The sequence below is a fragment of the Schistocerca americana genome, chromosome 8 (genome assembly GCF_021461395.2).
Source record: "Schistocerca americana isolate TAMUIC-IGC-003095 chromosome 8, iqSchAmer2.1, whole genome shotgun sequence".
Classification (NCBI taxonomy): domain Eukaryota; kingdom Metazoa; phylum Arthropoda; class Insecta; order Orthoptera; family Acrididae; genus Schistocerca; species Schistocerca americana.
The window spans coordinates 52,208,299-52,280,387 of NC_060126.1; positions in this window are offsets into that span (position 1 = coordinate 52,208,299).

Consider the following 72,089-nt stretch of genomic DNA (forward strand, 5'->3'; position numbering starts at 1 on the left):
CCCCCTGTTGTCACAGTGGCAGTTTCGTCTAAGTGGCTTCGTAAAAAGGCGGACGCTGCCGAAGAGACGTCTATCGCTAACATTGTTTATGCTGTTTTACGTGGCTGTTGGCTACATAGCTCGCTAATGTTCAACAATATTAAAAGCTTTAATAGCCTTGATTGCAATAAAATATAAGTACAATAACGTTCTTACGGCTATTTGGTATGATTTCGTATTAGGCTCATTCAAAAAGAGAGGAGCCGGGAACCCTAAAATGAAAACCGCTGAAGGCACCGTGATGACATTACCTACGGAAGAAAGTGTGGTCCCTGTAAGAACGCCAAGTTCCCAGGCTTGCCGCTAGAGGGACATGGGCGCACACCAACGTGACTATATAGCGAACACGAGTTCACGGATACAGCCGTAGAATAAATTGCACACATAACGAATGCCATCTTAAAACACCAACACTTCCCTGACCTTTGGAAGGCGCCCAAGGTCCTGATATTCAGGAACCCATTCTCTCCCACAAAATTAACGACCCCTCAGTCTGCTGTGCTCGCTCAGCAAGACTGTTGAGAAGGTAATACCAAAACACATCACTACGCACTCCATCGCCAATGACACCCTAAGACCGGAGCAATTCGGCCTTAGGAATTACCACTCAACAACACAACAACACATCTGCGTAGTCGAACATATACCACACAGCTACAACAAAGCCACAGGGGACGTGTTCCTGGACATCGAAAAAGCTTTCGACCGTCTCTGGCACAACGGACTTACACGCAAACTAAGAGATGCTGGTTTCCCCGACGGATTCGTACGCCTCATACACTCGTATCTCACGAACAGATGTTCTAACACTGACGTGCAGGGCAAACAATCGACACGACACGGTATCCAAGCTGCAGTACCCTAGGGAAGCATCCTGTGGCCCATATTGTTCAACCTGTACGTTAACGACTTCCCAGCAACACAAAACAAGACGTCACGACAATAAATGCATAATACACGTCACATATAAATACGTATTATGAAGCCTGACACATTTCTTTCCATCAGTCCACATGGGTTCTTTTGCACCCGCGGCCGGCCGCGTCGTGCAATAAAATTGGCGGCAGAGCCGCTTCTGTTTGTATTTCTCGGTGCGAGCGAGCAGCGAAACCTGCTACTTATAGAGCGGAAACTACTGTACCGTTTCATATTTTTACAATCTGCAGATAAAATATTGCTTTCAAATTCGTTAAAAGGAACTCTCATCTCCTTCTGACATCTGCTTTCTTTGCATAATTTCTGTTTGTCAGCGGGGCAGTGACTACGTTTAAAATGATTGTACAAAGTTCCCTGCTTTCTCAACAACTTCCTAATATGTTTGTTGTACCAAGGTGGATGGTTTCCCTCCCCTGTACTTTTGCTAGGCACATACTTCTCTTCGCAACAACGACTCATCTCATTCTACACAGCCACTCGCGCAGCCTCTTTGGTTATCAAAGTTTGACTCACACTCCACATTCTGCCAATATGGCACCTGTTGGCTTATATCCATTTCCTGGCTTATATCCCTTTGAGTGGGAAATGGCAGTTCTACAGTTGAGGTCTTCACCAAATCATCCATCCACAGGGAAAGAACGTTTCTGTATGAAGGGTGGGAATGCAGAGAAAAACTGACACAATCGCCAAACTGGACGGTGCCAGCAACATTTCCTGAGCTGGCGACCAGCTTCTGACTCTTCGTGACAGAACGCCGTCGCTTCATCCCCGGTGCGGAAACTGCTGGCCGGAGCCGCCACCCCGAGCCAGACACGCCCACCGCAGCCGCGGCGCCTGTTTCACCGCCGCCGCCGCCGCCTCTGCCGGATCGATGCCGCCTAGCGCCGGCCAGCGTCGCACCGCGCCAGCAGTCCTGCGGAGCTGTAGGCCGCAAGGCGTCGGGACGCCACGCCTCGCCTCGCCTCGTTGCCATACGCAGCGCGTTGCTGTGGAGACACGACAGCTGCTGTCGTCAAGGTAGCCAACCAGTGCGCGCCGCCGTTATGCCTTTATAAACCACCACTGCGGGACTGACCTTGCTGACCTTGGCTGGAATGACAAAGACGTTGACGAGGTCGCGGGCTGCATTCCTGCCTGAGCCTATTTATAAGCCGGCCAACATTATCTTTCTCGATCCCAGGCGTGGATTTTTACTTCTTTACTACAAACTCTATCCGCAACCCATTTCCTTGACAGTACTCACATATGCCACTGAATGTAGTTGCAAAGTTGTATCACTGTGCGGCACATACACTCGTGCTCATAAATTAAGCATAAATGCAGAATGTGGTGCCACACAACGTGACACTACACAAAACTGGCGCTAATGGCATAGGCGCATAGGGAACACACACGACACAGATCTGTAAGCCCACGGTACTGGTGATAAGCTGAGAAAACCGTCCCGAAACACGTCTGCTACCAATAGCCACCGTTTCCTGTGCATGTACCCTGACATCAGTATGCGTTATGATCACCATGCACACGTACACAGGCCACACAACGGGTTGGCATACTCTGGATCAGGTGGTCGAGCAACTGCTCGGGTATAGCCCCAGCCATTCTTGCACCAGTGCTTGTCGGAGCTCCTAAAGTGTCCTAGAGATTGCCGGACACTGTGGCCCAGCGGTTCTAGGCGCTTCAGTCTGGAACCGCGCGACCGCTACAGTGTGTGTGATGTCCTTAGGTTAGTTAGGTTTAAGTAGTTCTAAGTTCTAGGGGACTGATGCCCTAAGACGTTAAGTCCCATAGTGCTCAGAGCCATTCGTACTAGAGATTTCAACATGTGCAGCGATACGACGAACGAGAGCATCCCAGACGTGCTCGATGGGGTTTAGGCCTGGAGAAGAGGCGGACCACTCCATTCGCCTGATATCTTCCGTTTCAAGGTACTCCGCCAGGATTGCAGCTCGGTGGGGCCGTGCGTTATCATCCATCAAGAGGAAGGTAGGACCCATCGCACCCCTGAAAAGGAGGCCATACTGGTGCAAAATTACGTCCCGATTCACCTGACCTGTTACAGTTCCTCTGTCAAAGCCATGCAGGGGTGTACGTGCACCAATCATAATCCCACCAAACACCTTCAAACCACGACCTCCATACAGGTCCCTTTCAAGGACATTAAGTGGTTGGTATCTGGTTCACGCCAGATGAAAACCCTGCGAGAATCACTGTTCAGACTATACTTGGACTCGTCCGTGAACATAACCTGGGACCACTGTTCCAATGACCATGTACTGTGTTCTTGACACCAGGCTTTACAGGCTCTCCTGTGACCAGGGGTCAGTGGAAAGCACCTTGCACGTCTCCGGGCGAATGAGCCGTGTCTGTTCAGTCGCCTGTAGACTGTGTGTCTGTAGACAGCTGTTCCACTGGCTGTGATAAGGTCCCGAGCAAGGCTACCTGCAGTACTCTGCGGACACTAATGGTGAGATATCGATCTTCTTGTGGTGTTGTACACTGTGGGCCCTAGTATGCTACCCCTCATAACGTCATCAATATGTGTTCTTTGAGCCATTTTCAACACACAGTCACCATTAGCACGTCTGAAAACGTCTGCACACTTACTCGCTGCACCGTACTCTGACATGCACTAACACACCTCTGTGTATGTGGACTGCTACCAGCGCCACCGTGCGACGACCGCAGGTCAAATGCACCGCATGGTCATACCCCGAGGTGATTTAAACCCGCAAACCGCCCACCAGAGCGTTGTTTCACCATGTATCAGCATTATCCTTAATTTATGAGCATGAGTGTACTTTAGGATGTATCACGATGTATCACATTATGGAGTAAGGGGAGTAGCTTACAATTGGTTCGCCTCTTACTTTAAGAACAGAAAGCAGAAGGTAATTCTCCGCAATATTGAGAGTGGTAATGATGTTCAGTCACAATGGGGCACTGTTAAATGGGGCGTTCCCCAAGGATCGGTGCTGGGGCCACTGCTGTTTCTTATTTATATAAATGATATGCCTTCTAGTATTACAGGTGATTCAAAAATATTTCTGTTTGCTGATGACACCAGCTTGGTAGTGAAGGATCTTGTGTGTAACATTGAAACAGTAACAAATCATGTAGTTCATGAAATAAGTTCGTGGCTTGTGAAAAATAATTTGATGCTAAATCACAGTAAGGCTCAGTTTTTACAGTTTCTAACTCACAATTCAACAAGAACCGATATTTTAATCAGACAGAATGTGCATGTTATAAGCAAGACGGAACAGTTCAAGTTCCTAGGCGTACGGATAGATAGTAAGCTGTTGTGGAAAGCCCATGTTCAGGATCTTGTTCAGAAACTAAATGCCGCTTTATTTACCATTAGAACAGTATCTGAAATAAGTGACATTTCAACACGAAAAGTAGTCTACTTCGCATATTTCCATATGCTTATGTCATATGGTATTATTTTTTGGGGTAATTCTTCTTATTCAAAAAGGGTATTTTTGGCTCAAAAACGGGCTGTTCGAGCTATGTGTGGTGTAAGTTCGAAAACCTCTTGTCGACCCCTATTCAATAGTCTGGGAATTTTGACATTGCCCTCACAGTATATATTTTCTTTAATGTCGTTTGTTGTTAGCAATATTAGCTTATTCCCAAGAGTTAGCAGCTTTCACTCAGTTAGTACTAGGCAGAAATCAAATCTGCATGTGGAATGCACTTCCTTGACTCTTGTGCAGAAAGGAGTGCAGTATTCTGCTGCATCCATTTTCAATAAGCTACCACAAGAACTCAAAAATCTTAGCAGTAGCCCAAACGCTTTTAAGTCTAAACTGAAGAGTTTCCTCATGGCTCACTCCTTCTATTCTGTCGAGGAGCTCCTGGAAGAGCTAAAAAATTAAGCAAATTCCAGTGTTACATTCTTGATTTTCTTTATTTAAACTAACGAGGTGTCAGCTGAATATGTTTCTTATATTTCATTTTACCGTTTTCTACAATCTACAACTGAATATGTTTCTTATATTTCATTTTATCTGTTTCTACAATCGTGTTATAATTTCATGTATTGACTCGTTCCATGACCATGGAGACTTCTCCTTAATGTGGTCCCACGGAACAATAAATAAATAAATAAACAAAGAGATGCGTGAGAAACCACCTTTTCTTAAAGCGGGGCGCAAATTACAGAAACTGCAGTCATCCAGTACTTGGCAATAAGGGTACCTAACGGCTACCGGCACACTTTAAAGTGAACTTGAGACCTATCCTAACTTCCCCTCCCTTACAGCTGCTAAAAATAATAAAGGGGAAACAGTACATTGAGGTCGCAAAAGTCATGGGATATGCAAACATACAGACGGCGGTACTAACGCGTACGCGAGGTGTAAAAGGGCAGCGCACTGGCGGAGCCGACGTTTGTACTCAGGTGACTGGTGTAACATGTTCTCAGGCGCGATTGTGACAGCACGACGGGAGTTAACAGGCTCTGAATGCGGAATGATAGTCGGAGCTAGACGCATGAGACATTCGATTTCGGAAATCGTTAAGAAATATAATATTTCGAGATCCACAGTGTCTAAAGTGTGCCGAGAATACCACGTTACCTCTCACCATGGACAACGCAGTGGCCGGCGGCATTCACTTAACGACCGACAGCAGCGGCGTTTGCGTAGGGTTGTCAGTGCTAACAGACGAGAAACCCTATGTGAAATAACCACAGAAACCAATATGGGACGTACGATGAACGTATCTATTAGGACAGTCCGGCGAAATTTGGCGTTAATAGGCTATAACAGCAGACGACAGATGCGAGTGTCTTTTGGTAACAGCACGACATCGCTTGCAGCGGCTCTCCTGGGCTCACTATCATATCTGTTAGTCCCTAGTCGACTGGAAAACCGTGACCTGGTCAGATGCGTCCCGATTTCTGTTGGCAAGAGCTGATTGCAGGGTTCGAGTGTGGCGCAGACCTCACGAAGTCATTGCCTCAAGCTGTCAATGAGGCGCTGGGGAAGCCAGCGGTGGCTTCGTAATGGAATAAAGAAGGTCCTGTGGTCCAGCTGAAACGATGAGTGACTGGAAATCCTTATGTTCGGCCACTTTGTTTTTGCAGACATTCGTAGCCTTCACGTTCCCAAGAAACGATGGTATTTTTATCGATGAGGATCCGCCATGCCGGCCGGAGTGGCCGTGCGGTTCTAGGCGCTACAGTCTGGAACCGCGTGACCGCTACGGTAGCAGGTTCGAATCCTGCCTGGGGCATGGATGTGTGTGATGTCCTTAGGTTAGTTAGGTTTAAGTAGTTCTAAGTTCTAGGGGACTGATGACCACAGCAGTTAAGTCCCATAGTGCTCAGAGCCATTTGAACCATTTGATGCGCCATGTCACTGGCCCACAATTGTTCACGATTCATTTGAAGAATATTCTGGACAATTCAGGCGAATGGTTTAGGCACCCAGATTGCCCGACATGTGATATAATCGATAGTTCAGTTCGTCCAAAAAACTCTGCACTGGCTACACTTTCGCAATTATGGATGGCCGTAACTGCAGCATCACTCAGTATTTCTGCAGGGGACTTCCAACGACTTCTGGAGTCCATACTTTAACGTGAGTGCTTATTCTAGGATTGAGAACAACTGCGCAAGTTGAAATGACAAGTTTAATGTCGCAAATTTTAGCACAAAAGTTACAACTTTTACACAGTTTTCAACTCGACGACATAAATACAGCGCAATGGATAATGCAGCTCGCCAACATCAAAAAGCGATATTATCCTATACACAACACTATTAAATATTAACTCTCTGAAAGAACATTAATCCTAAGCACAAAAATATGAAAGTTTAATTGGAAGTTTCTTTACAAAACTGCTCCTACACATACATTATGATGTTGGTCAGTACTACGAAAATCGTCCGATTCCGGTTCAAAGTTCGGTATTATTTAGGATGACAATCAAATCTACGGTGGATGGTTAGTTATGTGACAAATTTGAGCGCAAGATTACCCGAGGCCGCTCGACGCAGTGGACGCAAGCTGGTGAAGCAACAAAGTTTACGCCTCTGCACGCGGTATGTACCTTAAGCTCCGACGCACTGCTGACTGCAAGGCCGCTCTCTCCTACTGAAATTCCTACAAAACTAATCTGGCCTTTGCTGAACTTTCCAGCAGAAACTTTCCCTATGTTCTCGTTATGCGAGGAAACATGTACTCAGCCCTAGTCTCAGTATGTGGTGATATACACTCGCATGGTTGGAGCAGCATGCATGTTATAGTGCCTTTTCAGTTCTCGCAAGAACTATTAACTAATTTGGCTGATTCGTTTCTCCACAGTTGGAACTAAGCGTTGCTACAGCTAATTCTTTAGCTGGAGTGCAGCCGCTGTGAATGCAGTGTCCACACAAATTTCCTTCTCTGTGTCATACAGAGTGATAAGCGCTCCGTTCTGCACTTGACGCCAGTTCAGAGAAGAGTTCCCCAAAAATTTCTCTCTTGTTGTACTCATGGCAGAGCTTCGTCCCCCACTTGGGTTCATTCGTTCTTCACGTCACGGCCCTTTCCGACCAGTAGGAGCGTTCCTCTTATTTTATGTAAACTTTCTCTACCAGCCGCAATGTCCCTTCTATCAAACTGTGTCAAAGCTTCAGTATTTTTCTCCTTCCTAGTGCGTTTCTGCCAGTCCGACGTTTTGTGTCCGTTCTAGACGTCTAACGTACATTGACCTTTCCACGTGTCACACTCGCTGGACACGTGATTGAAATGTGTTACTAGTTTTTTTTCATATCCCATTGGAATTCCGAAACGCAGCTTTCTCTGTCCCTTATGAAGATGTGCCGCTACACGCGGTCCTCCCTCCTGAATCATCTGGTTGGAGTCGCTGACCTTCCTCCTGCCACCCCTTTAAGTGGTTTCCGTCGTAACCCCTGCAGCATGCCTTCGATACGCTGTTGTCTGCGTGGCTTTTCAAACTAAAAACGATTCGCATTTCCTGTTCCACCTTCCGCTCAATGACATGCATTGTATAGGAATGGTGTGTTAATTACCGTCGATTGACTGTCATCCCTTTTTGCATTACATACTGATGGGCAAATGTTGTCATAAGAGCTGAATTACGTTAGGTGTCATATTCACCTTCACGTTGCAGTGTAGAAAGGCCTCATGTAAGGTGCGAATCTGACCTTTTATTCTGCCACCTTACAATGTCACGTCGAGCTCCTGCACTATGCCAGGTAGAAGGAGGCCGCACACGATATTAGGAGGCATCCCATGACTTCTGTCATCTCAGTGTGTGTCATTTAGTAAAAGGTCACTATTCACCTGGAAAGCTTTATTATCAACATTGAAGTTTTAATTCATTACTTGCTACTGACTTAATGATTATGGGTGAAAAATCCAGCCATAATTGGGGTTTTACTTCTTTACCCGTAAAAGTTTTCCTTGCTAAACATCACACATTTGACAGATAAACTCATTTGTATGTTAATCGGACCGTTTTACACACGCGAGTTCGACTCGTTAAAGTATTGGGCTTGGAAGGAGGGTTAATCGTAGTTTGATATTGTTTTAGGTGCGACAGTGGCATTGTGAGGTGTAGAGGCTTACAGGTGGTAGCTCATGTCTTGGTGGAAAACATCCTCCTTCTGGCTCTTCATGCCAAGATGGTCTTCCGTGTATCTGGGCCTTGCCGAAAGAACTGGTACTTCGTATCTGCCGAGAAATGATTTGTACCGCCAGATTTGACGGTTTAAAAATTGCCTTCTTTTTAAAAAAAGAAAAACTGCTTTCATATTCAACTTCAACAGCGTTTGCCAACAGTCTGTCTGTTCTCCAATACCACACTCCCAGTCCCCCATAATCGTGCACCATTGACTTTGCCGAAATAATGCATCAGTTCCGATTCTAAGATAAAGGGCCCCTTTGTCCAAGTGTATCAAGTTCAGCAATAATGTAAGCCCTGCACCTCCTCTCTCCTTCTCCAGGCACGAAACCACAGATCTAGTGTGAGAGCAAAGGAGCTGCTGTCTTCGTGCACTAAGGTAGTGGACCCCTCCCCACCAACCCAGAGGCCAATAGGATCGAGCATCACCTCCACTCCTACGTTTATTCACTATCCCAGTTCTGTGAGTTACGTCATTCACTTATGCCCTTTACTAAGTGGTGAGAGGATCAGGAACTTTTACTTTATAAATGGTTAGAGCTGTACAACAAGTTTCTGTTTTACTGAGAAAAATTTCCTTGCAAACTTTTTTTTTCTTTTTTTGGAGGTAGGAATCAAGTTCTCCATCTCGTCCACCCATTTCAAGTGTCGTTCAATAGATAACGTAACGTCGACCGGAACGGTCGCGGGGTAGTAGTGACGGAAACGCGGCGGGAGCAGGGGAGCGGCCCGCAAACAACAACACAACGGGAGAGGACGGACACGACCAACGGAGGACGTTACGACACAACAAGAACAGACACAGGGTAATGAACCAAACAAGACAACCACGTCCACTGGAATAGAAACACGAAAGTCAAGACGCTGTCTGAGGCGGTATGTCCTGAGATGCACGCGATGTTGGACTGCTGGCTGAGCGTTTTTATTTTTTTTTTTTTTCTTTATTGTAATTTTAGCACCTCATACAGGCGGGCTGTCAGCAGCATAGTACGCCGCTCTTCAGCCTTAAGCGGTACAATCATATGACAAAGAGGCGACATAGACAATACAATGAAAAATGGCGGGCAAAAAAAGTAGAGACAAAAAACAATAAACATGAAGCCGTTAACGCTGGACGATAAAAACACTAACACTTGTTGACACGGCGCACAGAACACGGAGGACGGCGACGGCACATGTGAACAGTGGAGTTGTGACTGCGAAAGACCGCGAAACACAAAACGAGGCACACACACGAGACACCGATGGCCATGATCTCCAGCGCGCGAATGTTCACTATGCGTGTGCGAGTCCGGGGACCTGCCAAGAGAGGAGGAGGAGGATGGGGAGTGGGAGAGCGAGAGGGGAAAGCACAGATGCCACAGGCTGGGGAGATAGGGGGAAGGGAGGAAGGGGGAGGGGAAGCCCGGGGGAAGAGGGGTGAAGGGAGGGGACAGGGGGAAAGGAAAGAGAAGGGAAGGGAAGAGAATGGTGGGAGGGTGCCTAAAGGAAAGGACACCGGAAGTGGGGGGTGAGGCAGGGTCAAAGTTGATAGGAGGGGTAGATGGAGGGGAGGAGGACAACATCAGGGAGGGGGAGCTGGCGGAAGCCACCTCGGGAGAGGGTAAGGAGGGTGGATAGATGGAGACTGGGTGGGACATGGGAATACAGGCGCGGCAGCGGGCGGGGGTGGGAGAGGATCGGGGAGACGAGCGGGTGAGGAGGATCGAGTTTACGGGAGGTGTACAGGATCCATATCCTTTCAAGGAAAAGGAGTAGGTGGGGGAAGGGGATGAGATCGTACAGGATCCGCATAGGGGAGGGGAGACGGATGCGATAGGCGAGGCGGAGAGCATGACGTTCAAGGATTTGGAGGGATTTGTAAAAAGCAGGGGAGGCGGAGAGCCAAGCCGGATGGGCATAACAAAGGATAGGGTGGATGAGGGATTTATAGGTGTGCAGAATGGTGGAGGGGTCCAGACCCCACGTACGGCCAGAGAGGAGGAGACTGAGTCGGGAGCGTGCCTTGGCTTGGATTGTCCAAAGGTGGGGAGTCCAGGGTGACGCCAAGGTACTTACGGGTGGGAGTGAGGGCGATAGGATGGCCATAGATGGTGATGTAGAAATCAAGGAGGCGGAAGAAGGGGTGGTTTTGCCTACAATGATCGCCTGGGTTTTGGAGGGATTGACCTTGAGCAGCCACTGGTTGCACCAAGCAGTGAACCGGTCAAGGTGGGATTGGAGAAGGTGTTGGGAGCGCTGTAGGGTGGGGGCAAGGGCAAGGAAGGCGGTGTCATCGGCAAACTGGAGAAGGTGGACGGGGGCTGATGGCGGCGGCATGTCCGCCGTGTACAAAAGGTACAGAAGGGGGGGAGAGGACGGAGCCTTGGGGAACACCGGCAGAGGGGAAAAAGGTGTAGGAATCTGTGTTATGGATGGTGACATAGGAAGGACGGCGGGAGAGAAAGGAGCCGATCAGACGGACGTAGTTAATGGGAAGGGCGAAGGTTTGGAGCTTGAATGGGAGACCGGAATGCCATACACGGTCATAAGCACGTTCGAGGTCCAGGAAGAGGAAGATTGCGGAGCGACGGGAATTAAGCTGTTCGGAAAGGAGATGAGTGAGGTGAAGGAGAAGGTCGTCAGAAGAGAAGGACGGCCGAAAGCCACACTGGGTAATGGGAAGGAGGCGGTGCTGGCGGAGATGCTGGTGGATGCGTCGGCTGAGGATAGATTCCAGGACCTTACTGAAGACCGAGGTAAGGCTGATGGGATGGTAGGAGGAGACAGCGGACGGCGGTTTGCCAGGTTTAAGGAACATCAGGATACGGGAGGTTTTCCACAGGTTGGGGTAGTAACCGGTGGACAGGACTACATTGTAGAGCCTGGCCAGGGAGGAGAGGAAAGAGACAGGAGCTTCACGAAGGTGATGGTAGGTGACACGATCGTGACCAGGAGCGGTGTTGCGTTTTGTGTGGAGTGTATCAATGAGATCCTGTGTAGTGATAGGGGCATTGAGTTCCGTGCGTGCAATGTTGTCCAAATACTGGAAACCAGGAGCGAGGGGAGGGACAGAGGTGTCATTTCGATCGCGTATATCCGGGAAGAGGCAGTAATCGAACTGGGGATCATCGGGGATGGAAAATACATCGGAGAGGTAGGAGGCAAAGTGATTGGCCTTACTAAGGGTGTCAGGGAAAGGGTGATCATCATGGAGAAGAGGATAGTAGGGGGAGGGTTTAGTTCCGGCAAGGCAACGGAAGGCTGACCAGAACTGGAACGAGTTGATAGGTAGGGTAGCAGTTAAATGGGTGCATGTCTGTCGCCAATCCCGGCGTTTCTTAGCCGCGAGCAAATTACGAATGTGTCGCTGGAGTTGCCGGTGGCGTCGTAGTGTGTCCGGGTGACGTGTGCGGAGGAAGGCACGGTAGAGACGGCGGGATTCACGGAGGAGGAGGACGGCCTGTGGGGGTAAGGTAGGACGGTGGGGGTGGATGGCGATAGTAGGGATGTGGGCCTCCACGGCCTCAGACAAGGTCTGCTGGAGAAAGGAGGCGGCATGGGTGACATCATTGGGGTGTTGGTAGGTGAAGGGGTGGCTATCGACCTGGGTGGAGAGGGTATCCCGGTAGGCATTCCAGTTGGCACGGGAATAGTCATGGATGTAGATAGGGGGAGGGTCATGACGAGGGTCAGGGCGGGGGCGACGACCGTCTGAAACGGTGAGGAGGACAGGGAGATGGTCGCTACCAATAGGCTCCAGGACATCCACCGTTATGCGGCCAAGGAGGTTGGGGGAGGAGAGGATAACATCGGGAGTGGAGTTGGATTCAGGATGGGTGAGCTGGGGGATGGGAATGAGGTCGCCTTGAAGGGAGGAGAGGAACCGATGCCACCGCCGTAACTGGGCAGCGGAACGACTATGGATGTTGAGGTCGGCGGCGATCACGTAGGAGGAGAAGGTACGGTCGATGTGGGAGAGGAAGTCGAAGGGAATAGGGGTGTTGGGGCGGACATAGATGGTGGCGCAGGTAACGATAAGGCCAGGGAAGAAGAGACTAAGGATCAGGTGTTCGGTGGGGTCGGGAAGTAGAGGTTGGAGCCGAATGGGGATCTGGCGGTGGTGCCCAATTGCAACTCCGCCACGTGCAATTGGGAGGGGATTATCGGAGCGGTGGAGGAGGTAGGGCGAAGTGTGGATGGTGTGGTGGGGTTGCAGGAAGGTTTCATTGAGGAGGAAGGCACCCACGCGGTGGGTGGCAAGGGTGTGCAGGAAGAGGTTCTTGTTGGCGGGAAAGGAGCGGATGTTGTTGCAAAGGATGCGGTGCTGCCGTGTCATGACAGGGAGTTAAACGAGGGTGTCAAGACGGGAGAAGGTGAAATAGGCCTGGTTGTTGGAGTAGGTGGCGTACATTTTGAGTTGGAAAACGGAACGGGCGGCGAGGGAGATCTGTTTGAGGGTGTGCGGGCGCTGAAAAGGATGAACATTCTGAAGGACAATGGTGAGGAATTTGATGATGTCCTCAGCGGTAGGGGGTGGGCGAAGGGAGTTGGCGGGAGGGGTGGGGGCGTCCAGAGGGCGGACTGGAACGGTGAGTTCAGGAGTAGTAGGAGTGGGTCGGGCCTTACACTTCTGGGAGTATGTAGGATGAGGGAGGTTACAGGTATTACAGGAGGGGGGGGGGATTTTAGATTGGGGCACTGCCGTAAAAAGTGGGCTTGCCTACAGTGCGGGCAGGTGGGGGCGTTGCGGCACTCAGATGTTGGGTGCGCATTATACCGCAAGCACCTTTGGCAGCGGAGGGATTGAGGAGGGGAACGGGAGGGGTCAACCTTATAACGCTGGTTAAAAAGGAGGGCACCCTCCTTCAGGAGACGGTCTATGGAGGGGACGTGCTCAGAAAAAACCCGCATAAGGCGGGTGGGGCCAGCAGTGTTGTGGATGCGGCGAACCGTACGCACCTCCAGATGGGGATGAGCCTGAAGCTCCGCCAACACCTCCTCCTCCGTGATCACCGGACTGAGCCGAGTGATCAGGGCAGTGAGGGTTGGCGGGCGACGCAGGGGTTGGGGTTGGCGGGAGGGAGGCGGGGAAGGAGCAGGGGTGTGGGAGGCATGAGGGCCAAAGTGGCTGACAGGGATGCGGGAAAGAAGGTATGTGTGGAGGGTAGGGCTGGGGGAGGAGATGAGTACCGAATCACGGCGAGGAGTGAGGAGGGAGATGGGGGCACCAGGACAATTCTGGCGAAGGAAGAGGGTGAGGTTCCGGGCTTCAAGGAGGGAGGGATCAGGACGGGAGAGGAGGTAGCAGTAGGAGGGGGGGTAGAGGAGGAGAAGGAGGGGGCAGGGACGGGCGGGGAGACATCCATGGCATCAGGGGTGGGGGAAGGGGGATGAGGCGGAGCCTTTTTGGGAGCAGAGGAGGCAGGGGTGCCACTGGGGCGCTTGACGGCGGTGGAGGAGGTGTGGGGGATGGGAACAACTGGAATGTGGTGGGGAGTGGCAGGTCCCGGGGCTGGAGTCAGCGCCAGAGATGGTGAGGGCGATGGCGAAGGCGATGGTGAAGATGATGACGAGGACGATGAAGGTGAAGGGGAGAGTGGAGCGTGGGCCGTAGCCCGCCGGGCGACCACCCTGGCGGGGGCCACCAAAACGGAATCAGCAGGGGGAGGGAGCAGAGGGATGGGATCAGAGGAGGTGCGGGAGGCAGGAGCTGGGGATGGGGCGACAAATAGGGAGGGAGATGAGAGAGTGAGGAGTGGGGGGATGGACTGAGGGGGAAGTGAAACGGCACACCACGTGATAGTGGTGGCAGCAGCAGAGGGGGAGGTGTATATAATGGCAGTGGTGGTGGCTGTAGAAGAGGTGGTGGGGGTTGACATTATGATAGGGGGGAAAAAAACACAGTACTAGACAGAGGAGCAAACGAGAGACAGGCAGTGCGATGAGAGACACAGAGGAGAAAGGGACGGGGAATGACGAAGGAGACCGGGGCCGAAGCCCCACTCTGCTGCCGCTGCGGGGGGGGGGGGGGGGCGACCCGGCTGGCTGGCTGGTGTGGGGACACCTCTGCTGCTGCTGGACGCGGATGGTGGCGGCAGCTAGGACCACCGCTGGCTGTGACCGCTGGTGGCGGGGACTGCTGCTGGCCGCTGGATGCTGGAGGCTGGATGCTGGCTGGTGGCTGGTGGCTGGTGGATGGTGGCTGGTGGCTGTTGGCTGGTGGCTGGTGGCTGGTGGCTGCTGGTTGCTGGCTGGTGGCTGGGGCCGGCGCAGGCGCAGGCGCAGGCGTAGACCGCTGCTGGCTGCTGGCGGGGACGCTGCTGGCTGCTGGCGTAGACCGCTGCATGCTGCTGGCGTAGACCGCTGCTGGCTGCTGGCGTAGACCGCTGCTGGCTGCTGGCGGGGACCGCTGCTGGCTGCTGGCGGGGACCGCTGCTGGCTGCTGGCGGGGACCGCTGCTGGCTGCTGGCGAGGACCGCCGCTGGTGAGGACCGCCGCTGGCGAGGACCGCTGCTGGCTGCTGGCTGCTGGCTGGACTGCTGCACGCCGACAGGCTGGCTGGCTAGCTGTCTGTCTGGCTGGCTGGCTGGCTGGCTGGAACCTGCAACACCTATCACTTCGATTGGTACCAGAACAGCACAAATCGAAGGGTGGTATTCAACCGAATTACCGCCGGAGATGGCTGGCTGAGCGTGAGGCAGGCGCCTAAGGATGCTATCGGTGGCGCCGCTATTGGCCGCTGGAACCACATGTTCCATGGTGGCGCCCTCACACTAAATGCGGGCCAGGAGGCGCGCGCCGCCACAGCTTACGGCGCGATTGTGCAGAGACCTCTAGGGGTCTTCGACGTCCATTACCAGATAATGCAACACTTTTTTTTCTGAAAGCAGGTTGGTTTTATTCAGGATTCCAATACATCACATTATTCCCCAGTCTTTTGGCTACAAAACCCTATTTTTAAACAGAAAGCCCATTCAATGCGACGTCGTTACACCACCTTACTGATAGTTAATGTTAGAATGAATTAAAAAAGATATCAGTTCAGCAGTGAAAGTAAAGGTAAAACGTTTCAGTCATGTGGTACCCGAGGCGTACTTCAGAATAAGGTGAAGAAGTCTTGTCCTCCGTGCTTTTCCATTCATTATACAAATGCTTGTCCTTGTCGTGATGCAAAATGTTTAGAGTACGGTAAACAAGGTCATTCAAGGCATTCTGTTTACAACTCACTCAGGGCAGGCAATAGTTTGCAGCAACGCAACAACCTACCTCTCAGCTGGTGAATGTTATATCGGTACAAAAATTATTGCCGCTCCGTGGAAATCTTCTGCTGTAGTGCACAGACAGAAGCACAAAATTTTTGTCTAATTAAGAGTGGCTCAAAATATACCCAAGTTTCAATTAGGCACTGGTGTGTCTGTTTCACGAATGATAAAGACACCTCTGAAATGGCAGATAGCCCCTAGGCACAGAAACCTTCTTCCCTTTTTTCTGCATTTAATGTACATGAAAGAGTAGCACTTGGTGTGTGCAGTTTGCCTGCGACTTCTGATGACATTACAAACTGTGTTTCACTTCATGTACTATGTTGTAGGAACAGTGCAAACAATTTTTGGTTTAGATTTGTTTCATTTGTTCAACCTGTGCATACAAGACAATCTGTTACAAATCAGTGTTTCAGTGCCTTGTACTGCTGTTTCTGACTTGCGCAATTAGTACAGTCAACTTTTTCAGCCACGATTACAAAGGGCTTAAGAGTTTGAGACGCACATTACCGTCAAAGATAATGCACAGCCACGATTTTAGCATGCTAGGCCTGTCTCAGCCATTCCGGCTTTGCAGCTATCGATATCCCTTCAGAGATGCTAACTTTTCGGCGCTTGAGGGTCGGTCGAGAGGTGGCGCGGTGAGCGGATCGACGGGCGAGAGCGACAGCATTTGGAGGGGAGAGGACGGTGGGAGTGGCCGAGGAGGGGAGGCAACCCGGTCGGTGAGAGATGTTTTGAAAAGTACTGTACAGTAGAGAGTTCTAACTGCTGTGATGGTCTCCCACAGCCGAGCAGTTGGAGGCCGTTAACCGAACACATCTTATTGGGAGACTGCAGTGGCGACCTACTTCTCTGATGCCGTTGGACGATTATTTCGCTGACCTGATAAGGTGACATCATTCTGTTTATGTCTTTCACTGGCCTTGCTCTTTCTGCCTTCCGTATTGCAAGTGTACCTCACTTGAGACAAACTACACTACTGGCCGTTACAATTGCTACACCAAGAAGAAATGCAGATGATAAACGGGTATTCATTGGACAATTATATTATACTAGAACTGACATTTGATTACATTTTCACGCAATTTTGGTGCACAGATCCTTAGAAACCAGTACCCAGCACAACCACTTCTGGCCGTAATAACAGCTTTGATACGCCTGGGTATTGAATCAGAGCTTGGATGACGTGTACAGGTACAGCTGCCCATGCAGCTTCAACACCATACCACAGTTCATCAAGAGTAGTGACTGGCGTATTGTGACGAGCAAGTTGCTCGGCCACGACGGACCAGACGTTTTCAATTGGTGAGAGATCTGGAGAATGTGCTGGCCAGGGCAGCAGTCGAACATTTACTGTATCCAGAAAGGCACGTACAGGACCTGCAACATGCAGTCGTGCATTATCCTGCTGAAATGTAGGGTTTCGCAGGGATCGAATGAAGGGTAGAGCCACGGGTCGTAACACATCTGGAATGTAACGTCCACTGTTCAAAGTGCCGTCAATGCGAACAAGAGGTGACCGAGACGTGTAACCAATGGATCGCCATACCATCACGCGGGGTGATACGCTAGTATAGCGATGACGAATACACGCTTCCAATGTGCGTTCACAGCGATGTCGTCAAACACGGGTGCGACCATCATGATGCTGTAAACAGAACCTGGATTCATCCGAAAAAATGAGTTTTTGCCATTCGTGCACCCAGGTTCGTCGTTGAGTACACCACCGCAGGCGCTCCTGTCTGTGATGCAGCGTCAAGGGTAACCGCAGCCACAGTCTCCGAACTGATAGTCCATGCTGCTGCAAACGTCGTCGAATTGTTCGTGCAGATATTTGTTGTCTTGCAGACGTCCCCATCTGTTGACTCGGGGATCAGGACGTGGCTGCACGATCCGTTACAGCCATGCGGATAAGATGCCTGTCATCTCGACTGCTAGTGATACGAGGGCGTTGGGATTTAGTACGGCGTTCCGTATTACCCTCCTGAACCCACCGATTTGATATTCTGCTAACAGTCATTGGATCTTGACCAACCCGAGCAGCAATGTCGCGATACGATAAACCACAATCGCTATAGGCTACAATACGACCTTTATCAAAGTCGGAAACGTGATGCTACGCATTTCTTCTCCTTACACGAGGCATCACAACAACGTTTCACCAGGCAACGCCGGTCAACTGCTGTTTGTGTATCAGAAATCGGTTGGAAACTTTCCTCATGTCAGCACGTTGTAGGTGCCACCGGCGCCAACCGTGTGAGAATGCTCTGAAAAGCTAATCATTTGCATATCACAGCATCTTCTTCCTTTCGGTTAATTTTCGCGTCTGTACCACGTCACCTTCGTGGTGTAGCAATTTTAATATCCAGTAGTGTATTAGCGACTTACCAGTTATGAAAGTCTGTTAATAATCCATGTTGTGGACCGACGCTACGCAATTTTTTGCACCGTTGTGATCGAACTGTTGTTGCTTGATGTGTATAGTAGCGTCGGCAGTCTGCCTTACCATCCAAACCGTCGGGCTTACTTTGTATAATGTTCTAAATCTGAATGTTTAGTTTGTTCCAGATAATTTGTGGATTATGAACTGTATGGTGTGGCAAAGTACGCTAACTCTGTGAGACACTCGTGCGGAGGTTTGAACGTCGGCATCCGGGAAGTGAAGTCGGACGCACCTCGGTCCCGCCGATAAATCGGGCCCGAGCGGCGCAAGCAGGTGTGGCCCTTGTTGGAGGCTTCGCAGGACGTTCAGGTCAGCACTTGGCCGATGCCGTGAGTCTGTAAGTGAACTTACGGTAACGCTTTAGACATTAAGTGCATTTTATTTTTTTTAAAAAAAAAAAAGGTATTATCTTTCTCATTTGAAAAGTTGTTACGCTTTCTTTGGTATTCAAAGCCAACTGATGGGTTTTGTGTACAAATGTTCTCTTACTTGAGGTTTATGATAATTGTTATTTCTGCTGATTGACTATAATAAATATTGTGAACAACAGAAGGTGATTGCTTCCCTGCCGCCGGCCGCTGTGGTCGAGCGGTTCTAGGCACTTCAGTCCCGAACCGCGCTGCTACTACGGTCGCAGGTTCGAATCCTGCCTCGGGCTTGGATTTGTGTGGCGTCCTTAGGGTAGTTGGGTTTAAGTAGTTCTAAGTTGTAGGGGACTGATGACCTCAGATGTTAAGTCCCATAGTGCTTAGAGCCATTTGAACCATTTTTAAGGTTCCCTGCCCTAAGGTCGAGTCCTTCCGCTTAGTCCTTTTGGCGTTATATGATACGCCGAGATAATACCGGTATCACTGTCCATCACGCCATACGCGAGCAGGTTGCTCAGGCACTGCAACAGTGGAAAGACAATGGGGCGATACAAACCATGCCTGCCAGCCAGTGAGCGCCCGCCTTGGACATACTTCAGAAGCCATCGGTAGGTTTTGTCTGTGTGCTGATTTCAAAGCCACACCAAACCCACAAACTATCTTTCATTCGTTTACACTCCCACGACTCGAAAATTAATGGGCGGATTGGAACAGGACAGATTCTTTACCAGGTTTGATTTGCGTGAGGTATACTTGTAGCAGCCGCTGGATGAGCAGTTCAAGCAGTATTTTGTGATTAACACTCACGTGGGATTGTTCCAGTTTCAATGACTACTTTTTGGATGTGCTTCAGCTCTTGCTCCCTGGAAAAATTGACAGCCACATTCCCTTCATGTACAAGCTGTCTGAATGATACTGTTGTTGCAGGTCATGTATCTGCTGAAAATTCGGCAAATTTAGAATGTTTGTTTATAGTGTAACAAGAAAAAGTGCTTCTTCTTCCATTAAGAACTGGAATACTTAGTACAGGTCATAAATGCACAGGATATTCACCGTGATCATTTTCACTTCTCCGCAATGCCACGTAACGTCAAAGAGCTCCAGGCCATCATTGGGATGTCGACATATTGTGTTAGGTTTACTGCAAACTCTGTACAAATTGCCGTTGCCTTTGTGTAATCCCAAGAATGTCAGGGCGCACTTCAGGAGTGAAAGGATGACACTGTGAAGTTGTCGTTGTCTGACATTTTGATACAGCTGAACCTGCTGTCCTTCCAAACCTGTCCCAATGCAGACAACAGAAAAATTGCAGTGTTGTGCTCTGTTGTCTAATTATCAATACGAGTTGTTGTACAGGCCCACTGCTCAACACTCAAACATTGACTTGTTGTCTTGGTTACTGGTTGGTACTGACACAATGTTTGATTCGTCTGTGGAATCATGTCATCAAATTGATACTCAAGATTTTGAAATTCTTCAAAATTTTCCTCTTGACATTTGGCATATTGCTGGTGCAATTGCTCTTTGTGTAGTTTCGCGAAATGTGTGCCGTGGATAGCCACGGGGTTTGAAAGAGACTTCTCATCTGGTGGCACATTGCTGCTTTCTCATAATCATGCACTATCTGTGTGGTCAGGTGTTCTGCTGCTGCAAGCATAGGATGATGATGCATGGGTTTTGATTTTTCATTCCCTCCAGTGGGAAGTTTTGTCTTTGTTCCATCAAGATGACTGGAGCATAATTTGCAGAAGGAAACGGGCCCAACATCATTGTACTTGCCAGGGCATGGACGCTCTTATTCAGCAAATGACCTCTCACTGTAATGTTTGTGCAGGGCATCAGTCCACTCCACCGCAACGTTTTTTCCAGTGACCAAATCTGCCCAGAGCATAGGGGGAGATACACATTGGTTTCGCTTGTCCATTGTGGAATGCGCAGTCTCTGTTGTTGGTTGAGACATACAGAAAATTTCCTTTTTGTAGTCCCCGTGACATCCACCACAACTGCTCGTACTGTATCGGTTTTGTCTTCTACTTTTTGTCTCGAAGGACTTTCTGAGGTCCTTGTCTTGGACAACAGACCACAATTTACTTCAATCGATTTTCAAGCCACAGTGTCACAGAGAGACTGAACGTTCCGTTCGAACATTCAAAAAACCCCTCCTGCCACACATGGTAGCAAGTCTTAAAGATTGTTCTTTTGTGTTACATGTCCTGGCCACGTGACGGGAAGTCGCCGACAGGATTATTACATGGTCTTCGTCACCGTACATCTTGCACCATCTGCAACTGCCACGGAAACATTTAGTTCCACCAGGTCATACAGAGTTTCGGCTGCAGGGAAACGTTTTCTGTAGAGTTTTTGGCAGGAAACAATGATGGAAGCACACTGTCGAGGTACTGGTCGTTCGTCTTACGTCGCTTCCTCTGGGCTGCATCAGCGTCGCCAGAACCAGCTGCAGCGCTCTTACGTTAGTGATTCTGCCGCAGAATTTTTGCCCCCACTGGGGTTCGCAGTAGCAGCCGTGGTCTATCCCATCCAGAGTGGCGCCAGCAGAGGCCGACGTCCCGCCGTCGCCGCCGGTCCTGCAGCCTCAGTCGATGTGCCGCCCCTGGACAGCTGTCACGACGCCCCTGGAGTTCTGCATGCTCTCCTTCAGACCGCAGAGTCTAAATCCCTGGATGTGGGCACCCACCCTGTGGCCAGCTTTTCGACTAGTGTTCGCAGTCATACGCAAGGTGGATACCTGGATGTGGACAACGAGGTGTCATTGGCTGTCATTGCAGTCTTTGTCTCTTCCACTAGTCCGTATTCGGGCCTTGCCCCCTGCATCGTCACGTGACTTAGCACTACACGAAGACGGTACGGAGGTTTGTTGGGGAGGAATGTGGTGTCATCGAGAGATTGAGGTCTCCGGGTACAGTTCGTAGCTCACAACAGCTCCACATGCTAAAGACGGTCGCTGCCAGACGCAGCCATGAATGAGAGACGTCGGCGATGTCAGCGCCGTCCACCCCACTCTGTGATCGTCAATGAAGACTGCAACAGCAACATAGGCTGGATTTGACAGAGCTTGTATTATTAGTCAGAAATAAAACTGATATGTGACTGTCCTTGAATGCTATTCAGTATGAACAGTATTCTTGTACTCAGCGACAGTAATATATATACAGGGTGGTCCATTGATAGTGACCGGGCCAAATACCTCACGAAATAAGCGTCAAACGAAAAACTACAATGAATGAAACTCGTCTAGCTTGAAGGGGGAAACCAATTGGCGCTATGGTTGACCCGCTAGATGGCGCTGCCATAGGTCAAACGGATATCAACTGCGTTTTTTTAAATAGGAACTCCCATTTTTTATTACATATTCGTGTAGTACGTAAGGAAATATGAATGTTTTAGTTGGACGATTTTTTTCGCTTTGTGATAGATGGCTCTGTAGTAGTCACAAACGTATAAGTACGTGGTATCACGTAACATTCCGCCAGTGCGGACGGTATTTGCTTCGTGATACAATACCCGTGTTAAAATCGAACGTTTACCAATTGCAGAAAAGGTCTATATCGTGTTGATGTATGGCTATTGTGAGCAAAATGCCTAACGGGCGTGTGCTATGTATGCTGCTCGGTATCCTGGACGATATCGTCCAAGTGTCCGTTCCGTTCGCCGGATAGTTGCGTTATTTAAGGAAACAGGAAGTGTTCAACCACATATGAAACGTCAACCACAACCTGCAACAAATGATGATGCCCAAGTAGGTGTTTCAGCTGCTGTCCCTGCTAATCCGCACATCAGTAGCAGACAAATTGTGCGAGAATCGGGAATCTCAAAGACGTCGGTTTGAGAATGGTACATCAACATCAATTGCACCCGTACCATATTTCTATGCACCAGCAATTGCATGGCGACGACTTTGAACGAAGTGTACAGTTCTGCTACTGGGCACAAGAGAAATTACGGGACGATGACAGATATTTTGCACGTGTTCTATTTAGAGACGAAGCGTCATTCACCAGCAGCGGTAACGTAAACCGGTATAATACGCACTATTGGGCAACGAAAAATCCGCGATGGGTGCGACAAGTGGAACATCAGCGACCGTGGCGGGTTAATGCATGGTGCGGCATTATGGGAGGAAGGATAATTGGCCCCCATTTTATCGATGGCAATCTAAATGTTGCAATGTATGCTGATTTCCTACGTAATGTTCCACCGATGTTACTACAAGATGTTTCACTGCATGACAGAATGGCGATGTACTTCCAACATGATGGGTGTCCGGGACGTAGCTCGCGTGCGGTTGAAGCGGTATTGAGTAGCATATTTCATGACAGGTATATTGGTTGTCGAAGCACCATACCATGGCCCGCATGTTCACTGGATCTGACGTCCCAGGATTTCTTTCTGTGGGGAAAGTTGAAGTATATTTGCTATCGTGATCCACCGACAACGCCTGACAACCATACGTCAGCGCACTGTCGATGCATGTGCGAACATTAAGGAAGGGAAACTATTCGCTTTTGAGAGGAATGTCGTTACACGTACTGCCAAGTGCATTGAGATTGACGGACATAATTTTGAGCATTTATTGCATTAATGTTGTATTTACAGGTAATCACGCTGTAACAGCATGCGTTCTCAGAAATGATAAGTTCACAAAGGCATATGTATCACATTGGAACAACCGAAATAAAATGTTCAAACGTACCTACGGTCTGTATTTTAATTTAAAAAACCTACCTGTTACCAACTGTTCGTCTAAAATTCTGAGCCATATATTTGTGACTATTACAGCGCCATCTATCAAAAAACGAAAAAAGTGGCCCAACTAAAACATTCATTTTCCTTTACGTACTACACGAATATGTAATAAAAAATGGGAGTTCCTATTTTTAAAAACGCAGTTGATATCCGTTTGACATATGGCAGCGCCATCTAGCGGGTGAACCATAGCGCCATCTGGTTTCCCCCTTCAAACTAGACAAGTTTCGTTCTTTGTAGTTTTCTCGTTGACGTTTATTTCGTGAGATATTCGACCCGGTCACGATCGGTGGACCACCCTGTATACTGTTACTGAAGTTGTCACAGAAAGCTTCTAAGGTAAGTGTTAGAGACTGAAGCGTCTCACTCAAGTAACTAATGTGTATTTTATGCGTCTTACAGTAACACCTAGACGTCCTGAGATGTAGGCTTGCTACGATACACAGAAGTTACTAATATACGTAACAGGACCTCCAAGACATCCTAGAAAACACGGGTGTCGCTAACCGCACTTGCCCAAGCGTGTAGCTGCACGGCAGGTGAAGGCCAATGAGACTGCTTGGAGCGTCGGAGGCAGGGCGGCCGCGCCTCTCACTTTCTTTGGCGGAAGGTCGCGCGTGATGGAGTGCAGGGCTGCAGGGCGCCTATGAGGTTGTTTTGCGCACGCTCGACAACTATAGCGGTCTGTTTCAAGTAAAAACCCCTCCAGACATCCATAGACCAGAGTATACCCAGCAAAAGCATTATGGTAGACATAATTTGTCCGCGGACTTCCTTCCAAGGCAGTATCGGGCACAGTCATTAAGGATCGTCAACATCAGTACGCAAGGATTTCTAAGTAATGCCTTTACACATCTAAAGAATTATTATGGGGCACTGCTTAAGTATGTAATGCTAGTCCTCACACTAGGGCACTTTATGCTTATAAACTTATAAAGTGATCATGACGCCAGTTCCAGATATGATTCCCAAACTGCAGACCAGAACTACTACTACACGCGTACTCCGCAGGCTGTAGTGTAGTGCTTGGTGAAGGGTACCTTCTAGAACTACACTACTAGTTCTTCCCCTTCCTATTCCACTTGCAAGCAGAGTGAGAGAACAGTTATTTCATATGCGCTTCCATACTAGCTTTAATTTCCCTTATGTTGTCTTCGCGATATGCAGTTTGGCGGCAGTAGAAACATTCTACAAGCAGCCGAAAATGCCTGTTCAATCAGTTTTGTCAATATAGCTTCTCAAAATGAATGTCGTCTTCTCTCCAGGAATTTCCATTTTAGTGAATGATACGTTTCCGTAATACTCGCATGTTGACAGAACCTAAAAGTAATAGGCGGTGCTTTCATTCACATATCACAGTCCTTACTGCTCTAATGGTGTTATGTGTCGCAGTTCCCATTACGCTATCAGCATTAAGCCGCCGTCGATTATCCACGACTACACACCGGCACACCTCTAAGCTACGATTATTCATCTGCATGGCAGGTTTTGGAAAATGATTCCGATTTTCAAGTGCGTTGTCATGGTGGGTTACACAAATCATAAAACTGATGTAAGCTGATTGTCGCGGAGATGGTCGCAGGTCATACTCGAAAAAAAAAAAAGCTTTTCGAAAGAAGCGGCGAGACTTTCTGCGCAAACCCCCCATGGGTTCTACAGAACGCTGGTGACTACTTTGAAGGACAGTAACAGGTGCAAACGTGTAACTGTTTTGTATCGGTTGTGAATAAAAAGTTGCCACTATTTAAGTTCCAACCCTCGTATTATGAGAATGTGCTTAGAGAGGATAGCTGTATTGTCTCTAAGTGTTTCTCGTCTTAATAAAATTTGGCGATGTATCGGTTACATTCGGGCAGGTTACTGTTAAAGAAACTGCTTATAGCTTATTGCAGTAGATGGAAAAATGTAACCTCCTTCCTCATTTCAGTATTGGCGTCACTGTCTCTCAATTAGCATGTGGTTGAAGAATGGACGATGCCCTAAATCTTTACATCCCTCACTGTTACGTGTGTGTTATTGTTAAGCGGCACTGTAATGAACCGTCATAGAACATCGCCTATACCTGCAATCTCGTCTACTTCCAGTCTTGTACGATAGATCGCCACTGCCTACACTATTGCTTTGAAGTGCAAGCGGTCAAACATTACCTGCTTTTGAGTAGAAAGCATGTATAAAACATATACATATATAGCTCTATTCTGTTTCTGGTCTAATAATACCACACACAAGTCGATTCGTATACTAGTTCACCTTACAGACAATTGTGAGGTGTTTCGTAGCTCACTTCTTTTGTGGATGACAAACTATATACCTGAATGAGATTTTCACTCTGCAGTGGAGTGTGCGCTGATATGAAACTCCCTGGCAGATCAAAACTGTGTTCCGGACCGAGACTCGAACTCGGGACCTTTGCCTTTCGCGGGCAAGTGCTCTACCAACGAGACGAGGTACTGGCAGAAGTAAAGTTGTGAGGACTGGGCGTGAGTCGCGCTTGGGTAGCTCAGTTCGTAGAACACTTGCCCGCGAAAGGCAAAGGTCCCGAGTTCGAGTCTCGGTCCGGCACACAGTTTTAATCTGCCAGGAAGCTTCAAGTATATTCCTGCAGATTAATCCGAACCTAGAATATATACTGATGAGCCAAAACATCATGACCTCGTGCTCAATAGTTTGTTTTCCCACCTTCGGAAAGAAATACATCACTGATTCTGGCTATCAGGAACCAGGCAGTTCGCTTGTTTGTTTCTGGAGGGATATGGCATTAGATGTGTAAATACAGGTCATGCAATTCGCGTAAATAACGGGCCGCTGATTTGCGTGCGAGGTGATGGCGCCCAATAGCGACCCAGATGGGTTCCGTAGGATTTACATCAGGCGAATTTGGTCGCCGAGACATCAACGTGAGTTCACTATAATGCCCCTCAAACCACTGCAGCACAGATCTGGCTCCGAGAGACGGACAGTTATACTGCTGAAAGATGACTTCGTCGTCGGGGAAGACATGAAGCATGAAGGGATGTAGGTGGTTTACAGCTGTCACTACCGTAGGTCCCACGCAAGTGCAGGAGAATGTGTCCCATAGCCTGACACAGCTCCCACCAGCCTGCACGTTTCGAGCTGCTGTTCAACTCGATGACGCCGTGTGTGGAGACGACCAGCAACCTAGTGTAGCAAAAAAAAGTGATTCATCCAAAGTGTCCAAGGAATAGAAAAGCAACTGGAATCACTCAACAGAGGAAAGTCCACTGGACCTGATGTGATACCAATTCGATTCTACACAGAGTACGCGAAAGAACTTGCCCCCCTTCTAACAGCCGTGTACCGCAAGTCTCTAGAGGAACGGAGGGTTCCGAATGATTGGAAAAGAACACAGGTAGTCCCAGTCTTCAAGAAGGGTCGTCGAGCAGATGCGCAAAACTATAGACCTATATCTCTGACGTCGATCTGTTGTAGAATTTTAGAACATATTTTTTGCTCTAGTATCATGTCGTTTTTGGAAACCCAGAATCTACTCTGTAGGAATCAACATGGATTCCGGAAACGGCGATCGTGTGAGACCCAACTCGCTTTATTTGTTCATGAGACCCAGAAAATATTAGATACAGGCTCCCAGGTAGATGCTATTTTTCTTGACTTCCGGAAGGCGTTCGATACAGTTCCGCACTGTCGCCTGATAAACAAAGTAAGAGCCTACGGAATATCAGACCAGCTGTGTGGCTGGATTGAAGAGTTTTTAGAAAACAGAACACAGCATGTTGTTCTCAATGGAGAGACGTCTACAGACGTGAAAGTAACTTCTGGCGTGCCACAGGGGAGTGTTGTGGGACCATTGCTTTTCAAAATATATATAAATGACCTTGTAGATAGTGTCGGAAGTTCCATGCGTCTTTTCGCGCATGAAGCTTTAGTATACAGAGAAGTTGCAGCATTAGAAAATTGTAGCGAAATGCAGGAAGATCTGCAGCGGATAGGCACTTGGTGCAGGGAGTGGCAACTGACCCTTAACATAGACAAATGTAATGCATTGCGAATACATAGAAAGAAGGATCCTTTATTGTATGATTATATGATAGCGGAACAAACACTGGTAGCAGTTACTTCTGTAAAATATCTGGGAGTATGCGTGCGGAACGATTTGAAGTGGAACGATCATATAAAATTGATTGTTGGTAAGGCGGGTACCAGGTTGAGATTCATTGGGAGAGTCCTTGGAAAACGTAGTCCATCAACAAAGGAGGTGGCTACAAAACACTCGTTCGACCTATACTTGAGTATTGCTCATCAGTGTGGGATCCGTACCAGATCGGGTTGACGGAGGAGATAGAGAAGATCCAAAGAAGTGCGGCGCGTTTCGTCACAGGGTTATTTGGTAACCGTGATAGCGTTACGGAGATGTTTAACAAACTCAAGTGGCAGACTCTGCAAGAGAGGCGCTCTGCATCGCGGTGTAGATTGCTCGCCAGGTTTCGAGAGGGTGCGTTTATGGATGAGGTATCGAATATATTGCTTCCCCCTACTTATACCTCCCGAGGAGATCACGAATGTAAAATTAGAGAGATTAGAGCGCGCACGGAGGCTTTCAGACAGTCGTTCTTCCCGCGAACCATACGTGACTGGAACAGGAAAGGGAGGTAATGACAGTGGCACGTAAAGTGCCCTCCGCCACACACCGTTGGGTGGCTTGCGGAGTATAAATGTAGATGTAGATGTAGAAGAGCCCACAAGTTTCCAGTGATCGACGGTCGAATCCCGACTGTCCCGTGCCCACGGGAATCGTAATTTACGATGTCATTGGGTCTATGTGTGAACACGTGGTATTTGTCTGTTGCAGAACTCCATGTTCAACGATGTCCGATGAACGGTGTGATACGAAATACTTGTATGTGCTCTTTCGGCAGAGATTACACAGATCACCATCTATCCTACTTCACAGAGCAAACGAACCTCCAAACCGCACTTTCTATGAAGGGTCTTGGGGTACAACGATTTAGCGTTTGTGGTAGTTTGTCTTCCTACCCCTTTACGTAGATGCTCACGACAGTAGCACGTGAATATTCGATCAGCTTCGCCATCTTTGCCATCTCCGAGATCCTCGTTCCCAGGTTCTGCGTATACTTTGGTGTATATTGCAGAATGGATGTACTGCACAGTCATCTGCCTGCTTTCGCAGTCTCGTATATGGTATCTGTAGAGTAGTGGAGTGATTTAGCGATGTTACAGAAACTAGGAAGCATTCTGCCATGGCACTGGCTGGCGCAGAAATTACGGGACAACTGGTATACTTTGATGTATATGGCCGAATGGACGTACTGCACAGTCATCTATCTGCGTTCAGAATTTAGCATATGGTATCTGCAGAGTAGTGGAGGGGTGATTTAGCAATAATACAGAAATTGAGACGCAATCTGCTGTGTCATTGGCTGGTGTTGAATTTATGAAAGAGCTGGTAAAATTGTTAAAACTGATTGTGCTATCAGCTGCAGTATGTATTACTACACATCACCCCATATCAACAGTATCTTTCCCAACCTGTCTGTCCACTGGTACACTGTTGATTATCGAATAATGATTGACGGACACCACTTGGTTGAGATGGCGGGACATTTGGCGGAACATTCGAAGTCTACTACTTGCCACTGTGTAGTGTAACTGTTGTCTGGCAGCATTCCTCAATGCTGCAGACTCAACCTGCTTCCATATGCTGTGATGTTCTCCACATGTTTTTATTTTCTTTATTTTTTTCACCAATAAGATAACGTACCTCTTTATTTCAGCTACCTTGGGGGTGTTATGAATGGCACCTTCCAGCGATGGTCTACACCAGAAAGTAATAATGTACATGACTGCCAAATGAGGAAACAAGGCTCTTCGAAAAAGAACACTGAGACTTTCACAACGCTGTCACTGTGGAAGATGAACTGTGTAGGTCATTACCTTCGGACACTTGTTTTAACGCTCTACAGTGCCACAAACGCTTCCAGTTCCCATTTGCGTAATAATAATCTGCCCTTCGTGAAAGTCGCTTATCTAAACTAATTTCAAGATTTGCAGCCCTTATCTTCGCTAGGGTGATACCCCGTCCGTGTCTGCTAAGCTTGCGTAATTTTCTTGCCGCGTCACGTGCGTGCAACACAACCAGGCTGCATCAAACGCCGTGGTGGGCAGTGGTCATTATGTTTTGGCGTATCAGTGTCATTAGCTCGCTCCCGATTCCCCTTTCTACTGTTTTACAGTTGATGATGATGTTTGGATTGTAGGGCGCTCAACTGCGCGGTTATCAGCGCCTGTACAAAGTCCCAACGTTTTCTCAGTCCAGTCTTGCCATTGCATGAATGATGATGAAATGATGAGGACAGCACAAACACCCAGTCATCTCGAGGCAGGTGAAAATCCCTGACCCCGCCGGGAATTGAACCCGGGACCCCGTGCTCGGGAACCGAGAACGCGACCGCGAGCTCACGAGCTGCGGACACATTTTACAGTTGTTATTGCTTCCAGTTACAGTGCTGAATATCAGTACTGGGTATTTACTATAATTTTCTAACAAGGGAACCTCCCCATCGCACCCCCCTCAGATTTAGTTATAAGTCGGCACAATGGATATGCCTTGAGAAACTGAACACAGATCAATCGAGAAAACAGGAAGAAGTTGTGTGGAGCTATGAGAAAAATAAGAAAAGTATACAAACTGAGTAGTCCATGCGCAAGATAGGCAACAACTAGGAGAGCGTGAACTCAGGAGCGCCGTGGTGCCGTGGTTAACGTCAGCAGCTGCGGAACGAGAGGTCCTTGGTTCAAGTCTACCCTCGAGTGAAAAGTTTGATTTTTTATTTTCAGACAATTATTATCTGTCCGTCCGTCCGTCCGATGCGAGGTAACTGCGTCGTAGTATGTGGACGCTACACCTAAACAAACATCGAAAGACACGACGTCAGTCGACTACAGCGCTTTTTTGGGAGTGATTGTCACATCCACAAGAAAACCTAAATCGGGCAAGAAAGAAGAATCTTTTTACCCATTCGCCAAGTGTACAAGTTAGGTGGGTCGACAACATATTCCTGTCATGCGACGCACATGCCGTCACCAGTGTCGTATAGAATATATCAGACGTGTTTTCCTGTGGACGAATCGGTTGATCAAAAGTTTTCGGTTCCCATTGGAGAGGCACGTCCTTTCGTCTGCTAATCGCACGGTTTTGCGGTGCGGTCACAAAACACAGACGCTAAACTTACTACAGTTAACAGAGACGTCAATGAACGAACGGACAGATCGTAACTTTGCGAAAATAAAATTTTCGGTCGGGGGAAGACTTGAACCAAAGACCTCTCGTTCCGCAGTTGCTCACGCTAACCACGGTACCAAGGCGCTCCTGAACTCAGACTCTCCTTGATGTTGCCTATCTTGCACATCGACTACTCAGTTTGTATATTTTTCTTATTTTTTTCATAGTTCCACACAACCTCTTCCTGTTTTCTCGATTGATCTACGTTCAGTTTTTCAAGGCCTATCCACTGTGCCAACTTATAACTAAATCTGAGGGGGGTGCGATGGGGAGGTTCCCTTGTAAGTAGGGCATGGTCTGCTGTTTATTATTGTTACATCGTCTGGAATAAGACTGTCGCGACTCTGATGATGAAAGGGTGGTGGATGGAGTGAGATGGGGGACTCTGTTGTTACTGGCGCAGGGGTGGCAGAGAGGGGTTTCCCGCCTTTTTCAGGTCATTGCCATCGAGGCAGCGGCGGCACGCGTCGCCTCGTACTGCGGTCAGGGTGTGGTGGGCGGCTGTGCAGCTCACGGGGGCGTGCACTGCTGGCGGCGGTGGGAGCGGCCAGCTGCGTCGTCGGCAGAGGCTCCGCCGCGGACACGCGAGGCGGCCGCCGGCAACGTCTTGTGGCTTGCGGTAGGTCGCGGCGCGGCCTGCCGAAGGTCCTTCGTTCGCGGCCGGCGGCAGCGGCTCTTACCGGCGCCTCCAGTAGTGACCCTGCGGTAGGTCGCGGCCGACGGCGTGACACGCACTGGAGCTGTAGACGTTTCATACAGTAATCGCGTCGCTATTGTCCTCGTCGTGATGTAGCGGTGTCGCTCGGTGTCGCTCCTGCGATGGCTTATGTCTCTGTGACTCGCTGTTCCGACTTGGTTAACATATCTCACTTTCATTTCTTATATGTTTACGTTTCGGAAAGAGGTTTTGGTTTTCAAGTACACTACTGGCCATTAAAATTGCTACACCACGAAGATAACGTGCTACAGACGCGAAATTTAACCGACACGAAGAAGATGCTGTGACATGCAAATGATTAGGTTTTCAGAGTATTCACACAAGGTTCGCGCCGGTGGCGACACCTACAACGTGCTGACATGAGGAAAGTTTCCAACCGATTTCTCGAAAACAAACGGTGGTTGACCGGCGTTGCCTGGTGAAACGTTGTTGTGATCCCTCGTTTAAGGAGAAGAAATGCGTACCATCACGTTTGCGACTTTCATAAAGGTCGGATTGTAGCCTATCGCGATTGCGGTTTATCGTATCGCGACATTGCTGCTCGCGTTGACTAGGAGAATATGGAATCGGTAGCTTCAGGAGGGTTATAAGGAACGCCGCGCTGGATCCCAAGGGCCTCGTATCACTAGCAGTCGAGATGGCAGGCATCTTATCCGCATGGCTATAACGGATCGTGCAGCCATGTCTCGATCCATGCGGACGTTTGCAAGACAAAAACCATCTGCACGAACAGTTCGACGACGTTTGCAGCAGCATGGACTATCAGCTCGGAGACAATGGCTGCGGTTACCCTTGACGCTGCATGACAGACAACAGCGCCTGCCATGGTGTACTCAGCGACGAACCTGGGGGCACGTATGGCAAAACACCATTTTTTCGGATGAATCCGGGTTCTGTTTACAGCATCATGATGGTCGCATCCGTGTTTGGCGACATCGCGGTCAACGCACATTGGAAGCGTGTATTCGTCATCGCCATACTGGCGTATCACCCGGCTTGATAGTGTGGGGTGCCATTGGTTACACGTCTCGGTCATCTCTTGTTTGCATTGACGGCACTTTGAACAGTGGACGTTACATCTCAGATGTGTTACGACCCGTGGCTCTACCCTTCATTCGATTCCTGCGAAAACCCTACATTTCAACAGGATAATGCACGATCGCATGTTGCAGGTTCTGTACGGGCCTTTCTGGATACACAAAATGTTCGACTGCTGCTCTGGCCAGCACATTCTCCAGATCTCTCACCAACTGGAAACGTCTGGTCAATTGTGGCCGAGCAACTGGCTCGTCACAATACGCCATTCACTACTCTTGATGAACTGTGGTATAGTGTTGAAGCTGCATGGGCAGCTGTACCTGTACACGCCATCCAAGCTCTGTTTGACTCAATGCCCAGGCGTATCAAGGCCGTTATTACGGCCAGAGCTGGTTGTTCTGGGTACTGATTTCTCAGGATGTACGCACTCAAATTGCGTGAAAATGTAATCGCATGTAACTTCTAGTATAATATATTTCTCCAATGAATACCCATTTATCATCTGCATTTCTTCTGGGTGTTGCAATTTTAGTGGCCAGTAGTGTACTTTACTGTGGTGGTAGTTTGTTAAGAACGTTTGAAATGACACAATTTCAGAGATTTTACTGGTTTTTTACGAGGGTCAATCCAAAAGAAATGCACACTGGTTTTGTAAAAATACGTTTTCATTCTGCATGTGTGAGTTTTGCAGTGTGCAGATACATCCTTCCCACTTGTTTTCAAACTTCGTTCAACCTGTTCCTGTGAGTGGCGCCGTCACAGCATTTCTTCAAGATGGCTGCTAAATTTGACGTTCGTCAAAAGCAACGTGCTGTCATAGAATTCCTGTGCTGTGAAAACGAGATAGTGGGATACATCCACAAGAGGCTGAAATGGTGTATGGAGATGCTGCTGTCGATCGCAGTACAGTTAGTCGGTGGGGAAGCAGGTTACGTGATGAAAGCGGGCACGGCAATATTGAGGATTGTCCTCGCAGTGGAAGGCCTCGTACTGCACACACTCCAGACAATGTGCACAGAGTTAAGGAATTGCTGACAACTGACAGACGCATCACAGTGAACGAATTTTCACTCTGCGTTGGGATAGGGAAAGGAAGTGTTTGCAGAATACTGAAAGTGTTGGCGTTAAAGGTTTGTGCCAGGTGGGTTCCCAGGATGTTGACAGTGACTCACAAAGAAACAAGAAAAAAGGCCTGCAGCGAACTTTTGGAACAGTACGAGAATGGTGGAGATAAATTTCTTGCTAGAATTGTGACAGGTGATCAAACATGGCTCCACCATTTTTCACCAGACGAAGAGGCAATCAATGGAGTGGCATCATGCAAATTCACCAAAGAAAAAAAAATTCAAAACGATACCTTCTGCTGGAAAAGTTACGGCTACGGTGTTTCTCGATTCCGAAGGACTCTTGCTCGTGGACATCATGCCAAGACGAACCACCATAAATTCTGATGCATATGTGACGACACTGAAGAAACTTCAAGCTCGACTGAGTCGTGTTTGACCACATCGGCAAAAGCAGGTTGTTTTGCTTTTGCAAGACAATGCGCATGTCAGTCAAAAAACCATGGAAGCGATCACAAAACACGGATGGACGACACTGAAACACCTGCCTTACAGTCCTGACCTGGCTCCATGTGACTATCATCTCTTTGGGGAACTGAAAGACTCTCTTCGTGGAACAAGGTTTGAAGATGATGACTCCCTTGTGCACGCTGCCAAACCGTGGCTCCAACAGGTTGGTCCAGAATTTTATCGTGCGGGTATACATGCGCTGATTCCAAGATGGCGTAAGGCAGTTGAAAGGGACGGAAATTATGTGGAGAAATGAAAATATTGTTCCTAAAGGATGTATCTACACACTGTAAAACTTTCAAACATGTAGAATAAAGGATTTTAAAAAAATAATGTGCATTTCTTTTGGAGTGATCTTCGTACATACATGGATTTATGTATGTAGACTGAAGCGGCGAGTGGAAATTTGTACGAAGGCCGGGAATCGAAAGCAGATCCTTTCCTTAATAAGCAGGTGTGTTAGCCACTAAGCCACCCTGGCACAGCAGTTCATATACGCCTCCCTCCTCGATCCAAATTCTCACTGTCGCCCCAGTCTACTTTCAATTTCCCCTTACAGACGAACAGAATTTCCAAAGTTCTCCATGTTCTGGAACAGCACTTCAGCATCGAATGTAAATGGGGATCCAGTCTCAAGTGGCTAACACACATGCCTAGTAAGCAGCAGACCCGGGTTTTATTCCTGGCACAAATTTTCACTCACCAGTTCAGTCTACGTACATAACATTAATAATGTCTCCCTTTCCGAAAGACATGCCAGATTTTAGAGGCCAAAGAATATAACATCGCCAGACGCATATGAGCCATGGCGCGACTGGCGCCAGGGATATCTTTGTTTAGGCACTATCGATTCCCTCTGGCAGAAGTTTGTCTTTGGAGCCTCGGCCGGCTCAGGATATAGCGGGCAATACGGAGTGGAAAAGAACAACGATGGGCACCGCACGCGGAAATGCGCGTATTAGCGAGACGTTGGAGAGACGACAGCGAGCACGGTATGCCATAGTACGGGCGGCAGTTAGCGCTCGATCGTACTGGGGTCAGTAACAGCGGGCCGGCTCTGTGGCTTCTTGGCAACCTCGTGAAGCTATGCATGCGCTCGCTTCCGTGAAGGAACACGCTGTTGGCCTACTATCGGACTAAGCAACGTCTGGCGTCTTTGCCACATCGATCCAGCAGCTGGCATCAAGTTATGTAATTAAAGTCCTAACAACGATTAGTGAAATATAAGGATGATTGCTCTTGAGGTAATAAAGCGTTGCAAGGACTGTGATGTGATATCTCACGCCTCTTGTTAAGTGTGTGCTTCGCTCCTTAATAGTATTGTTCTTACTTCAGGTGGCAAGTGTCTAAAACATTGATACGTGTACACAGCCTTACCGAACGATCTATATCCCGTGTCTAAAGATTGCAGTGTGGTGCCTTACAGGCCCACATAAGGTGCTCCATGTGATGCTTGGTTTTTAATGAGCCAGATCCGTTTGCATCATTCGTGTACGTGGTTCTGCTTAAAGGAATGAAATCAGTTTTGTTATTGTCAATTTTATCGAAGTAGTTGTCTGTATAAGTATGAGAATTAAGGTGAAGGAAGGGTTGTTTGTTCCCTGTTGTCGCTTCTGATTTATGTCTCAGAGATCGGAAGCAGTGGGCCACCGAAGTGCAGAGCCTCCCCTTTTCAATTACTAGCGGGCGTACGGGCGGTGGACTTCGTCTGAGCTCGCGTGTGCTGTTTTGTTCCGATTTCGGTGTTCTGAAAGGGGTGGAAGTACAAACGGAGTCCACATCTTATTTCGAAGATAAGTACTCCGTCGCCTCCACCGTTCGTGGCCAAGTCGCGGCCTCACAATCTCGGGGCTCAGTTACTGTACAAGCTGCAGTTTTCTAAAACTTGTGGTGGCTCTGCAAGGTTGCCCAGGTTAAATGTTTTAAATATTTGTCTTACGAATTTTGAGGGATTTCTAGAAGAATGTATCTTAATTGAAACCGTTTTCTAAAAATTGTTGTGCGATTCAGCCTTAGTGGCGTATGTTAATTTTGATGGGGAAATAACTGGGTTTTTATTGATCAAACTGTCTATAACTTTGCAAAGTTGTTTGGTAATACCTCGCCCGGGAGGGGCGGTTTTCAATCTATGTGGAAATAATAATTGATTTCCTGGTTATTTGATGCAAAGTTTATTTTAAATGATTTTCTTGGCCCGAGTGGCGTATTGTTTTAAGTGTTTGTAATCAGATTAATTCGCTTGTGGTTTCATATAACAAGCAGTTTGTAAAATTGGCCTGAGTGGCGGGTTTTTAAATGTTTTCAAAGAGATTAATTGATTTGTGGATTTATGTAACAAGCAGCTTGTAAAGTTTGCCTGAATGGCGTTTCTTAAAGAAATTATCTGATTTATGACTGCAAGTCTCTTAATGATTTATCTGTGATGCAAATAAATATGTTGAAATGAAATGGTTACTGTATGGGTCAAGTCCATCGACTCCCTTTATATTAAAGGTTAAGGAACTTGCAGTTCAAAAAAGAATTAACGTACCAGTATATTCCTCTTCCATCAGCCCGCTGACAATCTCGCACTACCAGATGTTAATCCCATGAGTGCCATAGTGCCAGATGTCAATAATTGTGGAAATATTTACCGTCATTTTCTAAGTAGAATAGCTCTGCTGCTGATGTTTCAGATCACTACAATGTTGAATGGTCAGACTCTAGCGATAAGAGGGAACGTGCTCCTTTTCCCACAGTGAACACACCACAAATGACAAGTGTATATATATTCTATACTGGGGGGGGGGGGATGTGGAGCGTGATGCTTAGTTCGAAAAAAAATTTTGTAAAAATATTTTTATTAGTAAACCAGTATTTTTTATTACTTACAAAGAGAGAGAACCTGTTCCTTTTACTAGAGAGCACTGTTGTCAGATGAATGACGAGAATCTCCCAACTGGGATAGTGAAAGGAAAGAGGGGAGAAAGAGAGGTTGATCCGTTTTACCCCAGGAGTGACCTCGGCTTGTGAGAACAATAGCTCCTTTGTTGTCTTACTACCCCTGTGGCTCAGTAGAGTAGGTGGGCCTCATCTTCTTGAAGACCTTGGCATACCAGGACAATGGGCTGCTTTGTCTTAGGAACGGCACTCATCCTCCACTGACGACACGCGTGCCTCATCTCAACGATACGGATAGCCTTCCTGTAGGTACCATCACGACGGAGGGGTTTTTGTGGGGAGGACACACTAACACGAGGTTCGCGTACAGGAGCAGCAGCCTTTTCATTAGTTGCAGGGGTAGCAACAGTCCCGAATACTGACTGAGCTGGTTTAGTGACATTTAGGCCACATCTCCTTTCTATGTTGGCATTGTGAACGGCTTACAGTAAAGGGAAACTACAGCCGTTGTTTTTACGGAGATCGTGCAGTTCCACGGTATGGTTAAATAATGCTGCATCGTCTTGGGTAAAATATTAAAATATTACGGATTTAATACAGTTACCAATTTTGATTTCCGGCTGGAGCGTGAGGAAAGACAAATATTTTGAAATTTGGTGTTGCAGAAAAATGAAGAGGATGGGTGGGTACCTAACGTTGTAGTAGTGAGTAGGATCACGGAGAAAACAACTCTACGACACAGTTTGACTGCATGTTGTTAGGATTCGTTCTGACGGAATAACGGATAGTTAATTTGGGAAGAGCAGAGGGGTAGAAATTGGATAAGGAGACAAGGGCTTGAATACGGTAAATAAGTTGATATGGATGTAGGCTGTAGTAGCTACGCAAATATGAAGATCTGCGCTAGGTAAAACAGCGTACAGAGCTGCACCGAACCAGTCTTCGCTCTTACGATTCCAACTACAGACAACAGTCAGTGGGGTAGGGGGAGGGCAGGGGGTCGCTGGGAGACGATAAAAGTCAAATACGGCATTTCATGTAAGTGCAGTCCAAATACTTAACTTCTCAAAGATTATGGACTTACAGTAATAATATTAATTGTATTGTTACATAATAACGTAATTATAACAGCTTCTGTGACGGTATTTCCCAGAAAAGTAGAAGTTGTCAATAAAAGCAAGCAATTCACCAGTAAACTCTATATCATTCTCTGTAAGATATTTAATATACTCTAGCAAATTTTTTAAAACGTGAGTATGCGTGTGTCTGGCTTCTATGCGTGCTACTGATAAACCTTCCAAGTCGTAGTAGAGGTACGTGTTTAGTCTAGTATTATATTCAGTGTTATCGCCGTTTTTCGTGAAAAGAGAGTATTGGTAAGGATGTGGCACAGGCCGGCCGATGTGGCCGAGCGGTTCTAGGCGCTTCAGTCTGGAGCCGCGCGACCGCTACGGTCGCAGGTTCGAATCCTGCCTCGGCCATGGATGTGTGATGTCCTTAGGTTAGTTATGTTTAAGTAATCCTAATTTCTAGGGGACTAATGACCTCAGATGTTAAGCCCAATAGTGCTCAGAGCCATTGCGGAACACTGATGAATGTGCGAGAAATGAATCAACGTGTGCGAGGAAACCTGGAACTAACAAGATATATGAGTCTAGTATCTTTCATATAAATTCTGGGAATATTGTCGCTTTAAGTTGAGTTTGCCCAAAAATGATTCCAAAAATCGTCAGTGAATGAATATATGCAGAGAAAACTAATTTAATTTGTTGATTATGATGACAGTAAGGTAAGTGTTTTGAAAATGTAGCGTGGTGAAAATGTCTAGTGCACGGTTCTGAAAATATAGTTAAAATGTATAAACGTGTACAACTCTGCAAATATTGATGTCTATAGAGACACTTATCTAGACGAAATGAGCAGGATTCGCCATACGCAATATCAATGGCGTGTCCAGAGACTGGCAGCTGCTGTCCATATTCCTCCCTCGAACCCCTCCCCTACAACTACTCGATCCATCTTTTCCGCCTCTCCTTTAATTTGTAGGTTCTGTTCACCACACAACCGTCCTCAGTCTTTATACATTCTTCGGTCCCTCCTTCTTACACAGCAACCACATCGGTATTATATGCATTAACTCATACCTGGTGTCTCTGTCTGATCCTTAGATATTGTTACATTTGTTCTTGATCTACTGGGTTCTGATTTGATCTATCTCCCTTCCTAATTCATTATTTAAATTCTTGCACATTCTTATCCTGACTTTCTTAAACTTTCCTCTTTTCTCAGTTTTATTAATCATTTCACCTGCTGGCCCCTTCCTTTTATGTCTCTTTACTCTTTATATGAAGCATTTGTACCGCTGCACCTTTTAATTGTTTTCTCACTCATTGTTGGTGGTACCTAGCTCACTGTCCACGAATTTTCGCACAAATTACTCTTCTGCTTCCTTAGGTTTTCGCTGTTCCTTTAACGTTTCAACATTCAGTAATTCCCTTTTCGCGTCTAAACCTTCTTTTGCCAAAGAGACAGGAGTGTGAGTCAAACAGACTAGAGTGTGATCCATGCAGATGTTTTTACAAATGGGTACGTTTTTGCATTTTACAAGCTTTTTTCATAACTGTGTTGCACCAATAAACTGCCAAACTCTTATCGTCCAGTCACGATTTGCAGGTGTAACCCTCTTGTGAGGTTTCCTATCACAAAATTGTTTCTTTGACAGGATTTACCGAAGTGGTGGAATATGGAAGAAGATGTTGTTACTTTTGATGATGACGATAATGATGATATTTGGTTTGTGGGGCGCTCAACTGCGCGGTCATAAGCTCCCGTAAAAATCCCAATCTTTACATAGTCCAATGTAGCCACTTTCACAAATGATGATGAAATGATAAGGACAACACAAACACCCAATCCCCCAGGGAAAATTTCCAATCCAGCCGGGAATCGAACCCAGGATCCCGTGATCCAGAGGCAGCAACGCTAGCCACTAGACCACGAACTACGCACGTTCGTTTTGTGCAGGATAGTTGTGTATCATACGTAAAATACGGGAATTAAATAAGTTAATAACATGTTGCGTGGCTTTAAATGCCTCACCCCGCCTCCCAGTGAGACTTGACGTTCCAATATTTGGCTCTAACGATTGTTGATATTTGGGAGGGTGGCGGGGGCGGGGGGAGGAAGCACAGAGAATGTACTCGCATTTATCGTCCACCAAAAATTATCCGTTCACTATAAAGCATATAAATTTTGGAGGAACAACGCAGCCCATTGGAACGAAAGTGACTGGGATGCTTTCTGAATTAAAAAGATTGAAGATAGTCGACTGATTTTATTCGACGTTCAAGGTAAAGACAGCACTTTACGAGCCACTTGTGTAAACCTCATAGCAATTATTTTCTACTCGACAGTCTAATTCCATGTCCGTCTCTGGGTCAGACATTTAGAGTTCAAATTCCTTCAAAGTAGTCCAATACGGACCTACAAACTCAGGTCTAGTAGATTCAAGAACTTTTCAAACTTTAAAGAGTACCGGAATTTTTCGATTTCCAGACAACCTACCAGAATCTTACCAAGTACGCAGATGAGCCAATTATACCACACATCCACGAACATTACCATAACATACTGCGCCTCGCACCCTATTGCTGCTCATTGCCGAACTTCTGACCTCGAGCACGAACCGCGCGAGGCTATTAACACTCGTGATAAGAGTTTTTGAGTCAGCAAAACTACATTTTGCATCGGTATTTTAATGTTTTACACTTTACAACATCAGACGAGGGGTGTTGCGTCTCGCTATGTAGTCAGAACCCAGAACGTCTATGTATGTAACGTTTTCTTCAATATCTTCAAATGCTGTGGTGATTGTTAGCAAACACTCGAGGCAGCGCTCCCCACTCGACCACGGGTGAGGGCTCAACCACAATGTGAGCAGTAACTGGGCTCGCCACCTGTGTGGACAGATCGATGAACTCGTGGGTCGTGCTGGACGTCCGCTGGATCCCCACGGACGGTCCACAACAGTGACGGCCATCCACTACAGCCTCAAGCTGACTGACCGAAACCGACACAGTCTGAGCTGAGAGCGAAATGTCACCAACTCAGCTCGCATCCGCACGCACCAATCACAGTCCCTATTCAGTCGAGTGATCCAATCGATATGAAGATCGCCCTCCTACAACTCAGACGTATTTAATGAACTTTGCGCAAGGGAAACGGAAGCAGATGGAGCGGTACTAACAAGTGAGTCGAATATGTGGTTCTTGATGAGTTTCATAATGCTAAGTGGGATCAAGGGGTTCGTTCAAAGTGAGAGAACGGTAACCGCGACAATAATACATAACAAAGTATTCTACATGGGAACATTGCGTTAGGAACGATGTGACAGTTAGCTCAATCACACACCGTATATGAATAAATCATAACATGAGCTCCATACAATGACACCGTTGCCAGAGACTTACGGGAAAAGTCCGCGGAAAGATCAAGAAAACTATTTCGCAAATAGCGCGCACTCACGTAGATTCAGTACACGTTCATTTCAAGCATGATGAGTGCGTTGTTCAGATGGCGTAAGGAAAGTACGGTGGGAGTTCAGTAAGTAATGTAACACACTATTTTTCTCTGTCTGTTACGGTTGAATTTGTTTTGGGCCATCGAAGAATATTTCCGGTTCAGCTCCTATAGTTTCATGAAGGTTCGACAGCTGGCGGCGCTATTACGATCTTCTGAATAGTTTTGTAACGAGCAGAGAGCTGTTATTAAGTTTCTTTTGGTGGAAAACCAGATCATCGCAGATATTTATAGGCGCTTGCGGAGTTTCTATGGAGATCTGGCAGAAAACAAAAGCACGGTGAATCGGTGGGCGAGGTGTCTTCCATCATCGCGAGAAGGCCCCGCAAACCTGTCCTCCCAAGCGCCGGCCGACAGCACACAGCTGTGAGTCCTGCAATGTTGGAACGTGAGGACACTCTTATTCGAGGCCATGGATGAATCACAATCAGACACCTTTCTGCTCAACTGGACATATCTGATGGTAGTGCTGACCCACTCGTCCACCAGTGGGGTACACTACTGGCCATTAAAATTGCTACACCATGAAGAAATGCAGATGATAAACAGGTAATCATTGGACAAATATATTATACTAGAACTTACATGTGATTACATTTTCACGCAATTTCGGTGCATAGATCCAGAGAAATCAGTACCCAGAACAACCACCTCTGGCCGTAATAACGGCCTTGATACGGCTGGGCGTTCAGTTCAAGAGAGTTTGGATGCCGTGTACAGGTACAGCTACCCATGCAGCTTCAACACGATACCTCAGTTCATCAAGAGTAGTGACTGGCGTATTGTGACGAGGCAGTTGCTCGGCCACCATTGACCAGATGTTTTCAATTGGTGAGAGATGTGGAGAATGTGCTGACTACGGCAACAGTCGAACATTTTGTGTATCCAGAAAGGCCCGTCCAGGACCTGCAACATGCGGTCGTGCATTATCCTGCTGAAATGTAGGGTTTCGCAGGGATAGAATGAAGGGTAGAGTCACGGGTCGTAACACATCTGAAATGTAACATCCACTGTTCAAAGAGCCGTCAATGCAAACAAGAGGTGACCGAGACGTGTACCCAATGGCACCCCATACCATCACGCCGGATGATACGCCAGTATGGCGATGACGAATATAAGCTTCCAATGTGCGTCCATTGCGATGTCGCCAAACACGGATGCGATCATCATGATGCTGTAAACAGAACCTGGATTCATCCGAAAAAATAACGTCTTGCCATTCGTGCACCCAGGTTCGTCGTTGAGTACACCATCCCAGGCGTTCCTGTCTGTGATGCCGCGCCAAGGCTGATCGGAGCCATGGTCTCCGAGCTGATAGTCCATGCTGCTGCAAACGTCGTCGAACTGTTCGTGCAGATGCTTGTTGTCTTCCAAACGTCCCCATGTGTTGACTCAGGGATCGAGACGCGGCTGCAGGGTCCGTTACAGCCATGCGGATAAGATGCCTGTCATCTCGACTGCTAGTGATGCGAGGCCATTGGGATCCAGCACGGCGTTCCGTATTACCCTCCTGAACCCACTTATTCAATATTCTGCTAACACTCATTGGATCTCGACCAACGCGAGCAGCAATGTTGCGATACGATAAACCGCAATCGCGATAGGCTACAAGGCGACCTTTATCAAAGTCGGAAACGTGATGCTACGCATTTCTCCTCGTTACACGAGGCATCACAACAACGTTTCAACAGGCAACGCCGGTCAACTGCTGTTTGTGTATGAGAAATCGGTTGGAAACTTTCCTCATGTCAGCACGTTGTATGTGTCGCCACCGGCGCCAACCTTGTGCGAATCCTCTGAAAAGCTAATCATTTGCATATCACAGCATCTTCTTCGTGTCAGTTAAATTTCGTATCTGTAACACGTCATCTTCGTGGTGTAGGAATTTTAATGGCCAGTAGTGTACTAAAAGGTGTGTGCCCCCTGGTTTCCTCGCCGTGTAACAGAAGACAGCCTGGAGCTCGCACCTACCGACTGTCATCTGTTTGGCCCGATGAAGGATGCACTCCGCGGGAAGGAGTAAATGGGTGATGGGTTTATAGATGAAGGCTTCGACGTCGACCAGCAGAGTGGTACGAGTAAGGTGACATAAGGCCGTCGCACTCAATGAAGGCTATGCCGAAAAATAGGGCTTTGTAGCCAAGAGTGTGGAGTAATGTGATGCATTAGGATCCTGAAAGAAACTATCTTCCATTACTTTTTGAAAGCCACTCGTAAATCCAGGAAACCAAATAACAGACATGGTTAGGCCATCGACGGCCAGAGCAAAAAATGGCTCTGAGCACTATGGGACTTAACATCTGTGGTCATCAGTCCCCTAGAACTTAGAACTACTTAAACCTAGCTAACCTAAGGACATCACACACATCCATGCCCGAGGCAGGATTCGAACCTGCGACCGTAGCGGTCACGCGGTTCCAGACTGAAGCGCCTAGAACCGTAAGGCCACACCGGCCGGCCGGCCAGAGCATATTTCAAAGCAAGATTCTCTGTAATCTAACTGTGAACGCGCTTGTTTCTGGCGCTTTAGCATCTCACCTCGCTTTGCTGCCTGAACTCACCATCTCTAAGAGGCGACAAAGAGAGCTGCAACTGCAGACGACGTGTACCCCACCACAGCTGATATGGTCAGCACAGAGGATGAATTTCGCCCTTCAGATCCTAACAGCGGATATTGAGCCGTGGCGGGACTGGCGCCAGGGATATCTTTGTTTAGGCACTATCGATTCACTCTGGCAGAAGTTTGTCTTTGGAGCCTGGGCCGGCTCAGGATATAGCGGGCAATACGGAGTGGAAAAGAACAACGATGGGCACCGCACGCGGAAGTGCGCGTATTAGCGAGACGTTGGAGAGACGACAGCGAGCACGGTATGCCTTAGTACGGGCGGCAGTTTGCGCTCGATCGTACTGGGGTCAGTAACAGCGGGCCGGCTCTGTGGCTTCTTGGCAACCTCGTGAAGCTATGCATGTGCTCGCTTCCGTGAAGGAACACGCTGTTAGCCTACTATCGGACTAAGCAACGTCTGGCGTCTTCGCCACATCGATCCAGCAGCTGGCATCAAGTTATGTAATTAAAGTCCTAACAACGATTAGTGAAATATAATGATGATTGCTCTTGAGGTAATAAAGCGTTGCAAGGGCTGTCATGTGATATCTCACGCCTCTTACTAAGTGTGTGCTTCGCTCCTTAATACACTCCTGGAAATTGAAATAAGAACACCGTGAATTCATTGTCCCAGGAAGGGGAAACTTTATTGACACATTCCTGGGGTCAGATACACTACATGATCACACTGACAGAACCACAGGCACATAGACACAGGCAACAGAGCATGCACAATGTCGGCACTAGTACAGTGTATATCCACCTCTCGCAGCAATGCAGGCTGCTATTCTCCCATGGAGGCGATCGTAGAGATGCTGGATGTAGTCCTGTGGAACGGCTTGCCATGCCATTTCCACCTGGCGCCTCAGTTGGACCAGCGTTCGTGCTGGACGTGCAGACCGCGTGAGACGACGCTTCATCCAGTCCCAAACATGCTCAATGGGGGACAGATCCGGAGATCTTGCTGGCCAGGGTAGTTGACTTACACCTTCTAGAGCACGTTGAGTGGCACGGGATACATGCGGACGTGCATTGTCCTGTTGGAACAGCAAGTTCCTTTGCCGGTCTAGGAATGGTAGAACGATGGGTTCGATGACGGTTTGGATGTACCGTGCACTATTCAGTGTCCCCTCGACGATCACCAGTGGTGTACGGCCAGTGTAGGAGATCGCTCCCCACACCATGATGCCGGGTGTTGGCCGTGTGTGCCTCGGTCGTATGCAGTCCTGATTGTGGCGCTCACCTGCACGGCGCCAAACACGCATACGACCATCATTGGCACCAAGGCAGAAGCGACTCTCATCGCTGAAGACGACACGTCTCCATTCGTCCCTCCATTCACGCCTGTCGTGACACCACTGGAGGCGGGCTGCACGATGTTGGGGCGTGAGCGGAAGACGGCCTAACGGTGTGCGGGACCGTAGCCCAGCTTCATGGAGACGGTTGCGAATGGTCCTCGCCGATACCCCAGGAGCAACAGTGTCCCTAATTTGCTGGGAAGTGGCGGTGCGGTCCCCTACGGCACTGCGTAGGATCCTACGGTCTTGGCGTGCATCCGTGCGTCGCTGCGGTCCGGTCCCAGGTCGACGGGCACGTGCACCTTCCGCGACCACTGGCGACAACATCGATGTACTGTGGAGACCTCACGCCCCACGTGTTGAGCAATTCGGCGGTACGTCCACCCGGCCTCCCGCATGCCCACTATACGCCCTCGCTCGAAGTCCGTCAACTGCACATACGGTTCACGTCCACGCTGTCGCGGCATGCTACCAGTGTTAAAGACTGCGATGGAGCTCCGTATGCCACGGCAAACTGGCTGACACTGACGGCGGCGGTGCACAAATGCTGCGCAGCTAGCGCCATTCGACGGCCAACACCGCGGTTCCTGGTGTGTCCGCTGTGCCGTGCGTGTGATCATTGCTTGTACAGCCCTCTCGCAGTGTCCGGAGCAAGTATGGTGGGTCTGACACACCGGTGTCAATGTGTTCTTTTTTCCATTTCCAGGAGTGTAGTATTGTTCTTACTTCAGGCGGCAAGTATCTAAAACTTTGATACGTACACAGCCTTACCGAACGATCTATATACCGTGTCTAAAGATTGCAGTGTGGTGCCTTACAGGCCCACATAAGGTGCTCCAAGTGATACTTGGTTTTTAATGAGCCAGTTCCGTTTGCATCATTAGTGTATGTGGTTCTGCTTAAAGGAATGAAATTAGTTGTATTATTGTCAACTTTATCTCAAGTAGTTTTCTGTATAGGTTTGAGTATTAAGGTGAAGGAAGGGTTGTTTGGTTCCCTGTTGTCGCTTCTGATTTATGTCTCAGAGATCGGAAGCAGTGGGTCACCGAAGTGTAGAGCCCTTTTCAATTACTAACGAGCGTTCGGGCGGCGGACTTCGCCAGAGCTCGCGTGTGCTGTTTGGTTCCGATTTCGGTGTTCTGAACGGGGTGGAAGTACAAACGGAGTCCACATCTTATTTCTAAGATAAGTACTCAGTCGCCTCCACCGTTCGTGGCCAAGTCGCGGCCTCACAATCTCGGGCCTCAGTTACTGTACAAGCTGCAGTTTTCTAAAACTTGTGGTGGCTCTGCAAGGTTGCCCGGGTTAAATGTTTTAAATATTTGTCTTATGAATTTTGAGGGATTTCTAGAAGAATGTGTCTTAATTGAAACCGTTTTCTAAAAATTGTTGTGCAATTCAGCCTTAGTGGCGTTTGTCAATTTTGATGGGGAAGTAACTGGGTTTTTATTGATCAAACTGTCTATAACTTTGCAAAGTTGTTTGGTAATACCTCGCCCGGGAGGGGCGGTTTTCAATCTATGTGGAAATAATAATTGATTTCCTGGTTATTTGATGCAAAGTTTATTTTAAATGATTTTCTTGGCCAGAGTGGCGTATTGTTTTAAGTGTTTGCAAACAGATTAATTCGCTTGTGGTTTCATATAACAAGCAGTTTGTAAAATTGGCCTGAGTGGCGGGTTTTTAAATGTTTTCAAAGAGATTAATTGATTTGTGGATTTATGTGACAAGCAGCTTGTAAAGTTTGCCTGAATGGCTTTTCTTAAAGAAATTATCTGATTTATGACTGCAAGTCTCTTAATGATTTATCTGTGATGCAAATAAATATGTTGAAATGAAATGGTTACTGTATGGGTTAAGTCCATCGACTCCCTTTATATTAAAGGTTAAGGAATTTGCAGTTCAAAAAAGAATTAACGTACCAGTATATTCCTCTTCCATCAGCCCGCTGACAATCTCGCACTACCAGATGTTAATCCCATGAGTGCCATAGTGCCAGATGTCAATAATTGTGGAAATATTTACCGTCATTTTCTAAGTAGAATAGCTCTGCTGCTGATGTTTCAGATCACTACAATGTTGAATGGTGAGACTCTAGCGATAAGAGGGAACATGCTCCTTTTCCCACAGTGAACACACCACAAATGACAACTGTATATATATTCTATACTGGGGGGGGCGGGGGGGGGGGGGGTATGTGGAGCGTGATGCTTAGTTCGAAAAAAAATTTTGTAAAAATATTTTTATTAGTAAACCAGTATTTTTTATTACTTACAAAGAGAGAGAACCTGTTCCTTTTACTAGAGAGCAGTGGTGTCAGATGAATGACGAGAATCTCCCAACTGGGATAGTGAAAGGAAAGAGGGGAGAAAGAGAGGTTGATCCGTTTTACCCCAGGAGTGACCTCGGCTTGTGAGAACAATAGCTCCTTTGTTGTCTTACTAGCCCTGTGGCTTAGTAGAGTAGGTGGGCCTCATCTTATTGAAGACCTTGGCATACCAGGACAATGGGCTGCTTTGTCTTAGGAACGGCACTCATTCTCCACTGACGACACGCGTGCCTCATCTCAACGATACGGATAGCCTTCCTGTAGGTACCATCACGACGGAGGGGTTTTTGTGGGGAGGACACACTAACACGAGGTTCACGTACAGGAGCAGCAGCCTTTTCATTAGTTGCAGGGGTAGCAACAGTCTCGAATACTGACTGAGCTGGTTTAGTGACATTTAGGCCACATCTCCTTTCTATGTTGGCATTGTGAACGGCTTACAGTAAAGGGAAACTACAGCCGTTGTTTTTACGGAGATCGTGCAGTTCCACGGTATGGTTAAATAATGCGGCATCGTCTTGGGTAAAATATTAAAATATTACGGATTTAATACAGTTACCAATTTTGATTTCCGGCTGGAGCGTGAGGAAAAACAAATATTTTGAAATTTGGTGGTGCAGAAAAATGATGAGGATGGGTGGGTACCTAACGTTGTAGTAGTGAGTAGGATCACGCAGAAAAGAACTCTACGACACAGTTTGACTGCATGTTGATAGGATTCGTTCTGACGGAATAACGGATAGTTAATTTGGGAAGAGCAGAGGGGTAGAAATTGGATAAGGAGACAAAGGCTTGAATACAGTAAATAAGTTCATATGGATGTAGGCTGTAGTAGTTAGGCAGATATGAAGATCTGCGCTAGGTAAAACAGCGTACAGAGCTGCACCGAACCAGTCTTCGCTCTTACGATTACAACTACAGACAACAGTCAGTGGGGTAGGGGGAGGGCAGGGGGTCGCTGGGAGACGATAAAAGTCAAATACGGCATTTCATGTAAGTGCAGTCCAAATACTTAACTTCTCAAAGATTATGGACTTACAGTAATAATATTAATTGTATTGTTACATAATAATGTAATTATAACAGCTTCTGTGAAGGTATTTCATAGAAAAGTAGAAGTTGTCAATAAAAGCAAGCAATTCACCAGTAAACTCTATTTCATTCTCTGTAAGATATTTAATATACTCTAGCAGATTTTTTAAAACGTGTGTATGCGTGTGTCTGGCTTCTATGCGTGCTAATGATAAACCTTCCAAGTCGTAGTAGAGGTACGTGTTTAGTCTAGTATTATATTTAGTGTTATCGCCGTTTTTCGTGAAAAGAGAAGTATTGGTAAGGAAGTGGCACAGGCCGGCCGATGTGGCCGAGCGGTTGTAGGCGCTTCAGTCTGGAGCCGCGCGACCGCTACGGTCGCAGGTTCGAATCCTGCCTCGGCCATGGATGTGTGATGTCCTTGGAACACTGATGAATGTGCGAGGAATGAATCAACGTCTGCGAGGAAACCTGGAACTAACAAGATATATAGGTCTAGTATCTTTCGTATAAATTCTGAGAATATTGTCGCTTTAAGTTGAGTTTGCCCAAAAATGATTCCAAAAATCGTCAGTGAATGAATATATGCAGAGAAAACTAATTTAATTCTTGATTATGATGACAGTAAGGTAAGTGTTTTGAAAATGTAGCGTGGTGAAAATATCTAGTGCACGGTTCTGAAAATATACGTAAAATGTATAAACGTGTAAAACTCTGCAAATATTGATGTCTATAGAGACACTTATCTAGACGAAATGAGCAGGATTCGCCATACGCAATATCAGTGGCGTGTCCAGAGACTGGCAGCTGCTGTCCATATTCCTCCCTCGAACCCCTCCCCTACAACTACTCGATCCATCTTTTCCGCCTCTCCTTTAATTTGTGGGTTCTGTTCACCTCACAACCGTCCTCAGTCTTTATACATTCTTTGGTCCCTCCTTCTTACACAGCAACCACATCGGTATTATATGCATTAACTCATATCTGGTGTCTCTGTCTGATCCTTAGATATTATTACATTAGTTCTTGATCTACTGGGTTCTGATTTGATCTATCTCCCTTCCTAATTCATTATTTAAATTCTTGCACATTCTTATCCTGACTTTCTTAAACTTTCCTCTTTTCTCAGTTTTAATAATCATTTCACCTGCTGCCCCTTTCTTTTATGTCTCTTTACTCTTTATATGAAGCACTTGTACCGCTGCACCTTTTAATTGTTTTCTCACTCATTGTTGGTGGTACCTAGCTCACTGTCCACGAATTTTCGCACAAATTACTCTTCTGCTTCCTTGGGTTTTCGCTGTTTCTTTGACGTTTCAACATTCAGTAATTCCCTTTTCGCGTCTAAACCTTCTTTTGTCAAAAAGACAGGAGTGTGAGTCAAACAGACTAGAGTGTGATCCATGCAGATGTTTTTACAAATGGGTACGTTTTTGCATTTTACAAGCTTTTTTCATAACTGTGTTGCACCAATAAACTGCCAAACTGCCAAACTCTTATCGTCCAGTCACGATTTGCAGGTGTAACCCTCTTGTGAGGTTTCCTATCACAAAATTGTTTCTTTGACAGGATTTACCGAAGTGGTGGAATATGGAAGAAGATGTTGTTACTTTTGATGATGACGATAATGATGATGTTTGGTTTGTGGGGCGCTCAACTGCGCGGTCATAAGCTCCCGTAAAAATCCCAATCTTTACATAGTCCAATGTAGCCACTTTCACAAATGATGATGAAATGATAAGGACAACACAAACACCCAATCCCCCAGGGAAAATTTCCAATCCAGCCGGGAATCGAACCCAGGATCCCGTGATCCAGAGGCAGCAACGCTAGCCACTAGACCACGAACTACGCACGTTCGTTTTGTGCAGGATAGTTGTGTATCATATGTAAAATACGGGAATTAAATAAGTTAATAACATGTTGCGTGGCTTTAAATGCCTCACCCCGCCTCCCAGTGAGACTTGACGTTCCAATATTTGGCTCTAACGATTGTTGATATTTGGGAGGGTGGCGGGGGCGGGGGGAGGAAGCACAGAGAATGTACTCGCATTTATCGTCCACCAAAAATTATCCGTTCACTATAAAGCATATAAATTTTGGAGGAACAACGCAGCCCATTGGAACGAAAGTGACTGGGATGCTTTCTGAATTAAAAAGATTGAAGATAGTCGACTGATTTTATTCGACGTTCAAGGTAAAGACAGCACTTTACGAGCCACTTGTGTAAACCTCATAGCAATTATTTTCTACTCGACAGTCTAATTCCATGTCCGTCTCTGGGTCAGACATTTAGAGTTCAAATTCCTTCAAAGTAGTCCAATACGGACCTACAAACTCAGGTCTAGTAGATTCAAGAACTTTTCAAATTTTAAAGAGTACCGGAATTTTTCGATTTCCAGACAACCTACCAGAATCTTACCAAGTACGCAGATGAGCCAATTATACCACACATCCACGAACATTACCATAACATACTGCGCCTCGCACCCTATTGCTGCTCATTGCCGAACTTCTGACCTCGAGCACGAACCGCGCGAGGCTATTAACACTCGTGATAAGAGTTTTTGAGTCAGCAAAACTACATTTTGCATCGGTATTTTAATGTTTTACACTTTACAACATCAGACGAGGGGTGTTGCGTCTCGCTATGTAGTCAGAACCCAGAACGTCTATGTATGTAACGTTTTCTTCAATATCTTCAAATGCTGTGGTGATTGTTAGCAAGCACTCGAGGCAGCGCTCCCCACTCGACCACGGGTGAGGGCTCAACCACAATGTGAGCAGTAACTGGGCTCGCCACCAGTGTGGACAGATCGATGAACTCGTGGGTCGTGCTGGACGTCCGCTGGATCCCCACGGACGGTCCACAACAGTGACGGCCATCCACTACAGCCTCAAGCTGACTGACCGAAACCGACACAGTCTGAGCTGAGAGCGAAATGTCACCAACTCAGCTCGCATCCGCACGCACCAATCACAGTCCCTATTCAGTCGAGTGATCCAATCGATATGAAGATCGCCCTCCTACAACTCAGACGTATTTAATGAACTTTGCGCAAGGGAAACGGAAGCAGATGGAGCGGTACTAACAAGTGAGTCGAATATGTGGTTCTTGATGAGTTTCATAATGCTAAGTGGGATCAAGGGGTTCGTTCAAAGTGAGAGAACGGTAACCGCGACAATAATACATAACAAAGTATTCTACATGGGAACATTGCGTTAGGAACGATGTGACAGTTAGCTCAATCACACACCGTATATGAATAAATCATAACATGAGCTCCATACAATGACACCGTTGCCAGAGACTTACGGGAAAAGTCCGCGGAAAGATCAAGAAAACTATTTCGCAAATAGCGCGCACTCACGTAGATTCAGTACACGTTCATTTCAAGCATGATGAGTGCGTTGTTCAGATGGCGTAAGGAAAGTACGGTGGGAGTTCAGTAAGTAATGTAACACACTATTTTTCTCTGTCTGTTACGGTTGAATTTGTTTTGGGCCATCGAAGAATATTTCCGGTTCAGCTCCTATAGTTTCATGAAGGTTCGACAGCTGGCGGCGCTATTACGATCTTCTGAATAGTTTCTGTAACGAGCAGAGAGCTGTTATTAAGTTTCTTTTGGTGGAAAACCAGATCATCGCAGATATTTATAGGCGCTTGCGGAGTTTCTTTGGAGATCTGGCAGAAAACAAAAGCACAGTGAATCGGTGGGCGAGGTGTCTTCCATCATCGCGAGAAGGCCGCGCAAACCTGTCCTCCCAAGCGCCGGCCGACAGCACACAGCTGTGAGTCCTGCAATGTTGGAACGTGAGGACACTCTTATTCGAGACCATGGATGAATCACAATCAGACACCTTTCTGCTCAACTGGACATATCTGATGGTAGTGCTGACCCACTCGTCCACCAGTGGGGTACACTACTGGCCATTAAAATTGCTACACCATGAAGAAATGCAGATGATAAACAGGTAATCATTGGACAAATATATTATACTAGAACTTACATGTGATTACATTTTCACGCAATTTCGGTGCATAGATCCAGAGAAATCAGTACCCAGAACAACCACCTCTGGCCGTAATAACGGCCTTGATACGGCTGGGCGTTCAGTTCAAGAGAGTTTGGATGCCGTGTACAGGTACAGCTACCCATGCAGCTTCAACACGATACCTCAGTTCATCAAGAGTAGTGACTGGCGTATTGTGACGAGGCAGTTGCTCGGCCACCATTGACCAGATGTTTTCAATTGGTGAGAGATGTGGAGAATGTGCTGACTACGGCAACAGTCGAACATTTTGTGTATCCAGAAAGGCCCGTCCAGGACCTGCAACATGCGGTCGTGCATTATCCTGCTGAAATGTAGGGTTTCGCAGGGATAGAATGAAGGGTAGAGTCACAGGTCGTAACACATCTGAAATGTAACATCCACTGTTCAAAGAGCCGTCAATGCAAACAAGAGGTGACCGAGACGTGTACCCAATGGCACCCCATACCATCACGCCGGATGATACGCCAGTATGGCGATGACGAATATAAGCTTCCAATGTGCGTCCATCGCGTTGTCGCCAAACACGGATGCGATCATCATGATGCTGTAAACAGAACCTGGATTCATCCGAAAAAATTACGTCTTGCCATTCGTGCACCCAGGTTCGTCGTTGAGTACACCATCCCAGGCGTTCCTGTCTGTGATGCCGCGCCAAGGCTGATCGGAGCCATGGTCTCCGAGCTGATAGTCCATGCTGCTGCAAACGTCGTCGAACTGTTCGTGCAGATGCTTGTTGTCTTCCAAACGTCCCCATGTGTTGACTCAGGGATCGAGACGCGGCTGCAGGGTCCGTTACAGCCATGCGGATAAGATGCCTGTCATCTCGACTGCTAGTGATGCGAGGCCATTGGGATCCAGCACGGCGTTCCGTATTACCCTCCTGAACCCACTTATTCAATATTCTGCTAACACTCATTGGATCTCGACCAACGCGAGCAGCAATGTTGCGATACGATAAACCGCAATCGCGATAGGCTACAAGGCGACCTTTATCAAAGTCGGAAACGTGATGCTACGCATTTCTCCTCGTTACACGAGGCATCACAACAACGTTTCAACAGGCAACGCCGGTCAACTGCTGTTTGTGTATGAGAAATCGGTTGGAAACTTTCCTCATGTCAGCACGTTGTATGTGTCGCCACCGGCGCCAACCTTGTGCGAATCCTCTGAAAAGCTAATCATTTGCATATCACAGCATCTTCTTCGTGTCAGTTAAATTTCGTATCTGTAACACGTCATCTTCGTGGTGTAGGAATTTTAATGGCCAGTAGTGTACTAAAAGGTGTGTGCCCCCTGGTTTCCTCGCCGTGTAACAGAAGACAGCCTGGAGCTCGCACCTACCGACTGTCATCTGTTTGGCCCGATGAAGGATGCACTCCGCGGGAAGGAGTAAATGGGTGATGGGTTTATAGATGAAGGCTTCGACGTCGACCAGCAGAGTGGTACGAGTAAGGTGACATAAGGCCGTCGCACTCAATGAAGGCTATGCCGAAAAATAGGGCTTTGTAGCCAAGAGTGTGGAGTAATGTGATGCATTAGGATCCTGAAAGAAACTATCTTCCATTACTTTTTGAAAGCCACTCGTAAATCCAGGAAACCAAATAACAGACATGGTTAGGCCATCGACGGCCAGAGCAAAAAATGGCTCTGAGCACTATGGGACTTAACATCTGCGGTCATCAGTCCCCTAGAACTTAGAACTACTTAAACCTAGCTAACCTAAGGACATCACACACATCCATGCCCGAGGCAGGATTCGAACCTGCGACCGTAGCGGTCACGCGGTTCCAGACTGAAGCGCCTAGAAACGTAAGGCCACACCGGCCGGCCGGCCAGAGCATATTTCAAAGCAAGATTCTCTGTAATCTAACTGTGAACGCGCTTGTTTCTGGCGCTTTAGCATCTCACCTCGCTTTGCTGCCTGAACTCACCATCTCTAAGAGGCGACAAAGAGAGCTGCAACTGCAGACGACGTGTACCCCACCACAGCTGATATGGTCAGCACAGAGGATGAATTTCGCCCTTCAGATCCTAACAGCGGATATTGAGCCGTGGCGGGACTGGCGCCAGGGATATCTTTGTTTAGGCACTATCGATTCCCTCTGGCAGAAGTTTGTCTTTGGAGCCTGGGCCGGCTCAGGATATAGCGGGCAATACGGAGTGGAAAAGAACAACGATGGGCACCGCACGCGGAAGTGCGCGTATTAGCGAGACGTTGGAGAGACGACAGCGAGCACGGTATGCCTTAGTACGGGCGGCAGTTTGCGCTCGATCGTACTGGGGTCAGTAACAGCGGGCCGGCTCTGTGGCTTCTTGGCAACCTCGTGAAGCTATGCATGTGCTCGCTTCCGTGAAGGAACACGCTGTTAGCCTACTATCGGACTAAGCAACGTCTGGCGTCTTCGCCACATCGATCCAGCAGCTGGCATCAAGTTATGTAATTAAAGTCCTAACAACGATTAGTGAAATATAATGATGATTGCTCTTGAGGTAATAAAGCGTTGCAAGGGCTGTCATGTGATATCTCACGCCTCTTACTAAGTGTGTGCTTCGCTCCTTAATACACTCCTGGAAATTGAAATAAGAACACCGTGAATTCATTGTCCCAGGAAGGGGAAACTTTATTGACACATTCCTGGGGTCAGATACATCACATGATCACACTGACAGAACCACAGGCACATAGACACAGGCAACAGAGCATGCACAATGTCGGCACTAGTACAGTGTATATCCACCTTTCGCAGCAATGCAGGCTGCTATTCTCCCATGGAGGCGATCGTAGAGATGCTGGATGTAGTCCTGTGGAACGGCTTGCCATGCCATTTCCACCTGGCGCCTCAGTTGGACCAGCGTTCGTGCTGGACGTGCAGACCGCGTGAGACGACGCTTCATCCAGTCCCAAACATGCTCAATGGGGGACAGATCCGGAGATCTTGCTGGCCAGGGTAGTTGACTTACACCTTCTAGAGCACGTTGAGTGGCACGGGATACATGCGGACGTGCATTGTCCTGTTGGAACAGCAAGTTCCTTTGCCGGTCTAGGAATGGTAGAACGATGGGTTCGATGACGGTTTGGATGTACCGTGCACTATTCAGTGTCCCCTCGACGATCACCAGTGGTGTACGGCCAGTGTAGGAGATCGCTCCCCACACCATGATGCCGGGTGTTGGCCGTGTGTGCCTCGGTCGTATGCAGTCCTGATTGTGGCGCTCACCTGCACGGCGCCAAACACGCATACGACCATCATTGGCACCAAGGCAGAAGCGACTCTCATCGCTGAAGACGACACGTCTCCATTCGTCCCTCCATTCACGCCTGTCGTGACACCACTGGAGGCGGGCTGCACGATGTTGGGGCGTGAGCGGAAGACGGCCTAACGGTGTGCGGGACCGTAGCCCAGCTTCATGGAGACGGTTGCGAATGGTCCTCGCCGATACCCCAGGAGCAACAGTGTCCCTAATTTGCTGGGAAGTGGCGGTGCGGTCCCCTACGGCACTGCGTAGGATCCTACGGTCTTGGCGTGCATCCGTGCGTCGCTGCGGTCCGGTCCCAGGTCGACGGGCACGTGCACCTTCCGCGACCACTGGCGACAACATCGATGTACTGTGGAGACCTCACGCCCCACGTGTTGAGCAATTCGGCGGTACGTCCACCCGGCCTCCCGCATGCCCACTATACGCCCTCGCTCGAAGTCCGTCAACTGCACATACGGTTCACGTCCACGCTGTCGCGGCATGCTACCAGTGTTAAAGACTGCGATGGAGCTCCGTATGCCACGGCAAACTGGCTGACACTGACGGCGGCGGTGCACAAATGCTGCGCAGCTAGCGCCATTCGACGGCCAACACCGCGGTTCCTGGTGTGTCCGCTGTGCCGTGCGTGTGATCATTGCTTGTACAGCCCTCTCGCAGTGTCCGGAGCAAGTATGGTGGGTCTGACACACCGGTGTCAATGTGTTCTTTTTTCCATTTCCAGGAGTGTAGTATTGTTCTTACTTCAGGCGGCAAGTATCTAAAACATTGATACGTACACAGCCTTACCGAACGATCTATATACCGTGTCTAAAGATTGCAGTGTGGTGCCTTACAGGCCCACATAAGGTGCTCCATGTGATACTTGGTTTTTAATGAGCCAGATCCGTTTGCATCATTCGTGTACGTGGTTCTGCTTAAAGGAATGAAATCAGTTTTATTATTGTCAATTTTATCGAAGTAGTTGTCTGTATAAGTTTAAGTATTAAGGTGAAGGAAGGGTTATTTGGTTCCCTGTTGTCGCTTCTGATTTATGTCTCAGAGATCGGAAGCAGTGGGCCACCGAAGTGCAGAGCCCTTTTCAATTACTAGCGGGCGTACGGGCGGTGGACTTCGCCTGAGCTCGCGTGTGCTGTTTTGTTCCGATTTCGGTGTTCTGAACGGGGTGGAAGTACAAACGGAGTCCACATCTTATTTCTAAGATAAGTACTCAGTCGCCTCCACCGTTCGTGGCCAAGTCGCGGCCTCACAATCTCGGGCCTCAGTTACTGTACAAGCTGCAGTTTTCTAAAACTTGTGGTGGCTCTGCAAGGTTGCCCGGGTTAAATGTTTTAAATATTTGTCTTACGAATTTTGAGGGATTTCTAGAAGAATGTGTCTTAATTGAAACCGTTTTCTAAAAATTGTTGTGCGATTCAGCCTTAGTGGCGTATGTCAATTTCGATGGAGAAATAACTGGGTTTTTATTGATCAAACTGTCTATAACCTTGTAATGTTGTTTGGTAATATTTTCAATATATGTGGAAATAATAATTAATTTCCTGGTTATTTGATGTGAAGTTTATTTTAAATGATTTACTTGGCCCGAGTGGCGCTTTTTTAAATGTTTGCAAGGAGATTAATTCGCTTGTGGTTACATATAACAAGCAGTTTGTAAAATTGGCATGAGTGGCGGGTTTTTAAATGTTTGTAAAGAGATTAATTCATTTGTGGTTTTATATAACAAACAGTTTGTAAAGTTTGCCTGAATGGCGTTTCTTAAAAAAATTATTACCTGATTTATGATTGTAGTTCTCTTTATGATTTATCTATGATGCAATTAAAAATGTGCTGAAATGAAATGGTCACTATATGGGTCAAGCCCTTCCACTCCCTTTATATTAAAGGTTAAGGAAATTGCAGTTCACAATAGAAATAACGTTCCAGATATGTACGGCTCTACTTCGCGACCAAACGTCCTTAATGCTTTACTTTCTGAATGAGAGTCCAGTTAAAACTACGTTTCTCTGAGCTCTATGCAGAAAAGTGAGGTGGGATGATATGCACGTCTGTAAGATACAGGTCCCACAACGGAGGGGTATTTGAGGCTAAAATGTTCCTTATGAGCGGCAGCAGCCTTTTCATGAGATGCAGTGGCAAGAGCCTCGGTGATTAACTGGTTTCGTAAACCGACATAGCGCTGCTCTTCAGGGACCATGAATGGCTGAAAACGATGGGAAACAACAGTGGCTATTTTTACAGAGGTCATGGAGTTCCAATGTATGATTGAATGATGTTTTCCTCATGCTTCGGGCTCTGTTGGTTTCGGTTATTCAGCCTGAGCCTGCAGTGGATGGGCATCACTGTTGTGGACCAGCCAAGCAGATCCAGCAGGCGTCCAGCACGACCCACGAATCCGCCAATCGGTCTGCTCCGGTGGCCAGCCTGTGGTCACCTGTGGTCATGTGGGATGTCGCCTCAGGATCTGGCAGGCTGCGAAAGACTTCCCAGGGAGCCTCCCTGGTAAGTCTGACAAACAGGTTCCAGGTGCTACCTGCGGCTGACAATGTCACTTAGCCAGACGTACTCGCTTGTCCTGCTTCAGACGAATCCTCTCAGAGTGGAAGATCTAGGCAGTCACAGAGGGTGAGAGTATTGGTAGTTGGGAGCTGCAATGTTAGGCGAGTAATGGGGCCTCTTAGGGACATGGCTCTCAAGAAGGGGAAGAAAGCCAGCGCACACTCAGTGTGCATATCGGCTGACGTCATTCCAGACATGAAACGGGGTTCTTCCGGATGCCATGAAGAGCACACGATGCAGCCAACTGCAGGTGGTGGTTCATTTCGGTACCAATGATGTGCGTCGCATTGTAGCAGAAGCGATCCTCTCTGGTTTCGAGCGGCTATCAGAAGTAGCAAAGGCTGCCAGTGTTTCTTGCGAGATGAAAGCAGAGCACACCATTTGCAGCATAGTCGACAGGACAGATTGCGGACCTCTGGTACAGACCCGAGTGGCGGGTCTGAATCAGAGGCTTAGACGGTTCTGCGACGGTGTGGACCGCGGATTGATTGCTCCACAGGGTGGTGGCTTTCAGGGTCCGCTAAATAGGTCGGCAGACCACTACTAGCAGGAGGCGGCAACACGGGGGCAATGTTTCGATTTTTTAGAGCATGTGGCCTCTGGGGAACACAAGACGGGCTTCAGTCTCAAAGGATGCAGGTCAAACACAGGAAGAACGTAGATCTAAGAAACGTAAGTGTAACAGCTGTAAATAGATGTAGCTGTGTTGGGAAAGTACCAGAGCTACAAGCGCTAATAAAAAGCACTGATGCTCAAATCGTTATAGGCACTGAATGCTGGCTAGAGCCGGACGTAAATTCAGCCTAAATATTTGCGAATTACATTTGGTGGTGACTTCGATTTACCCTCGATATATTGGTGAAAATACATGTTTAAATCCCGAGGTATGCATAAAACATCATTCCAGATTGTGCTATACGCCTTCTCTGAGAACTGTTTTGAGTAATTCGCTCACGAGCCCAGTCAAATAGTAAACGGTTGTGAAATCACGCCTGACCTCTCAGCAACAAACAATTCTGAAATAATAATTAAAAGGGATACAGGGATTAGTGAACATACGGTTGTCGAGAGTGAATACCGTAGCTTCTGAATCCACCAAAAGTAAACGAAAAATACACCTATTCAAAAAGGCAGATAAACATTCATTTGATGCCGTTCTGGGAGTTAATCTCCACTCCTTCCAATTTAACATCGTCAGTGTACACCAGATGTGGCTCGAATTCAAGAAAATAGTATCGACAGCAGCTGAGAGATTTATATCAAGTAAACTAACACGCGACGGAGCTGATTCCCCATGGTATACGAAACAGGTAAAATGCTATTGCAGAAACAACGAAAAAGCATGCGGAATTTAAACGAATCCAAAATCGCAAAGATTGTAGAGCTTTTACAGAAACTCTAAATTTAACGTGGACTTCAATGCGAGATGCTTATAATAATCTGCACAACGAAACTTTCTCTCAAAACCTGGCAAAAAGTCCAGATTCTTGTCGTATGCAAAATGTGCTAGCGGCAAGACACAATGCCATCTATGCGCGATTTCAATGGAAATTCTATCGATAACAATACTGCTAAAGCAGAGTCACTAAACACATGCCCTCCGAAATTTCTTTACCAAAGAAGAGAATGTAGATATCCAGAATTGGAATCAAGAACAGCCGTCAACATAACTCAGAAGCAGATGTCCTCGGAGTAGTGAAGCAACTTGCGCTGATGAGCCAAAACATTATCACCACCTGCTTAGTAGCTTGTTTGTCCGTCTTTGGAACGAAATACATCACTCACTGTGCGTATCAAAGAGTTTGTTGGTAGGTTTGTGGAGGTGTGTGGCACTAGATGTCTACGCACTGGTCAAGTAATTAGGGTAAATAACGGGACGCCGATTTGTGTATGCGGTAATGGTGCCCGACAGCGACCGATATGTGTTCCTTGGGATTTACATCAGGCGAATTTATTCGCCGAGACATCAACCTGAGTCACTGCAATGCTCCTCAGACCAGTGTAGCACTGTTCTGGCTCCGAGAAACGGACAATCATGCTGCTGAAAAATAACGATGACGATCAAGACATCAAGCATGAACGGGCACAGATGGTTCGCAACTCTCAGCGTGTTCTTGATTACTACCGCAGGTCCAATGTAAGCACGGAAGAATGTCTCCCATACTGTTCGCACAAGCCTGCGTCCGTGGCTCGCTGCACGTTTAGAGCCGTCGTTCGCCTCAATGACGGAGTTTCTAGAGACGACCAGCGATCTAGTGTAGCAAAAATGTGTTTCGCACAGGATCTACGGTCGAATTCCGAAGGTCGCAATGGTCGGAACGGACAATGTCGTTGGGTGTACATGTACACACGTAGGGGTAGTCTGCTGCGGAGCTCCATATTCAACGATGGACTATTCAGAAGAATGTGCGTTGCAGTAGTTACTCGGCGATGAAGAGACTTGCACAGAACAGAGTATCTTGGAGAGCTGCATCAAACCAGTCTTTGGACTGTAGTCGACAACAACTACTCGTATTAACGGCATGCTCCGATACATATGAGCGCACCATCATTGTGCTCTTTCGGCAGATATGCCACAAATCACCATCTATCCTACTTTCCTGAGCAGGCAAGCTTCTGAACCCCAAGTTCTATGAACGTTCAGCCATTTAACGCGTAATGCTAGTTTCACAGTCTTTATGCCTCATTCCACAGATGCTCACGACAGTAGCACTTGAACATTCGACCAGTTTCGGTGTTCTAGAGATACTCGCTCAGAGGCCCTCCGTAATATTTACCTGCCCTTTGCTAGTTGATGCTCCGTCCTTGTCTGGTCCCCTTACATACTTTCCTGCCTGTGTCACGTCACATGCCCGCAACGCCACTAAGCGGCATCCAACATCTCAGTGAGCAGTGGTCATAAGGTTTTGGCTGATCGGTTTAAATCACTTAGTAAAAGCGAGTTTTCCGGTTCAGCTTGTATAGCAATTCAGAGTAAACTGCAGCCTACCCTGTCGCAGAACAGTCTGGCCCCCTGACTCATACCCTCACTTGACCCTGTAACAGAGGTCCGCATTCGGTACTGTCGACTACGCTGAAGCCTTTACCATTTCTGTTTTTTTTTTTTTTTTTTGTTATCAGTCTTCTGACTGCTTTGATACAGCCCGTCACGATTCCTATCCTGTGCTAACCTCTTCGTCTCTGAGTAGCACTTGCAACCTTCATCCTCAATTAGTTGCTGGATGTGAAACGCCCGCTAAACCCGCTGGGCAGGACAAGGTAATAGGATTGTGGAAAGGGCCAAGGGTTGAAGTCAGTGTCTGCTTCTAATTGTCATTTATTGTAATTTAGCAGCACTTTCACGGCTGAAGTCCTCCAACAAGAAATCTTAACAAGATAATAATCCAATTAAGATAGCAATAAAATATTTCAAAAAACAACATACACAAAGTCCAATACAAATGGCTGAGGGCCAAAATTAATTTCCCAGAATTTTAGAATTATTACAACAGGTCTTTACAGGCAGAAGGCCAACAAGACATCTTTAAAAATTCAATTAAGATAACAATAAAATAATTTAAAACCCAAAAGGAAACATATACAAGGTGCCACAAAAATGGCTGAGGGCCAGAATTGAATTTCAGAATATATTACCATAGACCTTTAAAGGCAGAAGGCCAGCATGTATAACAACAAGAAATGTTAAAAATCAACTAGATAAAAATCCAATTAAGATAGCAATAAAATAATTTAAAGAAACAACATATGCAAGGTGCAATAGCAATGGCTGAGGGCCACAATCAAACTTCAAAATATATTAGCACAATCTTTAAAGGCAGGAGGCAGCAGTGTTTAAGCTTGAAAGATAAATTTAAAAATTAATTTTGCAAAATTTTAAGAAACAAACAACCACAAGCCTAAAATTTAAAATACCTGACAACCGATAATTAAACACCGGTGGCACTCAGAAGGCCTCCAGGGAGGTCGGACTGCCCTCGTTCACTTAGGTGAGACAGGTGGTGAGCCCAACTATACTTGATCCGTCGGAACCGAACCAGGGGGCAGCCACAGAACGAGGGACACAAGAAGTTACTTCACATCAATCAGTTCATGAGAACCCCAACCGGCTATGTTACAAACGTGATAATCAGAAATGGAGTATGTATTAGCTGTCAGAATTACACACCATGTTGGACAGCGACAGCAGGTGAGGAAACGACACTGCCTGGCATTACGTTAGTGGCCAGGGAAGGTAACCGGCACACTAATGGCCACTAGGCAGAAAATTCCGCTGGTACACTTGAATTTGAAACACGGTAATAGTTAACTCGCTCAAACGAACGCTGTCTGAATTTACGTCAGTGCCCAGGCCAGGTAACCAGAACACTAACGGCCACAAGACAGAAAATTCCACTGGTGCACTCAAATCGTAGTCGACCAAAACAGTTAATTGTACCACATGGCTGCTAAATCTCAGCAGTAGAACCACTCGGTGATGCTCTCCGGAAAACCTCCCCAACAGCAACTCACCGAAGCGAGCCACCACAACATGAATAGACGTGGCTTGGGTAGTTGAAACCACTACACAACTTTGACGTCCTCAGCCGAGGAAGCTCGCAGCGATCGGACAGCTCCACACACGCTCCGACGCTGCGCAGGGACTGCCAGCGGCCGCAGCCGACTGCACCAAGAGGAGAACTTTCCTCGTCCGCAACAACCGACCGACTGACTCCAGACCCCGTTGCCGGAAACTATATGCACCAAACCAAAGATGGTATCGATACACATCACTGCTGCCACACGTAGAAGGAAGAGGAATCACGACCTAACCGCGACAAGAGCGGGAAACCAAACACAGATAGACAGCGAAGTTCACGAGAACGCATAGTTGGGAGAGAGCACGGCTCAGGATGTATTCCAATCTCTGTCTTTCTTTACAGTTTTTGCCCTCTACAGCTCTCTCTGGTGCCTTGGCAGTCGTTCCCCGATGTCTTAACTGACGTCCTATCATCTGTCCCTTCTCCTTGTCAGCGTTTTCCACGTACTCCTTTCCTCCCCGATTCTTCGCAGAACCTCCTCATTCATTACCTTACCAGTCAACCTAACTTTCAACATTCTTCTGCAGCACCACACCTGAAATGCTTCGAGTCTCTTCTGTTCTGGTTTTCCCATAGTTCACGTTTCACTACCATACAATGCTGTGCTCGAAACATACATTTTCAGAAATTTCTTCCTCAAATTAAGGCCTATGTTTGATACTAGTAGACTTCTCTCGGCCAGAAATGCCCTTTTTGCTAGTGGTAGTCTGCATTTTGATGTCCTCTTTGCTCTGCCTGTCATTGGTTATTTTGCTGCCTAGGTAGCAGAATTCCTTAACTTCATCTACTACGTGACCATCAGTCCTGGTGTTAAGTTTCTCGCTGTTCTGATTTCTGCTACTTCTCATTACTTTCGTATTTCTACGATTCACTCTCAATCCATATTCTGTTGGCGTTAGACTGTTCATACCATTTAGATGATCATGTAATTCATAATAACTTTCACTGAGGATAGCAATGTTATCAGCTAATCGTGTCATTCATTGATATCCTTTCACCTTGAATTTTAATTCCACTGCTGAACCTTTCTTTTATTTCCGTCATTGCTTCCTCGATGTACAGATTGAACAGTAGGGATGAAAGACTACATCCCTGTCTTACACTCTTTTTAATCCGAGCACTTCGTTCTTGATCGTCCATTCTTATTAGTCCTTCTTGGCTCTTGTACATGTTGTGCATTACCCATCTCTCCCTGTAGCTTACCACTATCTTTTCCAGAATTTCGAAAACCTTGCACCATTTTACATTTTATGACTCTTTTTCCAGGTCGACAAATCCTATGAAAGTGTCTTGATTTTTCTTTAGCCTTGCCTCCATATTAACTGCAACGTTAGAACTGCCCCTCTGGCGCCTTTACCTTTCCTACAGCCAAACTGATCGTCATCTAACACATTCTCAATTCTGTTTTCCATGCTTCTGTATATTATTCTTGTCAGCAACTTGAATGCATGAGCTGTTAAGCTGATTGTGCGATAATTCTCGCACACGTCAGTTCTTGCAGTCTTCGGAATTGTGTGGCTGATATTTTTCCAAAAATCAGATGGTACGTCGCTACCCCAATACCAGTACATTCTACACACCAACGTGAATAGTTTGCTTTGTCTCCACTTCCCACAATGATTTTAGAAATTCTGATGGAATGTTATCTATCTCTTCTGCCTTAATTGGTCTTAAGTCCTCCAAAGCTCTCTTAAATTTTGATTCTAATATTGGATCCCCTACCTCTTCTAAATCGACTCCTGTTTCTTCTTCTGTCACATCAGGTAAATCTTCCCGTCATTGAGGCCTTCAACGTACTTTTTCCACCTATCGGCTCTCTCCTCTGCGTTTAACAGTATAATTCCCGTTGCTCTCTTAATGTTATCAGCCTTGCATTTAATTTCACCGAACGTTGTTTCGACTTTCATATATGCTGAGTCAGTCCTTCCAGTAATCATTTCTTTCTCAGTTTCTTCACATTTTTCATGCAGCCATTTCGTCTTAGCTTCCCTGAAGTTTGTATTTATTTCATTTCTCAGCGACTAGTATTTCTGCATTCCTGAATTTCCCTGAACATTTTTGTACTTCGTTTCGTTCTTTCATTGATCAACTGAAATATTTCTTCTGTTACCCGTGGTTTCTTCGCTGTTATGTTTTTTGTATCTTTGTCTCTCTTTCCAACTTCTGTTAATACTCTTTTTAGAGACTTCCATTCCTCTTCAAATGTACTTCTTACTCAGCTATTTATAGCCTTAGAGAACATCAAGCATATCGTGTCATTCCTTAGTACTTCCGTAAACTATTTATTTGCGAACTGATTCTTCCTGACTAATGTCTAGAAGTTCAGCCTACTCTTCATCACTAATACATTGTGATCTGAGTCTATATCTACTCCCGGGAATGCCTTACAATCCAGTACCTGATTTCGGAATCTCTGTCTGACCAATATGTAATCCGTATCGCTGGGCCTTTTCCAAGAACACCTCCTCCTTGTGAGTTAACGAACATTTCCCCCTCATTTAAATGTATGGCTGAAAGAGTCAGCACTCAGAAATTGTGAAACGAAAAATGTCGTCCGGGACCGTGTGCCACAAAGAGCACAGACTCGCCACGACATGGGGAAATTCACAGACGTCTAATGTGCTGAATGAGGCTTAAGCGCTGTACTGTGCGAGTGAGACAGATAAGAACCTACGCCATAAGGAAACCCCATAGAAGCTGTTTGTGATCAAGGAGGCGTAGCAGAGTTAAATATGGCGGACCTACGATCGGCCATGAAGGGAAGTATTTATAAAAATTATTTAATTCTCTAGTCATTTAGGGAATGAAGCCACAGTAATATTAATGTACCACCCTTCATAAATTTCATGGTGATCCCAATAAAACTTGAATATTGATCATATCTATAAAAGTTTAGGATTTACTGTTAAAGTGAAATTAACAAGTTTTGTAACAAAACCTGAATGCTAAAGTCTGAACGTTTTGGTCGAACTTATCGATTGACATTTCATATAGAAGCGCACCATTAAAATGACAAATGTTGCAAATATCAACTGTGTAATTCCGTTTGTTTAAAAGATATAGTGAATTTAAATTATCAGATCGTTTCCTCCACACAAAACACATTGAACGATGACAGCATGACACCTTATTGAATCATTAGGTAATAGAATATTTTTTGTAAAGTTTAGTGCATAATAGTTACTTTTGTTTTTTATTTATCAGAAAGCACATTGGTGCATGGCTAAGAAGGAAATTGTATTGGTTTTATGTAAAAGAATTTAACGTTTGTTATGTAATGGATATTATTGTTACTTTGCTTTATTTAGAACGTGAAAGTGGTCAAGCCTTGATTATTTAAATATGTTAAAATGTAAAATAATGTAGAATAAGCTGTAGCCAATCAGATGGACGGATTCAGGGAAGGGAACTGCACTAGTCAGTTGAGCGACGATGTTCAGCACGCGGGAAACGCGGCCGGGAACGGGCAGAGGGATTGCTGGCGCAGATGGGGACAGCGGACAGTTCTGGTCTGGACACCAAAATTACAGTTCGTCTGGAGACACCAAACGGTACAGTTCGGTTGCAGACGCGAAAGCGAACAGTCGGTTGTTGGGCAGCTAGGATATGAAACGACTTAGAAAAGTTCGTGTTGTGTGGTATCGCTGTGTAACGATCTTATATTTTCGAACGTTGCTTAACTTCATTTAAGTTAACTTGGCCTGAGGTTCATTGATGATTGATGAGAACATCACGAAAGTTTCAAGCTTCACAGAATTATTTATTGACATTTGTTGACAACCGAACTGCACAGACTCCTGAGGTAAACAAAAACACTGACTGACCTCCTTGCAGCAACGCTGTGTAGCTGTAAATACAATTTTTGACAATTGCTACATCGTTAATTTATTACGAAACGTAACTTACAATTAAAATTATTTCATATAAACTAACTGCTGTTAACATTTGTACAGGTTATAACATATAATTTAGAATAACATATTATTTTTTATTATCATCTGTGATCTTTTGTGTGAAAATTAATGTACAATCTGATTTCAACAATTATTTTGATTTTACTTTAATTTCGTAATTAGTGACTGTACAAATTTCGTTGCTAACATTAGCTCGAAGTACACGCATCGCGCTTCGCCAGATTACATAAATTAAATACACACTTGCTATCTTATATGCCAGAGTTTTGTAAATTTAGGTAATGTAACTAACAAGAGGTAATTATCGGCGTATTTACAAGCACCATTAATTACAATGAATTACATAGAAATGAATAACGAATGAATTTGCATCACTTGATAATAATTGTTATTTTCATTTGAATCGGAATGACTTTTTGTGATAACTAATGTGCCAATTGCAATTATGGTAATTAGAGGCGCTAGTTATTTTTGCCAACATTTCCACATTCTCTTAATATTTGTTGCTAAACATTTATTACTTCAATTTCTCGATTTGATATATAATTTGGCACACATACAAAATAATTTTGTTAATGACAACAATCTATTGACAGTCATGATAGTGTACGTCCTTCCAGAATATTCTATATGTGTTTACAAAGAATAATAAGTTTTTTAGCAAATTTAACTGAATGACACCTATAAAGATACACATAAAAGGCCTTAGGGAGCACTGAATCGTACGATAAATACACGGATGCATATAAAGAAAAGGTGGTGTTAGATACTTCATAATAATCTTGGGAGAGGCTGTAACGTTATTGTGGGACTTAGTCTCTGAGCGGTGAGCAGCCGCGCAGCTGGTGGGAACTCTTAACTTTCTGCGTAGATAACTTGTATTTGGTGATGAGATTGTGAATGGTCGAACTGTGTCAACTGGATATGCGCTCGAATGTAATAGTAATTCTCAATACGACCACTTTCGCTATTAGTTTGCTTTCTGAATAAACATTATTCCAACCAAATCGCAACTGCGTGGCCTATATCATTTATGGGTTGTTAATTTAGTTTGCGATATTATTATTACTGTTATTATATGTTACATTAACTTTGTATTTCGAAAACTTGCCATTAGCCAGACAATTTAACCAAAGGGTCACAAGTGTCTAATTTAGGGAGTGTAATGCGATACGTGCGGTTCAACACCTAGACGAGTTTGTGCCAAGACATTTCGACGAAGAGAAACCGCATGTGAGCCCGAATATCTTTGAAATCTTAGCTCGCTTCCTCTGGTGATTCTTGAACAGCGTACTCGCTATTACTAGTTGAAACTTATTACAGAACTCAATTAGTCTTTCTCCTCTCTCATTCGTTATCCCAAGCCCATATTCTCCTGTAATATCTTTTTCTACTCTTTCTACTACAATTGCATTCCAGTCCCCCATGACTATTAGATTTTCATATTCTTTCATGCACTGTACTACCCTTTTAATATCCTCATATACTTTCTCTCTCTCTCTTCATCTTCAGTTTGCCACGTCGGGACGTGCACCAGAACTATCGTTGTCGGTGTTGGTTTGTTGTCGATCCTGATGAGAACAACACTATCACTGAACTGTTTACAACATCACTCTCCCTTAGATTCCTATTCATAACGAATCCTACTACCGTTATACCATTTTCTGCTGCTGTTGATATCACCCTATACTCATCTGACCAGAAGTCCTTATCTTCTTTCCATCTCACTTCACTGATTCCTAACGTATCTAGATCGAACCTTTGCATTTCCTTTTTCCGATTTTCTAGCTTCCCTACAACGCAGAACGTCATCCTTTCGTTTGTCATTCAATCTTTTTCTCATGGTCAGCTTGCCCTTGGTAGTTTCTTTCCGGAGATCCGAATGTCGGACTATTCCGGAATCTTTTGCCAATGGAGAGATCATCATGACTTTCCTCAATTACAGGCCACATGTCCTGGGGATACACGTTATGTGTCTGTAATGTGGTGGCTTCCATTGCCTTCTGCACCCTCATGCCGTTGATCACTGCCGATTTTTCCACCATTGGGGGCAGTTTCACACCCCATGGGCAAGAGAATCCTCTGAACGTCTGTCCTTTCCTCCGCCTTCTTTGACAAGGCCGTTGGCAGAATGAGGTTGACTTCTTATACCGGAAGTCTTCGGCTGCCAATCCTGATTATTAATCAAAATTTAAACAGTGGCGTGTTTCGCAGTCGGGATTGAGGACGTTTTGATAACTCATCAAAGATGCTACCCTAGACCACGGGTAGCCCAATACTTAAGTATGGTGTGCTACCGCTCGCTCGACGAAAGAATAGTAGCCAAAGACAGGAAACTTGCACAAGTCACTCCAGTATTCAAGAAAAGCAGTGCGATTGATCCACTAAATTACAAGTCCATGTCAATACGTCGATATGCAGCTGGATTTTGGTACACATATTGTGTCCGAATATTATTAATTACGTCGAAGAGAACGGCCTATTGACACATAGTCAACACAGATTTAGAAAACATCGTCGTTGTACAACTAGCATTTTACTCACACGAAGTGTTGAGTGCTGTCGACAAGGGATTTCGAATTGATTCCGTATTTCTATATTTCCAGAAGGCTTTTGACACCGCGACTCACAAGCAGCTGGTAACGAAATCGTATGCTTATGGAATGTCTGTAGGTTTGTTGGCACCATTGACATAGATGTCATGTTTAGACTCATTTGAAGAATTCTAAGGAATGTAATTCATCCACAGGAGGCATCTGTTATAAATCAGCCTTGCCTTGAGCCAGTCATTCTGGAACCCTTCCCAGGAAATAGATTATTTGACAGAGGAACCCAAAGGATCAAGGCGCATTGTTCTACGGGTTTATTTAGTAACAGCGAGAGAGTTTCATAAAACTCCCACAGGCTAGGCATGTTGCCTTCGGCGAACACAGAGACCATCTTGTTTTAAAAAAGCAACTGTTATATGTTGTAGCCACAGGTCACACGGTTTCTACTTAGTAATAAGTGATGACCAAGTGGTTTGAACACGATACATAGTAACTTGTCAGCTAAAAAGGCCCGCAGCTTCGCTCACAAACTCCAGTGCAGGCGATACAACAGATGCGTTGTCCATCACGGAGAGGTAGACTATGAAAAACATGAGAGTGTACGTTCCAAGAACAGTCGGAGAACGTATTCTTTCCTCCCTCGTACATCTCGCAAAGTAGCCATGACAGACAATCAAACAAATTTGGGGTGCTGCGCAGGCTTATTGACTATCGTCGTTCCCGCACGCCATTCCTGAATCGATAATGAAGACAAGGAAATGAGAATGCTAGCAGAAGTTCCCTCCATCATACACCATCAGATGGTTTCCACAAATTATATTTAGATGTAGATGTATGCCACTCCTTCTATCACCCAATCCCAACGATCGGTCTTATCTTCTCTTCCTTCCCAAAAAAACTATAAATAGTTATGTTATGATGTTTACAGCCGGCCGCTGTGACAGGTTCTAGGCGCTTCAGTTCGGAACCGCACTGCTCCTGCAGCCGCAGGTTCGAATCCTGCGTCGGGCATGGGTGTGTGTGATGTCCTTAGGTTAGTTAGGTTTAAGTAGTTCTAAGTCTAGGGGACTGATGACCTCTGATGTTAAGTCCCATAGTGTTTAGAGCCATTTGAACCATTTGATGTTTACATAAAAGTTTATTGTAGCAGAACTTCGTTCAACAACAGCTTGCGAAAGCTGATGATCAGTTTCTATTGTTTCAGTAGAAAATTAACAAAAATGGCTGATTTATACAGAGTCAAGAACCATTCGTTAATTTCCTCTGTTTTTCATTTGCTCCGACAGTTAACACCTTTCCATATTGCGCGGATCTCAGATAAGGCTATCTCGTCTATTGATACCATACACTATGTGATCAAAAGTATCCGGGCACCTGGCTGAAAATGACTTACATTTTCGTGGCGCCCTCCATTGGTAATGCTGGAATACAATATGGTGTTGGCCCACCCTTGGCCTTGATGAGAGCTTACAGTCTCGCAGGCATACGTTCAGTCAGGTGCTGGAAGGTTCCTTGGAGAATGGCAGCCCACTCTTCATGGAGTGCTGCACTGAGGAGAGGTATCGATGTCGGTCAGTGAGGCTTCGCACCAAGTCGGCACGGCACGGAGTGCTGCATTGAGGATGCGGTCGGTGAGGCCTGGCACGAAGTCGGCGTTCCAAAACATCCCAAAGGTGTTCTATAGGATTCAGGTCAGGCCAGTCCATTACAAGGATGTTATTGTCATGTAAGCACTCCGCCACAGGCCGTGCATTATGAACAGGTGCTCGATAGTGTTGAAAGATGCAATCACCATCCCCGAATTGCTCTTCAACAGTGGGAAGCAAGAAGGTGCTTAAAATATCACTACAGGCCTGTGCTGTGGTAGTGCCACGCAAAACAACAAGGGGTGCAAGCCCCCTCCATGAAAATCACCACACCATAATACCACCGCCTCCGAATTTTGCTGTGGCACTACACACACTGGCATATGACGTTCACCGGGCATTCGCCATACCCACAAGCTGCCATTGGATCGCCACATTGTGTACCGTGATTCGTCACTCCATACAGGACCGTTTGGTTGCCATCCACGGCACCATTACCACGGTATTCTACGCCTCGTTTTGTTGCCATTAGTGGCAGGCCATCTAGGGTTTATATTTCAGCAAGATAATGGTCACCCGCACAGGGCTAGAGTTTCTACTGCTTGCCAAACCCTACCACGGTCAGCAAGGTCGCCGGACCTCTCCCCAGTTGACAACGTTTGGAGCATCGTGGGCAGGACTCTCGGGATTCTGATGGTCTGAGGCACCAAGTTTAGCAGGATACCCCCCAGGAGGACATCCGACAGCTGTATCAATGAACGCCAGGCCGAAAGACTGCTTGCATAATGGCCAAATGTGGACCTACGCATTATTGACTTGCTCAATTT